This window comes from Schistocerca gregaria, chromosome X (assembly GCF_023897955.1).
Source record: "Schistocerca gregaria isolate iqSchGreg1 chromosome X, iqSchGreg1.2, whole genome shotgun sequence".
Classification (NCBI taxonomy): Eukaryota; Metazoa; Arthropoda; class Insecta; order Orthoptera; family Acrididae; genus Schistocerca; species Schistocerca gregaria.
In genome coordinates, this window is record NC_064931.1 from 785,272,935 (window position 1) to 785,345,023 (window position 72,089).

Consider the following 72,089-nt stretch of genomic DNA (forward strand, 5'->3'; position numbering starts at 1 on the left):
TACACATAAGACATTAACTGCACATAAAGGAGTAATTTCTTGAATGGAAAATGCTTTAAGTTTCTCAAATAAAGTGATTCGTTTTCTTAAGACTTGTGCATAACATTATCTGAGGCAAATTACTCCTGTTTGGAAATATCTAAGTATTTGTATCTGACGGTATTGCGGCCATGAGTTGTGAGTAATATGTTCCTCCTGCTTTAATATGACATGTCTGTATAATACTTACAGTATATTGTCTTTATTGTAGCTAGTGTTAAGAATGTCCACGTAGTTTCCAAGTCATGGTACAAATACAGAACATAATACATTAGCTTTCATAAGTCTTGAGAGTCTGGAAGCATTATTTGGACACCAGTCAGTTTTCAGATACTCTTATTACCCCAGTAGACAAACTGCAGAACGTTATTAAACACCACATAACAGCTGTTCTCTAATTATTTGTTAGCTTACACTACATGGCTGTGACTGGCACAGCAGAGCACGTTGAAAATACTGTTTTTTAGAGTTTTGAAACACTTAAACAGTCTTGCGGAGGGTCAGACACACAGTCCATTCTGTAGCTGTGTATTGTAGCTTCCAGCCCGCTAATACCATGTTCTTTAGCCAAAGAGGACGTAAAAGTTTCTCATAGTCGCACGTCTGGGCATGTTATAAAATCCATAAGGTGGTTACCGATTACTTTGTTCACGCCTAGGTTTTTGATATAACATATAAATTTATTATATATCTATACTCTACAATTGGAGGTCATCCATGTTAAACAGTTTATTCCATCTGTCATATGTTTCTCCAAATCACATTGCTGTTTCCCTGGCGATCTCCTTCCACGCAGAAGTCTTGGTTTGATTTTAGGTAGTCACACATCTCCATTTTACTAAAAATTTCGGCACAATTTTGCGTTATGTTCAAATACAAAAGGTAATAGTCGTCGACACAAAGCAGCTGCAATATTCCAGGCAGCTCTTCCGCTAAAACATATATTTTAACGTCAGATAATTCCACTTTATATAATAAAGTTGTAGAATTTTTTATTTCCTCAAAAATGGCTTCCAGCTCTTCCTTGCTGATTTTTTCAGGTATTCCTCTTGCTGTCACATTCTGATTCCCAAATAGGAGAAAAGGCAGCTTCGCCTTGACACCATTTCTTGCCGTGACTAACTTAGATAATTTACACTACTGGCCATTAAAATTGCTACACCACGAATATGACGTGCTACAGACGCGAAATTTAACCGACAGGAAGAAGATGCTGTGATATGCACATCATTAGTTTTTCAGAGGATTCACACAAGGTTGGCGCCGGTGGCGACACTTACAACGTGCTGACTTGAGAAAAGTTGCCAACCGATTTCTCATACACAAACAGCTGTTGACCGGCGTTGCCTGGTGAAACATTGCTGTGATGCCTCGTGTAAGGAGGATAAATGCGTACCATCCGACTTTGATAAAGGTCGGATTGTAGCCTATCGCGATTGCGGTTTATCGTATCGCGACATTTCTGCTCGCGTTGGTCGAGATCCAATGTATGTTAGCAGAAAATGGAATCGGTGGGTTCAGGAGGGTAATACGGAGCAGTCGACATGACAGGCATCTTATCCGCATGGCTGTAACGGATCGTGCAACCACGTCTCGATCCCTGAGTCAACAGATGGGGACGTTTGCAAGACAACAACCATCTGCACGAACAGTTCTACGAAGTTTGCAGCAGCATGAACTATTAGCTCAGAGACTATGCCTGCGGTTACCCTTGACGCTGCATCACAGACAGGAGCGCCTGCGATGATGTACTCTACGACGAACCTGGGTGCACGAATGGCAAAACGTCATTTTTTCGGATGAATCCAGGTTCTGTTTACAGCATCATGATGGTCGCATCCGTGTTTGGCGACAACGTGGTGAACGCACATTGGAAATGTGTATTCGTCATCGCCATATTGGCTCTACCTTTTATTCGATCCCTGCGAAACCATACATTTCAGTAGGATAATGCACGACCGCATGTTGCAGGTCCTGTACGGGCCTTTCTGGATACAGAAAATGTTCGACTACTGCCCTGGCCAGCATATTCTCCAGATCTCTCACCAATTGAAAACGTCTGGTCAATGGTGGCCGAGCAACTGGCTCGTCACAATATGCCAGTCACTACTCTTGATGAAGTGTGGTATTGTGTTGAAACCGCATGGGCAGCTGTACCTGTACACACCATCCAAGCTCTGTTTGGCCGGCCGCGGTGGCCGTGCGGTTCTATGCGCTCCAGTCTGGAGCCACGCTGCTGCTACGGTCGCAGGTTCGAATCCTGCCTCGGGCATGGGTGTGTATGATGTCCTTAGGTTAGTTAGGTTTAAGTAGTTCTAAGTTCTAGGGGACTGATGACCACAGCAGTTGAGTCCCATAGTGCTCAGAGCCATTTGAACCAAGCTCTGTTTGACTCAATGCCCAGATGTATCAAGGCCGTTATTACGGCCAGAGATGGTTGTTCTGGGTACTGATTTCTCAGGATCTATGCACTAAGATTGGGCGAAAATGTAATCACATGTCAGTTCTAGTATAATATATTTGTCCAATGAGTACCCGTTTATCATTTGCATTTCTTCTTGGTGTAGCAATTTTAATGCCCAGTAGTGTACTAGACAGATACAAGTTAAATGAGCCACAAATCTCCTCTAACATTACAGATCGTACTTTCTCTAATTGCGTCTGACAGTCCACTTGTTCACATACCATAATGTTATTGCAAAACTGTTCTGTACTGCGGGTAAACACATTTAAAGTCTTCTTTCTAAGGAGCGTTCCATTTTCGGTGTAATTTATGTCGCCAGTGTCAGTAAAAATGGTTCTAAGCGCTATGGGACTTGACGTCTGGTGTCATCAGTCTCCTAGACTTAGAACTACTTAAACCTAACTAACCTAAGGACATCACGCACATCCATGCCCGACACAGGATTCGAACCTTCGACCGTAGCAGCAGCGTGATTCTGGACTGAAGCGCCTAGAACCGCTCTGCCACTGCGGCCGGTAATGCTAGTAACAAAACTGTCCAGATTCCCCTGTAATAATCACAAACTGAAGTAATCGCTGGTTGGTCTCGTCTTCCTCTCCAACAACTGAGGAATATTTATCACTTTGCAGGAGTAAATTTTAACACTTTCAGCTATCACAGAAATCTGATTGGTTCCAGCTATCAAATGTCCTTTTATACTCTAAGGATCCAAGATGGCGGCTTTTCTGGCCATGTGATCTTCTGGTCAAGATTTCTATATTTAGTTGTACTTGCACTCTAGTTGCAAATTCTTGGCCCAATAGCGCTGTTTTGTGAGTAACTATCAAACCTCATTTTATATGGGTGGCAAGTACTGTTGCGCAGAGACTTGCTGCACAATCATAACCCCAAAGCAGGGCAGCAGTGGTGGCACGAACCAGTCATTCAGCTGTGAGCTCCCAGTTGAAGTGGGACAGCCAACCCTGCGTGTTGCAGCCTGGCGTCCAGCAGCAACTGCGGCCCAGCCAGCGTTTGCAGTGGCAGCACGCAGTCCCAGAGTGGGGATGATGGCTGACACTATGGTGCGGTATCACCAGTTACTGTGGTTGGCGAAATGCATGCCCACGGAGGAGACTGAGGGCTTTTCTGCCTCCCTCACTGGTGATTGTTTAAATAAAGACAACCTACAGTGCTGTATGACATGTGTACTGACCAAACATAAATATTTGTGTAAGCAGGGGAATCGCTAAGTTGAGACAGGCAGGATGGAATTACACTATGATCTGGCTGCTCTAAATAGTGCTACAGGTCTCTACAGGCAAGTTACTTCCCTTTGTCTGACCATCTTGCAATCTAACATCATAGAGCTGCGCCAGTATTCCAGCCCTGGCGCAGTATGCCAGAATTCCACACGGTTTATACAGCCCGACAGGTCTAAGCTGGACTGTGATGTCATATTCAGTCTGGAACTGCGCGACCGCTATGGTCAGAGGTTCGAATCCTGCCGCGGGCATGGATGTGTGTGATGTCCTTAGGTTAGTTAGGTTTAAGTAGTTCTAAGTTCTAGGGGACTGATGACCTCAGATGTTTAGTCCCATAGTACTCAGAGCCATTTGAACCATTTTTTTGTGATGTCATAGAGCTCCACTAGTATGCACTGGCCGCCATCTTGAATGCCAAGTCGGCCATCGTCGATTCTGATGTCATGGTCCGGTGCCCATATTCCAGCATGACAACACATCATTTTGAACTTCGCGCAACAACAGCCTTCCTTCCATAGGAAATACTCAAGCGCAATTGTGCTATTTTTTAATTTCCCGCCAAATTATAAAATTCCTGCCATTTCATATGTAGGGCAATTGGCCTTTGTCACATGAAGTGAGGATCGGAAAATCCCACGACTCATCAATGATGTCATCAGTGACGTCAGTATACCAGAAAATCACGCCAGAACACCCCTTACATAACTGTTCTCTGCTACATTAAAATCACCGGGTTTTTAAGTTTTGGACATTAAGATTTACCAGGCATTCTCCTCTCCTGTTTCTCAGCTCCGACAAAATCCCATCTATGACAGCATCATTGAAGATGAAGGACACATTAGCAAATATCAAAATCAAGTTAAGTACCTGATGCTACCGAAAGTAGAAGTCTGTAGACAGATATTACCCATATATCTCAGTTAAAATTTTCTTTGTTTCGTTCTCCTGTAAGGTGGCAAATAGAGCACTTCATTCAGAAGGTGTCCATGATCCTTGAATGTGATGACTTTCTCTTATAGTTCGCAGTCTGCTAGATAACTTATAGGTAACACACGTTTAAGATAAGTTGTGCGATGATTACACACCACACCATTGTAACTATTAATCCAACCTCGTAAGAGTTTCATGTTGATGAGCATATTCCATAATCTGATATACTTTTATGTAATACACAACGAATAATGGGTAACCTTAGGTACTTTATGGTAGCATATTGACAATACAGGTATAAAAGTTTAGTAAGTGCTCTGAAGATACAAGATAGAATTAATGATTGGAATACAGATCGACTCGAGCTATCAAAGCTTAGACCCACAATGTGCTTTATGTATGTAACAGATGGATGTCCTCGTGAGAAAACTGACACAATAGAAAACAGTGTAACTAAGTTAAGAGTGTGTTTATAGCAGGATAGAATCATTCCCTTGAACATTGTTAGACCCATCTGTTACATACATAAATCCTGAATCTAGGCTTTGATAGCTGGAGTTGATCTGTATTCCGAATAATATTTGCACCTTGTATCTTTAGAGCATATACACTGCTTGATAGCTGCAAAGGAAAAACTGACACCTACTGAGGAACGACTGCCAACAACTGACAACTGCTACCAACGACCTGGCCAATTATAGTAAAAGGAAGTGTAGAATGTGGGACATGTTAAGTTCAGTGAATCGAGTGCGTGGAAGCTCTATATGCATTCGACAGTTCATGCAGTACTGTGCTCGAAGAAAGCTGTTGTGAAACCAATTAGTATGATATACTGTGTGGAACGGCAACATTTCTGCACGAAATCATTTGAGTACGAACATGGACGAGCAATTGGATATCACTACTGTGATCACAGTAATTGGTGTACCCAACTGTGTTACCTCACGATTAGAAAAGGCTGCTGAAGGTCGAAATGCTATGTGAAAGCATGCCAGTGGTCACAGATGAACCACCACACTGGAAGAGGGATGTAGCCGTAATGTCAGTTAGGAACAGACATCTCGTTCCTAGGTAGATTGCTGCAGACATTGCAACTGCTACTGGTAAATGTGTCTCTGTCAGAACCATTTCACAGCATTTAAATCAGGTTGGTTTTTATGCTTGGAAGAATGATAAATGTATCCTATACTAATCCCGCCATTGTCAAGACAGAGTTCGAAGGTGTAGGGAGCATATTGGGTTGTGGTCAGAAACAATGGCCCAGAGTGCTGTTCTTCATTGAATCCCACTTCACTGCAGCAAGTGATTCTGGCCACCAGCTAGTGTGGAGAGAGATGCGTAGACGTTACACGCCACAGAACGCCCAGAATGTCGTCGGTATGGCACAGGCATTATTGTGTGGGCAATCATTATGCATAATGGCCGAACACAACTGCATACTCTGGGGTGATGTACCGTTACAACCAGCAGCATTTCATGAAAATTATTCTGGATCACATCGGTCTGTTTCAGGGTGCAGCAGGCCCTGACTCTCTTTATGAGAGACAATGTTTGCCCACAAAGGACTACTGCAGTGTCAGACACAATAGAAAGTCAAGATATTGAACATATGGAACGACCTGTGTCATTCCTGGACCTAAATCCTACAGAGCATGCTTTTGATGCTTGGCAGACATGTTTCTCACCAAAACCCCTTCCCCTAACTCTTCAAGCACCGGAAACAACCTTATGAGAGGAATGGAACAATATCCACCAAGGAATCTTCAACAGTTAGGTGGACAGAATGAATAACAAATATAAATTGTTCATTAGTGCCCGAGAAAGGCATTTCCTCACTGAAAGTCCTATATCAACTTCTGTATTGACAGTCTGACCTGTGTCAAACATGAAAATTATTTGTATCGGTTGTCCTGCGTTCCCACATGGCAAAACTTGTAGCATTTTTATTTATAAGTACACCACTCCACCTCTATTATGTATGTACTGTGTTCCATGTTGTCCGTCATTGCCTGTGATTATTCCTGTCCAACAGAATCTCTGTTCCTTAGTAATTAACAATCAATATATTAAGCATTGACGGCACTAGGTGGATTGTTTGTGTTTTAATAACATTTAAGAAAGTACGGTGAAGAGCCAAAAAAAACTGGTACACAGAAGTGCCGCAGCATGACATGGTATGGACTCGAATAATGTCTGAAGTAGTGCTGGAGGGAACTGACACCAAGAATCCTGCAGGGCTGTCCATAAATCCGTAAGAGTATGATGGGTGCAGATTTCTTCTGAACAGCACGTAACAAGGTATCCAAGATATGCTGAATAATATTCATGTCCAGGGAGGCAGGTGGCTAGTGGAAGTGTTTAAGCTCATAAGAGTGTTTGCCGAGCCACTCTGTAGCAATTCTGGACGTATAGGGTGTCACATTGTCCTGCTGGAATTGCTCAAGTCCTTTGGAATGCACAGTGGACATGATTGGATGCAGGTAATCAGATAGGATGCTTACGTACGTGTCACCTGTCAGAGTCATGTCTAGTCCAGCTGCAAATACCCCACGCCATTACAGAGCCTCCACCAGCTTGAACGGTCTGCTGCTGGCATGCAGGGTCCATGGGTTCATGAGGTTGTCTCCATACCCATACACATCTATCCACTCGATACAATTTGAAATGGGACTCGTCTGAACAGGCAGAATGTTTCGTCATCAACAGTCCAATGTCAGTGTTGACAGGCCCAGGCGAATCAGAAAGCTTTGTGTCGTGCGTTCACCAAGGTTACATGAGTGGGCTTTCAGCTAGGAAAGCCCATATCGATGATGTTTCAATGAATGGTTAGCACGCTGACACTTTTTGATGGCTCAGCACTGAAATCTGCTGAAATTTGCGGAAGGGTTGCACTTCTGTCACGTTGAACTTTTCTCTTCAGTCGTCACTGGTCCCATTATTTTAGGATCTGTTTCTGGCTGCAGCGATTTTGGAGATGTGATGTTTTACCAGCTTCCTGATATTCACAGTACACTCGTAAAATGGTCGTATAGGAAAATCCCCACTTTATCGCTACATCAAAGACGCTGTTTCACACTGCCTGTGCACTGACAATAACACTATGTTCAAACTCACTTAAAGCTTGATAACCTGCCATTATAGCAGCAGTAACTGATCTAAAAACTGCGCCACACACTTCTTGTCTTCTACAGGCATTGCTGCCCGCGGCACTGTATTCTACCTGTTTACATATGTCTGTAATTGAATATACATGCTTATACCAGTTTATTTGGCGCTTCAGTGTGCAACAAAATGCTGTTGTCATTTGGTCATAGAGCGACATTTGGTAACAATTAGTAGATAAACATCTGTGCGTAAGATATGACATACTCCACCTCGATAGCAATCCATGTGTATGTGTTTAGGGTGTATGTAAGAGTTGCCTTAAGTAGTTGGTATTAAGACTTACACCTTGTAAACACTTTATCTGGGTGAGGAATTTGTATCACAAAAAAATGGCTCTGAGCACTATGGGACTCAACTTCTCAGGTCATCAGTCCCCTAGAACTTAGAACTACTTAAACCTAACTAACCTAAGGACATCACACACATCCATGCCCGAGGCAGTATTCGAACCTGTGACTGTAGCAGTCGTGCAGTTCCAGACTGTGGCGCCTAGAATCGCTCGGCCACTCCTGCCGGCAATCTGTATCACAGTTCAGTACTAAAGAAACTTGGTATAGTACACAATAAGAGCATATATATATACCCTTGTACATTTACATACAGATAATAAAAATGAGCAAAACATGGAAAAATGGGACACATGAAAAAACATTGGAAAAATGAAGAAATGTGGAAACTATGGAAGAAAGGAGGAAATGAAAAAATATGGAAAAAGACATATTGAAAAACCCAGATACATCTGGATATGCCCCAGTAGTAAAGGATATCTGTGTTTATGCTGAGGGAGGAGTCGAAATTGGTGGCATAAGCACTGGATGTATAACGGCAAAGTGCATTCACTTTGCCTGGAGGAAATGTCACTGTACATTGTGATTATTGCAGTAAATACATGAAAGTGTTGGCCATTGGCTTGACAGCATAACACAAGCTGTCAAACTAATGAATGGCAGATATTGGGTAATGTTTCATTGGCTTCATCTTGGACATCTTCTGCAGCAACAGCAACTCAAGCTATGAGTTCTTCCACAGTGTTTACAGGAGTTTGATACACACAAGCCTTCACATGGCTCCACAGATTAAAACCAAGTGGTGTGAGATTGCAGTATCTTAGTGGCTAGTGATTAGGTCAGTTATGTCCAATCCAGCGTCTGATGTATTGTCTGTCCAAGAACAAATGCCCAGCTAGGTCAATCAATTATATGACCAAAAGAACAGACGCCACACATTCATATAATTTGTTGGCCTAGCTGTGGATTGGTCCACCATCATTTGTGCAGATGCACACGTATATCTGATGTCCTGTGGGAATCTACCAGAGTGAACATTGAGGAAATTGACAGGGACTTCGGATAGGTGGCAGTCAATGGGAGTATGGATGGTCATGAGGCAAACCAAGATGGTCTGTACAGTTGAGATAACACTGTGTCCCGGATGGCACGATGGTTAATACACTTGCCTAGTATGCATGAGATCCTGGGTTCGAACCCCAGTTCGGTAAACATTTTCACCTGTCACTGCTGATTCTTTATAATGTCCTCACGCAGCTGAAAACAGTGATTCTTTCCCTTTCCTTTCCTTTCTCCCCTTCTCAACCTTCATTTTACATATAACTGCTAGAAACACAACTTAGAGAATGAGCAACAGGGCGTATGCTATCTGAAGAATTGTTATTAAATATCTGTAGTACTCTTTCCTCAAAAACAGGACTGCTTACATTCTATGGCCGACCTCCAGCCTGGAAAGCACCCTCTGAGGTGCACCTCTGATGGAGATGACAATCCACAGTAGCAAATGTTCTCTGATTTGGTATTCATCTGTTTGGATAATGTTCTGCATACAAACACCGTCCACCTCCTATAGTTGCTGCAGCACCAAAGGCATGTGCATGGCTGCACGTTCATTCTGCATGAAACGTTCCAGTCCTATACTTGACAACACAGAGCAAAAAATCCATTTACATTTGCAAGTGCATGCCATTGTCCCATAACACACTATCCCACCTTTGGTACAATGCTTGATTATGTATTAAGTTGAGGTGGAAGTGAAGTACACAAATGACAGCTCACTTCACATATGGAGCACCAAATGAGGACAGAGGGAAATAGTGAAGTGTTTCCCCATTAGGGCACAGGTATCAATGAAGACAAATGGCACTAGAAATCCAAACTTATGGATACATAGCGCTAGTTACTGCACCACCAGGAAGACGGATGACTTTTTGAGGTCACCTACCTCAGTGACCTTATGTTTGTATTCTTAAAATAGTTGTCTATATCCAGCCTATGTTCAAATGGTTCAGATGGCTCTAGGCACTATGGGACTTAACATCTGAGGTCATCAGTCCCCTAGACTTAGAACTACTTAAATCTAACTAACCAAAGGACATCACACACATCCATGCCTGAGGCAAGATTCGAACTTGCAACCATGGCAGCAGCGCAGTTTCCGACTAAAGCGCCTAGAACTGCTTGGCCAGAACAGCCGACAGATGCTAACTATCCTATACTACCAGCTCATGTGAGTTTGCTAATGTTAAAAACTTCACAGCTGGCCACTCACTTCTGAAAGTCATTATCTATTCTAGGTCACGCAGACAGCTGTCTAATTTTCTCCCATGTCTTATACACCCCAAGTGGCCACCTGCTGGGGACCCAGGGTAATACTTGAATAATAATGGGATCTGTTCATTAAGAGGAGCTATTTTTGGCTGGCCTTGACCACAAAATTTGCAACACACCACCCTAAGTCATAATATCGATGGTTGTATCACTTCACCATTGTGTATCCTTTGCTAAATAATCTTGGAACTCCTTAATATCCTGAAAGAAACTAGGACTCTGTAAGGATTGAAGTGGCAGAAATCATGTGATCCTGTTCCCCTTTTAATGGTTCCTTCATTTGACAATCATCATTCTGTTCAAATATGTAGCTTAACTCTTCTGCCAAAACATTTTGAGAATATGACAGACATCAAATTTGAAAATCAGGATTCCGGTCACTCATCTAGCAATGCACCCAGTCTTGTGTGACCTAGCCAACACCCAGTTGAGAACTTGGTTATTTGTTTCTAATACAAATGTATGGTGTTCCAAGTACAAGGGTAATCCCAAAAGTAAGGCCTCCTATTTTTTTATAAGTACATAAACCTGTTTATTTCTACAGTGGTTTACAGCTTGAACATTTAGCTATTTTTTGACATAATCACCACTTCTGTTGATACAATTTTGTAGACGCTGTGGCAGTTTTTGTATGCCCATGTCATACCAGCTCACCGCCATGCTGTTCAGAAAGTTATGAACCTCTCCTTTCACCTCATCATCAGAGCTGAATCGGTTTCCGGCCAAAGGTTCTTTTAACCTAGGGAACAGGTGATAGTCACTGGGCACCAAGTCAGGACTATAGGGTGAAACTGTTGCAGGAGAGAAATGGTTTGCCAAGTGATGTGTGGGCGAGCGTTGTCATGCAAAATGTGTATGCCCTTGCTCAACATTCCTCTTCTCTGGTTCTGAATTGCCTGTTTGAATTTTTTCAGAGTCTCACAGCACCTGTCAGCATTAATTCTGCTCCAACCTACCTTATCAATAAAATCAGCACCAACAGTACAATCAGTGGCTAAATTTTCTATTACAGTCATCTTTTGGTAAGTCCCCCACCATCACTTCAACTAACACACTTCTCTTCACCATTAACGTACATTTGTCTACAATCATGAGGTGCCCCTTCCCCCTCATCAGTCTTCCCTGTTTACAAATTCCCCGGTACTTCAGAAACCATTCATAATTAATGGCTGAAATAATACTACCCAAATCCAACAACATACAAGCAAGTTCACTATTCAATGCAGCACAAACAAACAGTAAATGCCTGCCAGATCTATGCTTAATGGCACTATTTGTTTACCCTGCCCTTGGTGAAATAGTTGTCATAACTTTCATTTTTATTCTTTTTCCATTGAACCCCTCTCAATGCAACCCCCTTTGTTTCTGTTCCAACGCTTCCAGATTTAAAATTCCTTTATCCAATTGGTCTCATTTCCCTTCATTTCCATGATGTGACCCTCTCTGAAGCATTACTTTTGTCTGCTTACTTTTGCTGACTAAATTACCCACAGCGCAGTTTCCCCTACAATGATCAGGATACTATCTTGACTGAATTTGCCACATTAATTTATCCAGATATGTGAGTGTTGTAGGCACTTGACAAAAATAGCTCTTTGCCTACTGTCTACATTCACGCCATCCAAGAGGTGGGTGACTACTTATCCTTGCATTTAATTTAAATCTAACACCATTACACTCTTTTTAAGCTAGGTTACATAATCCACTAATGGTTCCATGAGACATTGCTCCCTCCCACACTGATAATGAATTACTTCCCATAGCTCTTGATGTGGAACAAGCATAGTTATTCTATTTCTAAATAATTCCCAAGTTCCCTTTTGTTGAACAGCCTCCAACATTTCCTAGTGGAGTTTGTCTTTTACCATTGTCACCATTAGCTTCAAGGCATCTAAGTCAGATAAATCCAGGGCACAAGCTCTTCATTGAAACTCTAACATGAAATATAGGAAATAGACTACATGATCCACTGAATGTACTAGCATATTGGCACACTGATTCAACGTGTCCTTCAAGGCCTTCTGTAACTCGGCAAAGATAGTATCCAGAACCATTTGTCCCCTCTCATTACTATGTACCCTCAAATTGGGTAATCTACATATATGTCTAGATGTCTAACTACTCAAATTCTGGGTAAGGTAACTGATCTCTACCAATGTGCCATCAATTGCTGCTGCCAAGCTTACCTCATTAGGCTTTGTCATTTTGTGTCACTGGTAAATTATAAGCTGGTTCACTCACTCAGTCAGTTCCTGCATCATGTCCTTGGGTTCTAACCTAAATCTATGCAACTTATAAACAAGCCCATTGCGTCTTAGACAAGCTGAACCCTTCACATGTCTGGGCATTCTGAAAAATACAAGCAGTCTTATCAATAAAAACTTATATCACTCCCATGCCCCCCCCCCCCCCCACCCCAAGCCCCTTGCCCCTTTCCTCATTCAATTAATTCTAACCATGCTCCACTATCAGAATGTAGCAGTATAACTGGACCATTAGGATAATGGGTGGAGTATTGACTGAGCTTAGGGTTACATCTTTAACAAAGCATTTATTAAAATAATTCCAAAATTTAATATTGACATAAATTTCTGTTTCACAACAAGTTTCACGGACTCAGTCCCACTAACCAAAATGTGACTTCCTGGTTAGAAGTAATTTTTAGCTCTGGGTTATATTGAGAGAGAATAACTTTAACTTGATTATAAAGATTTAAAATAAATCACTACTAAGAAAGAGCATCTGGCTAACCAGAAATAAATAAATCTAGTTAAATACAACATCTGACACAGATATCTTAACTAGGAATACTTTAGTGAGACAGTTAGTTTCACAGACTCGATGTCAGTATACAGCCACCAGTGATAAGTACTTTTTTCTATGATTCAGTACAAAATATGGCATCACACAGCTGTAACTAATTTTCTGAAACAGATAAGGCTATGCAAGAATTTAAGCCCAAGATTATAATCACTAGTCACAATGGTATCAACCTGAAAATACTGAGTAACTTTCAAACAGTGAATCATATGCCAGATATAGCTTCCCTGGTTAACTTTGAATTGTGTCACATTACATTTCTTTCCACTTGGGGTAAATCTTTAGTACATGGCAACTTCAAACTCAAAGGCAAAATTAAAAGTAATCTGGAACAGACTATTATTAATAAGCAAATATGATAAGTGTAATTATCAAAGGAGTTCAGTTATTCTTCTAGTTATGATAAAAATAGGGTACAGCTTCACACACATTACAAAACAATCAAGTAACATGAGTTCACTTGACTTCCAAAACTACTTAGCAAATCAATACCGCCCGCAGCAATGAATGACAGCACTACACACAGCCCAAATGCTCTCCATTGAAGTCACTGTAGCTCACTACTATTCCTCACAGAATGCACATATATAGTACTTTTAACACAAAGCAACAGCAATAGCATGGCTATTTCCACATTGTTTACATTCACGCTCTTCTTTCTTATGACCTGCTGGACTAATAGCAGCCACAACACACACAGGAAACCCACAGCTCTAATATCACCCACCTGACCAGCTGTGGACCATGTCTGCAACTCTGGAGCACTAAAAACCTGCACTTCCTGGTCACCAGTCTGTAACTGACCACTCCTTCCTCCTTGCCACTCTCAGATAAACAACCTGCCTCACCAGCAATATCATGAGTCCAGGAGGTAGAAGTACTGCAAAATTCTGTATATAATGCTAACCCTGGCTCCATACAGAAACATGATCTATGGCAACATTATTAGCAAATGCAGTCAAACTGTACCAATAAATAGAAATAATTTTTGATTGCTTTTTAATGATGACTGTTTTCTGTGATGTACTGGCTGTTGAACACTTAGGCAGGCATTGTCTTATTGCATTCTGTTCACCTTCCAACTGGTGATATTTGTAAGGACTTTGTATATTACGCTATGACACCATAATTCTTCTGTGTTCAATTATATTTTTTATTACAATAGTGATATTTTGGTGCAATTGCCATCATCAGGTTATCTGTGGAAATACACAGTTGGATACAATATTTCAGATCTCAGTGTAATTAATTTAACATATTATAGAATAATGCTTTGTTATATGCACCAAGTGGTGTTAATGTCCAAATGACATTGCTGACTTAGTTGTTGTCACTGCTATATAAGTATGCACCTTTGATATTTATGGAGCTATAGTGTGTGTTAAACTGTAGCTGTAGAAGTCATTTCCGAGGTTTTTCAATTATAAAAGTTTATTTCATAATGACATCTGTACTTGTGGTGGTTCCACCTGCTTTTATCTCTTCGTTTGTTGCTGTTTGCTGCACTCAGTGTTGACTTACTGCATTGCTACACTGGCTGAAAAAATTCTGACACTGACTACTGTAAATCATGTAGCTGAAAGGTGGACAGTTTTTTTCACAGTACTTTAATTTTCACTTTGCACACCCCCCAACATTACAGAGTTACATCGCCAGTGCACTATTGTTTAAACTTTCCATGAGCCTCATTAATAGTTTGCAGGCAAAACTCCCCATACTGATAGGATAGTTTACTGTTGAACAGCTAAGAGCAGTAAAACCTAACCACAAAATTCACAGTTCTTGTAGAATAATCAGGTACATATGGAGCAGAAACTGTCACTGGTTTGGAAGAGAGCACAAGTAACAGCAGCCTACAAGGGTAGTAGAAGTGATCCACAAAACTATCATCCAACATGTTTGACATCAAATTGTTGCCAAATCTTTGAACATCTGTGTTCAAAGAGAATGAGGTATCTTGAACAAAATGACCTCCTACATGCCAAACAGCATGGATTCCGAACACATCAATTGTGTGAATCCCAACTTACATTCTCCTCACATGTGATACTGAGAGCTTTGGATGAAGGCAGTCAAATATGTACAGTATTTCATGGTTTCCCATAAGCATATGGCACAGTACCACATCTACACATATTGTCAAAAGTTTAATCATTCGGGGTATCAAGTGAAATTTTTGATTGGACAGAGGACTTATTGGTAGAGGGGACATAGCATGGAGAGTAATTATCAGAAGTTACAGTAACATCGAGCGTGCCCCAGTGATATGTATTGGGACCTTTCCTGTTCATGCTATATATTAATGACCTTGTGGATAATATTAATAATAGTGTCAGGCTTTTGTAGACTGTGGAGTAATCTATAACAAAGCACAGTCTGAAAGAAGGTGAATAAATATTCATTTCAAAGTGGTGCAAAGATTGACAACTTGCTTTAAATGTTCAGAAATGTAAAATTATTTGCTTCACAAAATGAAAAAAACTGTATTATCCTATAATATCAACAAGTCCCAGTTTGAATTAGCAAACTCATAAAAATACCTGTGTGTAACACTGTTTGGAGATATGAAATGGAATGATCTTCTTCTTCTTCCTTGGCGCTCCAGCTCATGATGAGTCTTGGCCTTTTCTACAACTTCCTTCCATTTCTCTCGGTCCTTTACCGATACTCTCCAGTTTCTATAGCCCATCTTCCTAAGATCTTTGATCACTCCATCTTCCCATCTAGCTCTTGGTCAACCACGTCCTCTCTGCCCCCTGGCTTTCCTTGTAATATTCTTTTTGATACTTCTGTATCATTCATGTGAGCCACATGTCCTACCCACCTCAGTCTGGATGATTTCACTATGCTTCTGATGGGTTGGTCTTTGTATATGATATGCAACTCATGGTTGTATCTCCCCCTCCATCTTCCTCTTTCACAGATTGGACTGATAATTTGTCTAAGTACCTTTCTTTCAAATGCATCCAGTGTTTCAATACCTTTAGTTGTTAATGTCCAGGCTTCAGGGGCATATGTAAGCACTGGTCATATAAGTGATTTATAGATCGTTACTTTAGTGGTATGAGTCAGGAGCCTTGAGGATAGAAGTCTTGTTAGGGCAAAATAGGCTCTATTGGCTGGTATTAATCTCTGCTTAATTTCATAGGAGGTATCATTTAGAAGCGTAACTGTAGAGCCCAGGTACTTGAAATGTGCAACTCTCTCAAACCTGTAACTGCCCATTGTTATTGCATTTGGCATATTTTCTCTATGTGCTTCTTCCAGCTGCCATATATTTTGTTTTTTGTTCAATAATAATTAACCTCATGTTCCTACTAGCCTGTTCGAGAGCTGTAAATGTCTCTCCCATTGCTTTTTGGGTTCTTGCTATTATAACTAAGCCAGTATCTGCACTGATTTTTTGAAGATCGTTCCCCTATGCAGCAGGTTTGTGTTTCTCATCACCTTCTCCAGTGCCGCTTTAAAGATAAAACATGCCAATGCATCCCCTTGTCGCACTCCGCTTTTAATACTCAATGTGTTGGACATCATACCTCCTACTCTTACACTACCTTGTGTTTCGCTCATTGTCATTCTCACCAGCCTTACCAACATTCTCAGATTCCCAGTTCATCTAGAGCGTGATGTAACTGCTCTCTATTTATGCTATCATAAGCTGCTTTGAAATCTATAAAAAGGTGATGCGTGCCAACCTTGTATTCATTTGTTTTTTCCAGGATTTGTCTTATGGTGAATATTTGATCTATGGTCAGAATGATCACACACACTCATTTGTTGTAAGAGTAGGTAGTAGTCTTCGGTTTATTGCTCAAATACTGGGGAAGATTAATCAGTTTACAGAGGAGAGTGCTTACTAACCACTCGTGTGACTGATTCTAGAATATTGCTCAAGTGTGTGGGACCTGTACCAAAGTAGGACTAACAGGGGATATTGACCATACACACAGGAGGGCAAGCATAAATGTTTACAGGTTTGTTTGACTAATGGGAAAGTGTTACAGTGATGCCGAAGAAAGTGAACTGGCAAGCTCTTAAAGATAGATGTTAACTATTCTGAGAAAGCCTACTAACAACGTTGCAAGAACTGACTTTAAGCGATGACTAGAGAAATATACCACAACACCCTACAAATTGCTCAAATACATATTGTGAGGACCATATTAGAATAATTACTGCACATGCAAAGGCATGCAAAACAATCATTGTTCCCTTACTCCATACGTGAATGGAAGAGGAAGAAACCTGAATAACTGGTACCACGGGACACGATCTCTGCAATGCACTTTGCAGTGGTTTACAGAATATGGTTGTAGATGTAGGTGCATAAAGTAAATAATAAAGTAGCTGATTTACCAGTAGTAAGAAAATTTAATGAAGGGAACTAAGAGTAGAGTAAGTTTTGCAAGAGATCAATGGCTACAGTAAAACACTTTCGTTACTGAAATACATTAGTTAATAACCTCCAAACCAAGACATTGATAAAAGACCATTACTAGTTAAACTAAAATTTTGTAAAGATCTAGCCTCCAGCTCGAATGATTCAATGTGTGTAATAAACTTTGTTGAAAAGAAAAAGATATTTCCCAGTAAGAAGAGTGTATGGTGTAAAATTTCATTATGTAACTATGTCCTGGTTAAAATACAAAATTATTTCAAAAATTATCTGAGACAGTTCTTGATCATTCATTATTCTAATTGTGTTCATGTGTATGTTGTGTGATTATTTTCCTACATAATAGTAAATGAACATGCAATTGTATTAAGATGACATCATAGATAGAAAAACTTATAATACTGTAAAATAAACCTTTGTTTTCATTGTTTACATGATACTACCCCTGACCATAAACAGTTGCAGTGAATATGAGGGAAGAAAGTATGGCATCGATCGTTTGTATTGACCACAAAGCTTAATTTCTGTGAACTCTAAGTGCTCTGTCAAGCCTCCATCTTAACTTTACTTTAGTCAGTTGTTTGTTATACTTCATTCTGTATGGATGCAGTGTCAAGTGTAAATATATACAAGCTACGGCATATATGGGAATTAAGTTTTCTACATCCCGATTACTGATCCCGTTCCCAAAGTGGTGACCCCACAGTTCATTCGTGTTTTGCATCTTTTTATGCAACGGATTATATGCACTACACAATGACTGCACCAAACAATGCTTTGTTCAAAGATGTGGTAGCACAACTCTGCTCACCGAGTTTCATTGTTTCTTCGCCAACGGTGCATTCGTCATTTACGCACAGTGATTCACGTTCTCAACCAACTCCATGTGCTAACCTCATTAATTTTCAATATTCGACAACTATGCCATTAGAGCGAACAATGGACTCAGGCTTCACGTCACCGGGATGTGACCATCAGACAGTGAAATGTGAACTGAACAATATTTTGAATTGTGTCTCTTCAAAATGAGTGTTTCAAGAACAAACTGATCTCCATTCAAACACGTGTTTAGGCACCCACATCAGTTATTGTTGGGCTGTGTGCAACACTGCAATTGCTACAAACTGCACTGGATCCGTTACCCACACGTGGTGTTCCAGTTAGGTCTAATTTACATGCACAATTCAGTGTTTCACGTAACATGGATCCCTTACCTCGTCTCAGTGGCCCACCACATGCACTACAGGCATGTTATACATCAGACAGTTTCCACGCAGCTGGCATTCTCAACCACCCCCGCCACCCTCCCCACTTGCAGGGGGGCACGGCTTTTGGTTGCTCAACCGCCTGCTACTCCCACAGCACCGCCTGTGTCTGCTGCGCATCATTTCCATCCAGTGCTCGTCACTCATGGTCCAGTTTCTAGGACCCCCACATGTGCCGTCCATCTGCCCATTTCCACAGTACCGTCCGTGCCCGCTGTGCCGTGTTATCGTGGCACACAGTCAACTATGTCAGCTGCCGCTACTACAGATTCACTCACCTGGCTTAAATCCGGGCCTCTGACTTAACCTCAGTTCAGCCGCTACCCCAGGAGACACTGAAGCCGCCGTTGTCCCTCCTGGCAGCCTGCTGAATCTAGTGCCCTTATAGGAGGGCTACCTGGCATCGTGGTTCACGCTTGTTGAACATCTGTTGGAGTTACATAATGTGTCTGACGACAACTCAAAGTTTCTCTGCCTCGTCACACACATCCATGACCACTCGGACTTCATTTGTGACCTGTCCTTTCACCGCCACCTGCACCAAAATATGAGTTTGCAAAGAAGACTATAATGGAATGACTTGCGTCTTGGCACAAGAGTTAATAATCAAGATTCTCTACAAGAAGCACCTGTGGGAATTCACCCCGTCACAACTCTGGCGCCACCTTTGATTGCCAGGCTATAGGCTGTGTGGTCTGCCAAACTACATTACCGATCTACAGATCCAACTGTTACCACACTCATTCGAGTCCATTGGCTCCTGCCTACGCATTGCTGACCAGTTGTATTCACTGCTGTGGCAACATCAGCCAGTTCATTTTACACTGTTCGTCGGCACATCCACCTCCACATACATACTGACCTTCGGCTGGCAGAGGTATGGCTCGTTCCGCTGTCACCTTGTCTACTTCTCCTGACAGCATCGGCTCACTCTCTCTGCTGTCTGTCTGAGCACTCCAGGATTGCCCACACACCTTACATACAGGTCTATTTACCAGAACAAATCAACGAGGACAAGCCGCCCCCTTCTGTCGCTGTCTCCACCTCCTCCTCACCCTGCTCACCCTTTCTGCTGGTACCACAAAGAGTTCAGCAACGACATCAAGAAGTGCAGGTTGCCATGCCAACACCCAAACACTGACTAAGATATGCCGAGTCCTGCGGGGATCCTAACAGGCATCCTCTTACATTACACTCCATTCACTTATCCACCCAGCCAAGTGGTTGTCTCTATGTGACTGACATTGCGTCAGGTTTGGCTTTTCTGGTCAACACTGGTGCTGACGTGTCGATCATACCTACTTTGATGGCTCCACCCACTTCTTCACAGATGAAGTCATTTCTACGAGCTCTCAACATGTCAATGTCACATACCTCAGGCCCAGTAACGATTACGGTGACCCCATCTCCTTCTCTATGTTTTCTGTGGACATTCTACATTGCCAACATCAATTAACCGATCCTCGGTATGGATTTTTGTCTCATTACAAACTATCTCCGAACATCGTATAGGGTTCATTGCTCCACCAACCTATGAACACTCACATACCGTGCACCCGCACCTATGTCCAATGCTGTGTTTCCACTGCAACATAGAATATCGTACACGAGTGATCTGTCCTCATGGGCAACAGTGTGACCTGCGCTACTGACCTACTGTCAGAATACGACTCAGCGACGCAACTCCACCAGCTCAACGAGAAGCTGAAACAATGCATCGCATCCACTTACAGCAAGCTCATCATGGCTCGTACCTCATTTCTGCAACTGCTGTCCATGGTGCCGCCACCTTAACAAGATTTCTCTGCCATGTAAACTACCTAGCAGCAGAACCTTCTTCTTTCTGTTTTTGCAACAGGCTTAGGCTCCATAACTGCTAAGGACTGCTGCATGTTTCCTACAGCTATGGCTAGAAGAGGCTCCTCTTCATTAAACACTAACAGTTGGTGAAAATCTATTGGTTATAAGCAAAGAACAACTGTTGGAATATCTCCTCCTCCTAGCTGTCTTCTTACCAACTGACAGTTCCCATTCCCCAGTGTCCTTCACCCTCCTTGCCCCATCCAGTTCCTCCTTTGTGTTTTGTAACTGCACCTTAAGGTTACATATCATATGCTCCTGCTCCTCTGTCAATTCATTTTTGCTAAAAATTCTGTATTTCCAGGAGAGGATCTTGCTAGAATTCCCACTGGCTTCCTTGCTGCATCCCCGCAATGAAAATACTTTGAATAAATCTGACCTCATAATGCACTACTCAGAAAACTATGACATCTGACATAATCAGGATTATAAAAGTTATGGGAATAAACTGCCCCTGAGTTCTAGTGTCATGTACTCATGTTTCTTTTAATTAAGATGCCTACAACATGAAATCCAACTGCACTTCCATGACTGAGAATTCAGATTCACAGACTGCAAAGGCCAATGCATAGAGCAGCTTCACACGATAAGAAATGCATGCTATAAAGGAAGAAGTTTCAAGCTGTTGTCCTGTTACATATAAGTGATCTTCCATCTTCAGTCATGTTACTATGAAACCGTAATATAACTGTTGAACTGACTTATCATCCATCACTGTGAGAAATTTTGATTATGTCCCGTTGAACATTTAAATAACTAACTATCTATCTAATGCCTTTCAAGTTTACATTATTTACCATTTTGAATTGCACTGTCCTAAAATTTAATATTTCTTTTTAACTTATCATCATCATCACTTAAGGCTGATTGTGGCTTTCAGCGATCAGTCTGGAGCATAGTCCCCCTCATAAAATTCATCCATGATCCCCTATTCAGTGTTAAAATTGGTGCCTCTTCTGATGTTAAGCCTATTACTTCAAAATCATTCTTAACCAAATCCAGGTACCTTCTCCTTGACTACCTCGACTCCTCCTACCCTCTACTGCTGAACCCATGAGTCTCTTGGGTAACCTTGCTTCTCCCATATGTGTAACATAACCCCACCATCTAAGCCTGTTCATCCTGACTATTACATCTATACAGTTCATTCCCAGTTTTTCTTTGATTTCCTCATTGTGGACACCCTCCCGCCATTGTTCTCATCTACTAGTACCTGCAATCATCCTAGCTACTTTCATATCCATAACCACACCCTTATTGATAAGGTAACCTGAATCAACCCAGCTTTCACTCCCATACAACAAAGTTGGTCGAAAGATTGAACGGTGCACAAATAACTTAGTCTTGGTGCTTTTTTTATAACATTTTTAGAAAAAATATTAGCATTATATTTGTTAATTTTTCTACTTGGACTGAACAGTAAAAACCAATGGCAATTATTTACATTTGTACAACTTACATACACTGATTCGTTTCCTTCATATTGCCGAGTGAAAAATTTCATAAAGATTTCTACTATAAATACAAAAGTTAATGAAGCAGTTAAAGTGGAAGTTTCTTTACAAAATTGTACATTCAGAAATATAATGTTAATAACAGAGTGCAGCCTAGCGAATCTTGATAAGTCAAAGCCACTTCATGAAATTACATTCCATGAATAGTCACAGTATAAGTATAATCCATAGAATCTGTTCACTTTTATATTTCTACACACATAGGACATTATATTGGTTACATCTGGAATATTTAATATCTTAAAATGCATCTTGTAATATTTACTTTGGTTTTAATTAAAGGAGTTTTAAGGTTATTCACAGATTACTGATACAGAAGCAAATGTAGAGAGATGAATGCACTGAAAATGTAGTTATGGGATGAAAGGTCAAACTGAACTCACCAACAATACTTAGATGTGAATTAACTTTTATTGGTAAATATAATATTTTCCACAACATTTATTATTGATTAACATTTCAGCACATATGCTAAGTGTATGAAACAACATATATCCATACATATTTTTATTGCTTCCTTGTCTGTGGTAGTTTGTTGATTACAGATTTCCTCAACTGCTGCATTTCATGTGCAATACAATATTCAGCACACAGAACCTGGAAAACATATTTAACTAATTTTATAACAATAACCACAATCTTTCTTTCAAATGCAGCATGAAGTGATTTAGTGGAATACTTACATATAAGGAAAATTTTATAAAGACTACTTTATAACAAAATATATTTTAGATACTTCGTTCACTGAATATTCACAATACAGGATATTAAGTCCAACTATGTTTCCAAAAGTGTGGAGACAATTGTGTAATGAAAGTCATTTGTTAGTCCTAAATCTAGTAGGTCATACATCCAGAGAGGAATGAAAGGCAATAACAGTTCTGAAAAATGAAAAACACTGTCTGGGTTACTCACTAAATTTTTTTTTTCTTTTGCAAACAGATAACCATAGAATAAGGTCATAAACAGTAATACTGAAATTTTGAGTAAAGAGGGAACATGTACCAGTACTGGAGGAATTACACACATGTACCACCAAAATAAATGAGGTAAACAAGATTTAGAATGACCAAAATGAATGTTCCTGTGATAGTTACTTACATGCTTATGATGATGGTCTCTTCTATTAAAGATATCTGATGTACCACTCATTCTACATCCTTGAGAGCAACTTGTTTGTCATATATGTTGTCTTAAGAATGCATAGAGAGTACTGGGCAGCAATGCTCAGCTTATTGTATGCAGCACAGTTTTGTGACCATTTTCTGTTTCTACATACATTATACATTTTTATCCCAATTGTGTAATAATTCCAATGTGTCTATATCATGTAATTAATTCATGTACCATCAGTCTTTATTTTAATTAGTTTATCAATAATTTAATTTTTTCACAGATTATGAATGCTTTTCTGACATCTGTGGGGCATTGACATGTGCACATATCGCCATGCAGTTGAGCATGTAACTTTCCTTATAGTATCTCTCCTCATACTGGACTAACTGCACGTTGCACCACTAGACGTGACTAGCTTCATGTGTGTATGTGTTTTTTTTTCTTTCTGTTTTTCCCACCACTGATTGGATATTCTTTGGCTGTATATTCTTGCATATTTAATAACATCACTGCTTGTATACTTCTAGAATTTTAACTGTAGTGCACTCTTTCATTCTTTTTGCCAGTTGCAGATCTAAAGATGATATCTACATCAAACAAAATTTGTGGTAAACACAAAAAGAATGAGGTAAGTGAGCTAGATCTTCCTTTCCCATTATATGGATAGTGGTTACAGTTTTCTTATGTTTTTCCTTAGGAAACAATTTGGAATATTTCACAACAAATATACCAAGATGAAAATGTGAAACCAGGAGTAAGTGAATGTTCAAAAATATGTAAGGGTGATTATTTCAGGGAAGAAAATAATTGATTTCTATCTGATACAACATGTCCCCCAAAATATGATGTCCGTTCAAAAACATCTGCAACTTTAGTAAATTGGTGCCAGTGGTGTGTTGGAGGGAAACGTAGTTGGCATTCGTACTCGTATCTGTGTTTCATGTATAACTGCTGGAAGTTTCATTCTTATATGTACGTCAGTTATTGTTCAGTGCTGTACTGAACAGAACATTATGTCACACAGTTTGCAAATTTGGAGATGACAGAGTTAGAGGATCAATGTGTCTGCATTAAATTGTGTGTGAAACTCAAGAAAACCTTACAGAGACACACCAAATGATGCAGGAAGCTTACAGTTATGAGTGCTTAAACCATAGTCAGTGACACACATAGTTGAGATGGTTCAAACGTGGCTAGATGGAAGTTAAAGATGACCCTTGTTCACGACACTCTTTGGGGACACTCATGTCAGGAACATCAGCAAAACTGTATTTGCCAATCAAGGAATGAATGCCCACAACTTTGCAGAAGAATGTAACATTTCAATTGAATTATGTGATGAAATCCTGACAAAGCATCTTGGAATGCATCATGTTGCCACCAAGTTCGTCCCACACCCCATGAGTCAAGACCACAAAGATCTTCAACTTAAATTTCCTAAAAAAGGTAAAGAATGTAATCATAGTGTGTCAAGAGCAGCCTAAAAGATCTTTTGTAACTAATGTGTCTACCTTTAAGTATCAACAATAAATACAAAAGTATGTAATTAAATATGTATTTTGTTTATCTGGATGCTGGACCTTTTATAAATTACCAACATCCAGCAATCAAAATTACTCCACAACATCACCTCTTGTAGCGTATATCCCATCACATGATATGTCATGTCTGTAGAATCTGTGCAAGACATTATACAATATATAAAAGTGTGTGTCACTGTTGTTGCAGATTGGTTTGGTAGAAGTCTTAACACCTCAGAGATGTACGGAATGGATAGCAGCAAGAAAAGATGGGCACAGCAGACGTAAGGCCAGAGCTATAAAAATAACCAAGGAAATAAAAGTATATTTACAATTACAGAACGAGGAGGATTTTCAAAAGAATTCAACAAAGGGAAGAAGAACGAGGAAAATAAATGGTAATAAAATGAGAATGATGAAATCTGATCCAATATCCAGTTCATTCAGTCATTTTTCCAACAATACTACTTTCTTGATGTTACTTAAATCTCAATGATGGCTTCACACAAATCTGTATGCCCATCATACACCTCAACCTATTACAGAGGGTCACTTTTCCAAATCGCCATCAGACTGCTATGCTCCAGGAAATTATCCCCAGCAGATACTAAAAATTTGTCCAATTCCTACCTTGACAACTACTGGAAGCCACACCACCCGTGTCAATGACCAGTACACTGCCAGCTACAGGGAAATGATGACCAAGTTGTGGCAACATGGGATCTGCTACAGCACAGAAAATGCCCAAGTGCCCAAGTGTGCAAGCAAGGCATAATGACATCTTGGAAGCTGCAAGATACAATCTTATCTAGTGACAAAGCAGACTGTCATGAGGAAGGCTAGGTACAATACAACAATAAATATCCAGGTGCCAAAGCAGCAGGAAAGAGCCTCTGAAAGGTGAAGCTGCAGATGTAAAAGTGTGAAGTCACTAGGAGAGCTGACAGTGAGAGAAAATCAGGACAAATGATGTCATAGCCATCCCCACCATTTCAGAGCATACAAGAAGTGCCATCATAAATACCCAATTCTTCTTAACAAATGTCTGATTCCTAAGTGCTGATTGCCAATTGCCTAGTAGTCTCACTCATTGTGTCAGCTGTATGTATCCAATGTAAAGGGATGCTACGGAATTAGACTCTCAACACATCTAGCTGCATTTGATCATTTATGGAGCCATGAGTCCAGCAGATGGAAGGACACTGCAGCTGCCAGATGTACTGCCAACTTCTGAGGCAATGCTGAACTTCTGAGGCAATGCTGATGGAGCGCAGAAGCGGCCCTCACTGTGCAGGTCTGCTGGACACTTGACCTGTGTGACCAGGACGATCTCCATCACTTTCATCATCTGCCTTCAGGAGCAGGGAGGGGGGGGGGGCACTGCTGCTGCTCATCCTGTTCCTGTGGCAGACACTGATGCTTGTGGCTCCTGTTTTCTAAAGAATGGCTGAGAGCTGATCTGTGTAATCCACTTAGTACTTCAGGTGGACCTGAGGCCTGACTATGAGTGCAAATCTTCAACATCAGTGAGTGCATTTTGGAGACTGACATAGAACTGAAGGCCACTGGAGTCCACAGGTTGACAGCTACCCTGTGACATAATAGCCACCACCTGATGCTTCACTGCACTTGTGGTATTGCTAGTCAAGCACCCACTGGCCTTCTGCTGCTGAAAAAGTACTGCCCCTCCACCCTGGCTGTGGTGTAGTGCTTTCAAAAACAATCCTGTATTACCACCTAATAAATGTGTTATTGTCAGTGATGTTTCTTGGTGCTCTTGAGTGTAACTAGGTCCTCACCACAGCATCCCACCCAGCACTCTGCTTTTGACTGTTTGACACCACACTCATATGATTAACATATAAGATCCATACCCAGTACCCTCACTATCTGTGGATATCTGATTAGAAATGATAAACTATTGCATCTCAACTGGCCTGACTGATTCATCACAGCCTTCAAAGGAAATATGAGAATGTTAACCTGGCCCACATGTCTCTACCCTGTCTGCATTCACTATCAGTCCTGATATTCAACCACTAATTATCCACAGAAGTGTACTCCCACACTATGCAATATGACCCCAGATAAAATAACTCATAAACACTCTCCAGATTGTTTGCATCTTTCCATCCTAAAACTTAGATGTTATTAACGTAACTCCTAAGCTATAGTCTGCAAACCACCAAACTTGTTTACTTAAATCAGACATTGTCCATGGGTCCCTACAACATGTAGGTTACTGAAAATTTAGGGCAAACACATATCTTACATACCCTCACACTATGAATTCTTCAGTCCTATTATGAACATACGTAACTACTATAGTGCTACATTGACAATAAAAACAGAAGAGCATTTAATGTGAGTGTGATGAGCATTCAGGGCTCAGTTTACATGAATGAGTAAAAACAAACCATGTCCTGGAGTAAACTATTTTTATTTACATTTGAATATAGACATTAAATTGATGACTTTTAGAGGCATCACACTTCAGTTAAATTTTTATTTATTTCATCATCCATCTGTTGAATATGAAAATTGTATGGATGTTGTCCAAAATCATTATCTTTGTAAGAAATACAAAATAATACAGAAATACAAATGCCACAATGGAAGTCTCTAACTCAGAATCAATATTGTGAATGCAAAAACTTTTAGTTTCCTGTGGAACAGCTTTGCCTCAAGTTTTCAAAGTATGTGGCCTCTTGCTGAATCATATCCACTCATTTACATATTAATTTTGTCCGCTGCTTGGAGTAGTTACACATACTTTTAGTGCTATAGTTATGTGTAACACTGTGCTTGATTAGTTTGTTTTGACTATGTACAAGAAGATAATATTTTTTAAATAAATTCAATGCCTGAAAAAAATTGGAGCACCCAGAATGAAAGCAGGAAATGAAATTAAACTTCACATTTTAAAGGGTGTATGATATTTCAGTTATTACAAAATCAAATCAAATTTACAAACAACTTGGCAGTATGACTTGTCATTGGGATATTGCACCTTCCTGGTCCTGGATACATGCACTGCTATGTAGTAATCATGGGAAAGGTGTAGGCTAGATCGTACAGGACAAATTAGGAACAGGGTACCAGGTCACAAGCATTGTGAAGATAAGTGCTAGGCTTAGCCAGATGACAGAGGACATAGAGAATTTGTGCAAAGGTTTTGGCAAAAGGTTCTGGTTATTATAGTTAGTCAAGCAGGGAGTAACCTGGTTAAGAACACTAATTACAGCATGAGGGGTGACCTTAGTGAAGCAGGAGTAGCAACTACAAACACAAGTGAGAGTTTCATAGAGGTCCCTGGGTAAATAATGCTGTGAGCTGTGTGAACACTGAGTTGAGCAGATGGCCGTACCGTAGGTGCAACCACAATGGAGGGGTATCTGTTGAGAGGCCAGACAAACGTGTGGTTCCTGAAGAGGGGCAGCAGCCTTTTCAGTAGGTGCAGGGGCAACAGTCTGGATGATTGACTGATCTGGCCTTGCAACATTAAACAAAACGGCCTTGCTGTGCTGGTACTGCGAACGGCTGAAAGCAAGGGGAAACTACAGCCGTAATTTTTCCCCAGGACATGCAGCTTTACTGTATGATTAAATGATGATGACGTCCTCTTGGGTAAAATATTCCAGAGGTAAAATAGTCCCCCATTCGGATCTCCGGGCGGGGACTACTCAAGAGGATGTCGTTATCAGGAGAAAGAAAACTGGTGTTCTACGGATCGGGGCGTGGAATGTCAGATCCCTTAATCGGGCAGGTAGGTTAGAAAATTTAAAAAGGGAAATGGATAGGTTAAAGTTAGATATAGTGGGAATTAGTGACGTTCGGTGGCAGGAGGAACAAGACTTCTGGTCAGGTGACTACAGGGTTATAAACACAAAATCAAATAGGGGTAATGCAGGAGTCGGTTTAATGATGAATAGGAAAATAGGAATGCTGGTAAGCTACTACAAACAGCATAGTGAACGCATTATTGTGGCCAAGATAGATACGAACCCCACACCTACTACAGTAGTACAAGTTTATATGCCAACTAGCTCTGCAGATGACGAAGAAATTGAAAGAAATGTACGATGAAATAAAAGAAATTATTCAGATAGTGAAGGGAGACGAAAATTTAATAGTAATGGGTGACTGGAATTCGAGTGTGGGAAAAGGGAGAGAAGGAAACATAGTAGGTGAATATGGATTGGGGCTAAGAAATGATAGAGGAAGCCGCCTAGTAGAATTTTGCACAGAGCACAACTTAATCATAGCCAACACTTGGTTTAACAATCAGGAAGGAAGGTTTTATACATGGAAGAACCCTGGAGATACTAAAAGGTATTAGATAGATTATATAATGGTAAGACAGAGATTTAGGAACCAGGTTTTAAGTTGTAAGACATTTCCAGGGGCAGATGTGGACTCTGACCACAATCTATTGCTTATGACCTGTAGATTAAAACTGAAGAAACTGCAAAAATGTGGGAATTTAAGAACATGGGACCTGGATAAACTGAAATAACCAAAGGTTGTACAGAGTTTCAGGGAGAGCATAAGGGAACAATTGACAGGAATAGGGGAAAGAAATACAGTAGAAGAAGAATGGGTAGCCCTGAGGGATGAAGTAGTGAAGGCAGCAGAGAATAAAGTAGGTAAAAAGACGAGGGCTGCTAGAAATCCTTGGGTAACAGAAGAAATATTGAATTTCACTGATGAAAGGAGATAATACAAAAAAAGCAGTAAATGAAGCAGGCAAAAAGGAATACAAACGTCTCAAAAATGAGATCGACAGGAAGTGCAAAATGGCTAAGCAGGGATGGCTAGAGGACAAATGTAAGGATGTAGAAGCTTATCTCACTAGGGGTAAGATAGATACTGCCTACAGGAAAATTAAAGAGACCTTTGGAGAGAAGAGAATATGAAGAGCTCAGATGGCAACCCAGTTCTAAGCAAAGAAGGAAAGGCAGAAAGGTGGAAGGAGTATATAGGAGGTTTATACAAGGGCAATGTACTTGAGGACAATATTATGGAAATGGAAGAGGATGTAGATGAAGACAAAATGGGAGTTACGATACTGCGTGAAGAGTTTGACAGAGCACTGAAAGACCTGAGTCGAAACAAGGCCCCCGGAGTAGACAACATTCCATTAGAACTACTGACGGCCTTGTGAGAGCCAGTCATTACAAAACTCTACCAGCTGGTGAGCAAGATGTATGAGACAGGCGAAATACCCTCAGACTTCAAGAAGAATATAATAATTCCAATCCCAAAGAAAGCAGGTGCTGACAGATGTGAAAATTACTGAACTATCAGTTTAATAAGTCACAGCTGCAAAATACTAACTCGAATTCTTTACAGACGAATGGAAAAACTGGTAGATGCGGACCTCGGGGAGGATCAGTTTGGATTCCGTAGAAATGTTGGAACACGTGAGGCAATACTGACCTTACGACTTATCTTAGAAGAAAGTTTAAGAAAAGGCAAACCTACGTTTCTAGCATTTGTAGACTTAGAGAAAGCTTTTGACAATGTTGACTGGGATACTCTCTTTCAAATTCTAAAGGTGGCAGGGGTAAAATACAGGGAGCGAAAGGCTATTTACAATTTGTACAGAAACCAGATGGCAGTCATAAGAGTCGAGGGGCATGAAAGGGAAGCAGTGGTTGGGAAAGGAGTGTGACAGGGTTGTAGCCTCTCTCTGATGTTATTCAATCTGTATATTGAGCAAGCAGTAAAGGAAACAAAAGAAAAATTTGGAGTAGGTATTAAAATTCATGGAGAAGAAGTAAAAACTTTGAGGTTCACCGATGACATTGTAATTCTGTCAGAGACGGCAAAGGACTTGGAAGAGCAGTTGAACGGAATGGACAGTGTCTTGAAAGGAGGATATAAGATGAACATCAACAAAAGCAAAACGAGGATAACGGAATGTAGTCAAATTAAATCGGGTGATGCTGAGGGAATTAGATTAGGAAATGAGACACTTAAAGTAGTAAAGGAGTTTTGCTATTTAGGAAGTAAAATAACTGATGATGGTCGAAGTAGAGAGGATATAAAATGTAGACTGGCAATGGCAAGGAAAGCGTTTCTGAAGAAGAGAAATTTGTGAACATCGAATATAGATTTATGTATCAGGAAGTCGTTTCTGAAAGTATTTGTTTGGAGTGTAGCCATGTATGGAAGTGAAACATGGACGATAACTAGTTTGGACAAGAAGAGAATAGAAGCTTTCGAAATGTGGTGCTACAGAAGAATACTGAAGATAAGGTGGATAGATCACGTAACTAATGAGGAGGTATTGAATAGGATTGGGGGGAAGAGAAGTTTGTGGCACAACTAGACTAGAAGAAGGGATCGGTTGGTAGGACATGTTTTGAGGCTTCAAGGGATCACAAATTTAGCATTGGAGGGCAGTGTGGAGGGTAAAAATCGTAGAGGGAGACCGAGAGATGAGTACACTAAGCAGATTCAGAAGGATGTAGGTTGCAGTAGGTACAGGGAGATGAAGCAGATTGCACAGGATAGAGTAGCATGGAGAGCTGCATCAAACCAGTCTCAGGACTGAAAACAAGAACAACAACAACATGAATTCCTTGCTGTGCTATCTGACAGGCATCAGCAAGCAGTTGATAGTCTGTGGTGACTTCAGTGTAGATTTTTTTAGGGATTCTGATAGGAAAAATAATCTGGAAACCTTATTTGGATAGTAAAATTTGATCTCATTAATTAACTTTCCAACGAAGGTAGATAAAGGCATCAGGATCCAAATTTTTGATGTTTTCTTTGATGCTCAAAGCACAAAAATAACTGTTTATCCAGAAACAAATGCTCTCTCTGATCATGATGCACAGCTAGTTAGGATAAATAACATAGTGCCTTATGGTATGAGAAATGTTTTTAAGAACAGTTTACGGGAGATGACCTGGGGCGAAATTAATAATGAACTAAATTCTAACATAAAACTTAATCTATTCCATGGTAAATTCGTATAATTATATAAAACAGCTTTCGGCACATGGTAATCAGAAAGAACACTAAACAGTGACATAAAAAACCATGGCCCACTAGAGGGATTAAAGTATCTTTTAGAAGGAAAAGGGAAACATACCTTTTGGCAAAAGTTAGTACGGACCCTGCAGTAGTTGCACACTACAACAATTATTCTCAAAATGTCTTTAAAAATAAAGGAACATGCACACAATGCCACAAATCAATACTTCCAACAACAGACTCAAGAATATATTGAATGCAGTGAAATGAGAGACAAGACAACCAGCCACAGAAGAAGACGAAGTTACTATTGAACTGAATGGAAGTGCTATAAATGATGAGTCACAGATAGCAAATGCATTTAATAACCATTCCTTAAGTATAGTAGAAAGCATAGGGACAAATAGTTCAAGAGCAAAACCACAGCAGTGAGTTGAATATGTAACTTTCACAAAAATCTATCATATGAATGTTTCACCAACTTCTCCTTCTGAAATTAAGAAAATTATACATTCTTTCAAAAATAAAAGGTTGTCTGATTTGATGACGTTCCCAATAAAGTAATAAAAGTTTGTTCCTACGTAATAAGCCCAATCTTATCCAAAATATGTGATATATCACTAACTCAAGGCAGTTTTCCAGAGAGGCTGAACTATTCCACACTTAAACCCCTCTTTGAGAAAGGTAATAAGAGATATGTCAATAACTAATGACCTATTTCACTGCTGAAATCATTTTCCAAAATTCTTGAGAAGGTGGTGCATTCTAGAACAGTATCTCACCTTAACATCGATAGTACTCCTAACAAATCACAATTTGTGTTTCAGAGGGATTGTTCTAAGATGAATGCCATTTACATGTTCACTCACCAGATTTTACAAGCATTAAATAACAAAATAGTACTGGGTGGTATTTTACGCAACCTCTCTAAGGTATTTGACTGTGTGGATCACAGTATTCTCCTAGATAAATTGATATTTTATGGGGACTGATGGTATAGCCATCTAATGGATAATATCATATGAAACCAAAAGCGACCAGAAAGTTGTACTTAATAATTCAAGCAATATAGTCCACAGACATAATTCTGATGGGAGAAATCATGTATGGGGCCCCCCAAGTTCTAATCTTATGTCAACCACTGTTCCTCATATATGTAAATGATCTTCTGCGTTTCTTTTGCAGATGACACTAGTACTGTAATCAGTCTAACATATGTAGAGAAACAGAAGAAATGGTAAAACAGAAGGAATGGTATACAAAGTTCTTAAAAGTAGCATTGACTGGTTTTCTGTGAAGGGTCACACACTCAGTTTTAGAAGGCACAATATATTCAGTTCTGCACATCTAGAGGCACTACACCAATGATAAGAGTAACACAGGGCAAGAAAATAATAAATAGGGTTGAAACTTCAAAATTCTTAGCGGTCCGTCATGATGAGAATTTAAATTGGAAAATTACATTTTGGAGATCTTAAAAAAATTAGTTCTGCCACATTTGTGCTTAGGATAATTGAAAATCTTGGGGAGAGACAAATCAGTAAGTTGACTTATTTTGCATATTTTCATTCAATAATGTCATATGCAATAATGTTCTGGGGTAACACATCTTTAAGAAAGAATGTCTTTATTGTGCTAAAAGATGCTATTAAAATATGTGGTGCTCACCCACAATCATTTTGTTGACATCTGTTTAAGGAGTTGGACATTGTGACTACTGTTTCATAGCATATTTATGCCCTCATGAGATTTGTTATAAATCAACAACTACAGTTCAACAAGAACAATGAGGTACATAATTACAACACCAGAAGGAAAAATCACATTCATTACTCCACATTAAGGTTATCTTCAGCAGAAAAAATGGTGCACAATGCCGCAACAAAATTTTTTGACTACTTATCCAGTGACATAAAATATCTGACAGATAGCAAAATAAAATTTTATAACAAACTGAGGAAGTTTCTAAGTCTTTTCTTAACAACTCCTTCTATTCTGTAGAAGAATTCCTATTACCTTAATGTGCAAAAGATGGTGGGTAGGAAACACTAACTCACATCTGTATATCTTACTTCTTTTTGTGAAAAAAATCCTCTTAGAAATGTTCAGAATGTAACACTATGTACAAATTAATTTGTGATGTGAATGTAAAATGACTCCTTCAACATCATTATGATCTATGATGTAAAATGATCTATGAAAAAACTCCATTGGACGTCATAAAGCTGTTGTATGCTTTCCTGGAGAAAGCTGGTGCACAACCTTTATAAATGGTTCTTTATATCATGGATACTTGGACAGGGACAGAGTTGACTTCCAAGCTGGTGCCACATGTTCTGTTTGGGACAGACTCAGGATACTGCTGGCCACTGGAGTTGCTCAACATCATGCACACACTTTGCAGTGGCATAGTCCATGTGTGGGTGAACATTGTCCTGATGAAAAATGGCAGCACGATTGTGCTGTCAGATTTCTGTCAATCACTACCAGCCATGAACTGAAGTCATACCTGATTACTTCAGACACAATGACACCAAGAGTAATACCACTGTGCCTCCCCAACACACTGGAAGAATGTAACCTCTACCTGGGTTGTCACCACACTCACCAACAACACTGATTTGTCACAGAGCAGAACTGTGTTTCATCATGAAATACACTGCAACACTACTCGTCAGCAGTCCATTTTTCCTGGGCAAGCACCACTCCAAATGCAGTGGTTTTGTTGTGGTGTTTACAGCAGCCTATGCAAGGGATGATAATTCCCTATTCCTGCTGCTGCTAGCCTCTGACCAATGGTGCAGGATGACACAGAATATTGCAGGGAGTTCATTATTTCTTCTCGGATGGCAGGCTTAAATGTGAAAGTGTTGTGAAGTACTTGGTACACAATACAGCAATCCTCCCAAGGTGATCAGACGTGATCTACCAGGACCTTAGCAATGAGTATGCCTGCCACACATTCCAATGTAATCCAGCTTCAGGCCATACCACATCTGAATGCCCCACAAATTTGGACATTTCATCATTCAACTAGCCAGCAAAATGGAGACCTTCAATGAGGCCTCTTTCAAAGTCTGTCTGCTGCTGATGACACTGTCACATGCAAGCACACAGCATTCACATGTCATTCACAGTGACCACTAAACATCTGACCTTTTTCATGTCTCTTGAATACCCTGACAAGGATGGTAACAACAATAAGTATTGACAACACTAGTGGCCAATCTGCCCGTTACAGGGAATTCCAACTCCAGTCATTTATATACCCATTGATAGTGTGTACATGTACGAAGTTACACTGATGTCTGTCCATGCTTTCTGGGTACTTCACTTGTTTTGTCATGCATTGTGTAAGTTAGATACTGTCAAGTATTTACATTTGGCAAAGGATTCACAGCAGAACTCTCTGGACCTTTGTCAACGCTTTAACCTAACGTCTACATTCTATTCAGGTATATTTCTGCTGCACAGTCCCATAATTCTAAACCATAATTAATTAATGGATAATTTGTTTCATATTACACAAGTTTTAAGGTTTGTCTGGGAACTATTTTTGGCCACTGGCTTATCAGAAACAGTCCACTGTTGGTTTTCTCACATACAGAATTTATTTGGTTTATCCAACATAGAGTTTTGAGTAGATGAACAAAGAAATTTAAAGTTATCTGTGTCTTTTGATGAAAGATCAAACATATTGTTCATTTCATCCTAATGAAAGCTGGTTGTTTTAAATGTTAGCAGCTGAGATTTACTTAAGCTACTATGTAGGTCTTTATGTAGAAAATATGTGGTTACTTCCATAAGATCATTAGCTACAACCGATGGGAATGCATCAAAGGTTTTTTCATAAAATAAGAGGGAAGAGTCACGACCACAGCTTACCAGATGTGCGTTGAAGGACTGTGTCATGCCACTGATATAGACCTGTATTCTTGGGCAGTCAGCCCAAAAATTATTATTTCAGTTGTTGCTTCTGACACCAAGCATTTAGTATTCCAAGTGCCACTCAATCCTTAGGACTGTGCTGGTTGCAATTATTTCTCTAGAACAACTTGCAGTCCCATACGTTTCATGGCAGTGATCTATGTTACTCTTACTTCCACTGCCAAGGAGATCCCTCTTCCCTTTCCTGCCCAATCATGCATTCCTTTATTACAATTTCCACTTTCTGTCATCTTGTGATCCTTCATTTATCACTATTTGCTTTCACTGTATATTTTCTATTTTCCAATTATTATTTTGATCCGGTTTTTTCTCTCTCTCTCTTTCGCTCTCTCTCTTATGATGTTATCTTCGTTACTGGACTCACAATTTTTAATTCTTCTCAAGTATTCACTTCGTATTTCTCATTTCTTTTTCCTCACACCTTACAACTCACATGTTCTTATACTTTCTCTTTGACACAGCCTCCTCCATGAATTTTAACAGCTTCAGAAATTCCATTCTTTCCTGTACACCACTAATAAAAAAACTAGTTAAATGTTTTTCTTAGCTGAATGCTAGTGTTGGCATCTGGTATTGTTTCTGTCAGATAAATGATGTAAATTGGTTCCCTCTAAAGTATTGATCAATTGAGATGAAATAAAGTGAAAAATTGTAATGGAACATGATAAACAGATTCAAAATAATTCAAATAGCATGGAATACTAGAGAGGTTCAAACACATTAAGGGTGAACAACAAATATGAAAAGAAACAAATATAAAATAAGGATTAGTTTTCCTCCTGCTGAAATACGAATTATAACTGAGGAAAATTATAGAGAATGTAAAATGTATTAATAGTATGATGTATAATCCTGATACTGGATATATTTACTTATTACTGTTATTACTACCATTATTTTCACTATCATTATGCTCAAGACAGAAAAGAGAAATATTCTGATTATTCTGAGATACACACAAATTGTTGTGCCTTGAATTAAGTAGCACAATATTGCTCATCACCTGTGCTTTAAAATTAACATACATAATTTACTAAACTGTACAATCTACTCCAAATTTACTCTTTATCATATGAGTGCTGGTGAAGACCTGTGGCACTCTTTAATTTTACATGTGCCACTCTTAACTTCACATTTCACATTCTCCAAACTAGCAGTGTTTGCTGTGTACATCTTGTAATTTGGTGATAAATATAATATGATTTTGTTAACAGATGGTCTTATAAAAATTATATTCACCTAATATGACCCATTTCTAGCGAAAGTACTCAGAGAATGTTCCTCTCAGCTGTGAGGTCACACATAAGGTAACTTACCACATAAAGAGAAATAGTAAACACCAGTCCCACAATCAAAATTTGATAAGTCATTATGGGGAAGTAGGTTTATATTTAACAACAACTGGAACCATTTTACTGAAGCAAGTAACTCTGCCACAGATGGCAGGAGGAGGGTTCCAATTTCCCTCTGGTTTCTGTGATTAATATCTCAACTGACTGCTTCAACAACAGCAGGGGAATGCTTAGATGTTTTGCTTTTGTTCTTTATCCTTGTCCACCAGAACCAATATTCGCACTCGAGATACTTAACACTGATGAAATATTACACTTTAACATTCCCCTATAGCCACAGTGTTTACTTCATTTTTCCGTCTGGCTCCAATATTCAATTAATCTGAATTAATATTTTCTTTTTTGTTCTAAATTTCAGGAAAGACCTGTCTTAAATTAGAAAAAAGATTATATTTATTAAAGTCCATTTGATGCTATGTGTCACAGGCCAGAAGAGCCGAGTGGTTCTAGGCGCGACAGTCTGGAGCCGCGCGACCACTACGATCACAGGTTCGAATCCTGCCTCGGACATGGATGTGTGTGTTGTTCTTAGGTTAGTTAGGTTTAAGTAGTTCTAAGATCTAGGTGACTGATGACCTCAGCAGTTAAGCCCATAGTGCTCAGAGCCATTTGAACCATTTTACTATGTGTCAAATGCAGGTTTGTGTGTATAAGTACTTCAAGGAGAAAGATTTATTTTTGTATATCTGCATCAGAATGCAATAATAAACCAAACTAAGCACAGAAAGGTGCTTCAGTGTGTGACGTGCATAAGAATTTTCTGAATGAGAAACCTCCGGCAATGGAAATTTATGTGGCAATAAAATATATTGATGTTATGTCCTCTTGAATGAGTGATACTGAATGTATTATACTATTTTAATATTGACTTTCTCTACTGATTAAAAAATTTGAATGCAAGGTTTACACACACAAACAGGAAAAAATCAATAAAATATCTGCTAATAAATTTAGTGAATTTGACAGTTCATACTGTATACAGATATGCCTCAGAAGTCACCAAAACTGTACGTACTGTTTTACTCAGAGGGGATAGTGTGATCGCAACACTAATGATTTCTATTTCTGGTAGCAGATACTTATTGCAGCAAATGATTTTTAATACACAGCTGGTATTTTAACGCATCTAGTAAGGAATATGTAAGAAACCCCTGCTGCTTGCATATTCAGAGAGTTGAAAGATGGCATTGCTTTAGTGCATTTCATTGTATTTAGCGTAGACAAATTCAGATCTGTAATCTGCAAAGTTAAATTTAATCTCAGTGTTATATGTGACAGAACATTACTTTGCTGTCATAGAAAATGAAGAGACCAATATTCCTGAGTGATGTAAAAATGTATGAAATTTATGAATATGTGGATGTAGAGTGTAAGTAGCAGTATCAGGCTTTTGTGCTGTGCATTATCCGAACATTTTTTTTTCTTTCATAGTTCTTGCAATTTGTATTACATACAAATAAAAATTATTTTTCTTTATAAACTCTAGGTTTAAGTCAAATTCAGTATCGTCCAATGATGCAGTAAAGAAATACGTAAACCGTCTTTGCTGATCCAAACAGCATCACCTTGCACAAAATTATGTACCAAACCTGTGAGAGAAACCGTTGAAAAATCAGCTCCCTGAATGTGCAACTCCTACTCTTCATAAACAGAACAGTATAAAATCATAATTATATTCTGTCAATGTGGCTCGGCGTACCGTTTAGTAAATTTCTAAGATTAAGGAGTTACCTGATTAATCAATTTTACGTATAGTGTTTTATTTCCATGTTAGACTAATTTAGGAAATTTGTTTTGGCCGCTAAAGACAAATTTCTTTCTACAAACTTTGGCTTTAATGAATGAAAAAGTAGGATAGGCAATTAATTAACCGTAATACCTAGACATAAATATTAAAATAAAACACTGCCTATAATGGCAGCGCCAAAATTACGCACTTTGCTGTCCAACTATTTGAGCGTCATAAATTATCCAGAAGCACTTTCTTCCTCAGAAACTGCGCGATTTACGACATATAAAACAGTATCACCCTTCATTCACACTGAAAAATCCTTTAAACTGTGTAATTTCGTTCCTGAATTCTAAGTTATAAATCAATCAATTATCTTTAATAGTTACCTCTCCACGTCTCGGCTTCATTTCTGTTTGCGTTGGTACGCAAGACAGAAGGCATTTCATCGAAATATTGCGGTACGTTTTAAGTAGTAGCTCATACTGCAAAAAAATGAATTATTTTTAACAAATTACAGTAAGTTGCCGGTCCTCGTATTTATTATCGTTCAGTTTACTTACTGCCTCATCTATCTTTCCGGCCATGACGAGATGGAATCAAATTTATTTATGTTTCTGACAAATAATAGCACCCATATATTTAGACAAGTCTCCAACTTCCACAAAAATTTCAGCACAATGACACAGAATATTCCCTTCTTCGCGCTCAATCAACGAATGACAATACTTAACCTGTTGCGCCGAAGATTTTATTAGCTGACACAGGATTACTGTCCACCCTAACGAAATGTAAAAAGTAATGCTTTCGCGCAGTAATGAAGTTACTCATAAATTTTACGTGAGTGATACGAAGAGGAAATATATTAAAATGTCAATAGATACGCTTACCAGTTTCAATCGTAAAAAGGAATACTTTATCTCCGGCATGTGGAGTGATGTAGACGTCACAGATGAATTATAAACAAGACGTTGACGGGCTGTCCATTTCGCGCGTTATTTTAAAAGAATTCACCACTGATAGTCTGAAGTATATACAACTGGTAGTAATGTAAGGATTTACAAAATTTCGTACTAATCACTGAGTAGTAGCTCTCGATGTCTTAACGTTATTACATCTTGATTATCGATATTAAGTTCCAACGCGAGTCACTTGAATGTAACGAATACTTAAAGTGTTAAATAATGAATACGAAAGCACTCATCTACTCCAGGAATGCTACGCAGCTGAGGTAAATAAGCGGTATACTTTATGGGAAATCTGGGACATTTATATCTACTTAATTATGTAGTCTGTGGAGTGCACGGTAGAGAGTACTTCCAATGGTACCACCTATTAAGGTTTCTTCTCGTTCCAGTCTCGTATGGAGTGCGGAAACACTAATTGCCTGAATACGTACTTCTATGAGCGTTATTCGTTATCTTCGCAGTCCATACGGGAGTGCTGCATTGGTAGCTGTAGTATATTCGTAGATATCTCATTTGGTACTGATTATTGAATGTTTGTAAGTAGGATTTCTAGGGTAACAGAGTTTTCAGTACAGGTACAACCGCGAGCTTCCGCTAGTCAAACAAACCTGTGGCCATTTGTTGGTTTCAACACACTTGAGCAGTATTTTAGGATGGATCGCATGAGTATTTTGTAGGGAATCTCATTTTTAGACTGAATGCATTTTCACAGAATTCCTATGACAAACTCAAGTCTGCCAGTTGAGCCTATATCATGTACTGATCGATAATTTCTTACAACCTAGTATTTCTATTAGGTCACTGATTTCAGTTATGGATAATTTGTGTTGTTACGGGATTCAACGCTTTTGCGATTTACGAAGCGCACAGTTTTACATTTCTGAACATTTAAAGCAATTAGTCAGTCGTTAAACCAATTCGAATTTTATTCAAAATAGACTAAATATTTGTGTAGGGAAAGGTGAGGCAAGATGACGAAATAAGCTTCAGATTTTTTCCACAGTTTCGTACATGGTTTAACAACCTGAAATTTAAAGGGACAGTTATTTTAATTTTTCATGTTGAATAAAAAATATTTAAATGCTATATCACTTCTCAAAAAATGAAAAATAATTTTCAGAAAAAGTGTAATTTTCGTCAACTTACTCCACCTAAGGGGTAAGATGACTAATGGGGGTGCGTAAGTTGACAAATATATAAACGTTTACATTAAGAGTGAAAATTTATAAACATTCAGAGAAATAATGCATAAAAGCCAAAGATGAAACACCAAAAATACAATACCAGATTTCTCATACTGAAACTCAGTTGTGAAATATTATTCACAACAAAAATTTATAGTAACATTAATTACGTAGGTAATACAGTTCATACACAAGAATCACACTTCCAGGGCGTGTCTTTCGCTTCACCATCATCCCAGCCAGAACACACAGCATGTACCCTTGATTTGCCACGAAGTACTGATACCACAACTCTTCCTTTTCATGTTCTCCACAAATAATGCAGTGTTCCACAACTTCTACTATTGTTTCAAAATCAGAGTTGTCTTCCTCCACATAAAGAATTCGTTGATTTGTTTCATCAGATGATGAGTAGTCCAATTGATACTTGTTTGTTTTCTTTAATTTTCGATCCTTTGGAGACTTGGATTTCTTTCAAGCTAGTGTTTCACATTTTCTTTTCAATTTTTCTTGTCTTTTCAGTTCTAGCAAATCTTTTTCTTCCTTCTTGTTTTCAAGAACTCATTTCATAGGGCTTCCAGAAATGTGGTAAGAAGCCAGTTTCTTCCTTACTTTGCAGCTGTGTTTTTGCTGGCCATCGGAAGAAAGTGCTGACTGCAGAGGGAGTGTCGAGAAACTTTATGGCTGTCGAGGAACAGCTGAGGAAATGGTAGACTGTGTCTGTGGGGTTGCTAACATCGTGGGGTCTTAAGAAAGGTTCGAGGGAATGACTTGCTGACCAGTGGCAAGAGCAACCTGTTGATTGTTTTCACCCTTATTAGTGATGTATGGGAATTGAAAGTCTTCATCCGTAAAACTGTTGCTGTGTAGAGGCTCTGCCAGTAGCTCTGAACCTGTTCACAACAGTCTGTGTAGTACTCACTCTGAGGTATGCATTGCCAAATACTCAAGCTACCTCGTGGATTGGCTCCTGGGTCAGACAGTACAAAATCTTCACAGGCTTGACAGCAGGCAGTCTCCAGTGTGCAATAGAAAGACACATCGAAAGGATGCAAACTGTGACTTGTATGAACTGAAAGTCCTAGCAGGCATATCGTATTATTCATACAAAAGTCAAATGACTCCAGAGTGACATGTGATGCGTGATTGCCCTTTATGCAGGGTGTTACAAAAAGGTACGGCCAAACTTTCAGGAAACATTCCTCACACACAAATAAAGAAAAGATGTTATGTGGACATGTGCGGAAACGTTTAATTTCCACGTTTGAGCTCAGTTTAGTTTCGTCAGTATGTATTGTACTTCCTTGATTCACCGCCATGATTTCATACGGGATATTCTACCTGTGCTGCTACAACATGTGCCTTTACAAGTACGACACAACATGTGATTCATGCACGATGGAGCTTCTGCACATTTCAGTCGAAGTGTCCGTACGCTTCTCGACAACAGATTCCGTGACCGATGGATTGGTAGAGGCGGATCGATTCCGTGGCCTCCACGCTGTCCTGACCTCAACCCCCTTGACTTTCATTTATGGGGGCATTTGAAAGCTCTTGTCTACACAACCTCGGTACCAAATGTAGAGACTCATTCTTTGCCCGTATTGTGGACGGCTGTGATACAATACGCCATTCTCCAGGGCTGCATCAGTGCATCAGGGATTCCATGCGATGGAGGGTGGATGCATGTATCCTCGCTAACGGAGGACATTTTGAACATTTCCTGTAACAAAGTGTTTGAAGTCACGCTGGTACGTTCTGTTGCTGTGTGTTTCCATTCCATGATTAATGGGATGTGAAGAGAAGTAATAAAATGAGCTCTAACATGGAAAGTAAGCGTTTGCAGACACATGTCCACATAACATATTTTCTTTCTTTGTGTGTGAGGAATGTTTCCTGAAAGTTTGGCAGTACCTTTTTGTAACACCCTGTAATAGGGAGTGGATTTTGTTTGCTCGAGTAAGCATGACCGGTAAAGAACTTCAGAATATTTTTAACCGCTATCCACCGTGATTCATGAGCTACTCCAATGGTGCCTGGAGGTCTTCTGTTTAAAAAATCTGGATTTATTCTTACCATGGAAAAGACGAGAAAAGGTGGAATGTAAGTCCCAGTAACACTCATACTACATAAAGCTGTAACTGTTACTCTTCGTGCCGCAGCAGAAATTTTTAATCACAAGGTGCGATCTCCAAAAAATCTGGTGTTGCTATTAATACTGAGTGCCATGTTATTAATATAAACATGAACGCCAAGGGTACCACTGTATTCCCCGGGAGACCCCTGTGGATATAGATGTAGATGATGTGCCATTCGCGATACAGACTGTGTTTTTCCCGCGTAGAAGTCTTCAGTCCATTTACAAATTTCATTAGACAACCCATGTCCTTGCATTTTCGTTAAACAGTGTTAGTGAGGTCTTACATCCAATGATTTTGGAAAGTCATGAAATACTACCTCTGTCAGATTGGCTTCATGCGTGAATTTCTGTACGTTATGTGAGAAAATCGCAACTCTTTCTGTCTAAAATGACTATGACTTTTGAGCTCAGAATATGTTATGTTATTGAAAGGCACTGTTGCAGGTCACTTCTGCTACCTTTCATGTAAACAGAAGTGGCCTATGCCTACATCCAACTATAGGAGATAATTTTTTGTTAGAGGGACCAATCGTATATCATGGTTAAGAAAGGGAATAATTTATTTGTACAATCAATATAAAATCTCACAGAGATTCCATCAGGCACTGTGGACTCGTTAAATTTTAGTGATTTCCGCTATTTCACAATGCCCCTGTCACTAATATCTATACTACTTATTTTATAACAGTATTTGAATTAAAGTAGGTACACTTTTGCATTGTTGCCCCAAATTCTGATTCTTATTTCATCCATGATTGTCTCTGCATAAACTGTGGAGCCACCAACAAGTAGCCTTATTTATGAGCAGAATTTCTTTCTCCTCTTGGACAGTACCAAAGGACCCACAAAGCTTTTTTATCACACTCAATGGACAGATCAGTCAATTTCACTGTTAATCACTCCATCAAACACTGCAGAGAGATTTGTAATTTGAGGGAGGGTATTGGCACAAAGTTTGATGATCAGGAACACTTTGCCACCACCAGGATTCTAACTGGGTATCTCCAACTTGAGTGCTACCGTATAGGCATCTCTTAATGACCAAGGCTAGACACAGGTGTCCTTTCCTATGTATTACACATTTTGTGCAGTACTTTTTGCTCTGTTGCAGTTTCTTTACAAAGACTGTACATCAAGGGACCCTCTCAAAAAGAACCGCTCTGTCAGGTGCATATCTATACAGTTTTTTGATCAACTATTCTTCTAAACGTGACCAATAGATCCTCTACAAGCTACTACCCAAATTTAAATTTCCCACTTTCTCTTTGAAATTTAACACTACTGAATGTATGTAGTTCACAAAACATGTAAGCCTTTGTCCTTGTTTCAGTTGCTATACGCACTTGGTAGGCAATGTCACAGCTACAGCCTCATAGTCATTGATACCAGTTTCAATGTGGAGATCCTCAAAGAGGTCAGATGTATTAGTAGTCATTCAATCTACCAGTAATGTACTTAAGTTATTAAAGGGATTTTGAACTGTCTGTTTCACATAGTTTTCAGAGGAAGTATACCAAGTATTATCTGAGCTCAACTGCTCTTTAAGGTTTCCAGTTGTTGTGTAAAAAAATCTTACTTTATGAAGATAGTAGATACAGCCTGATGTTGGAGATTTATACAAGAAAAGAAATAAATACAAAATGGGCAAACTTCGAACAATTCAAAAATAGTGTAAATACATACTAATATTTGTGTGTGTGTCTTTTATGTGTGTGTGTATGCGTGTGTGAACATGGTATTTTAACCAAAAGTTCACAGGTAATCAAAATTAAGTTTAAATGTCAGGCAGTACATACCAAAAGTGAAAATAAAATGGATTCTGGATAAGATGTCACATTTTCTTAACATCACTCCCAAACAATGAAGTTTATGGACACAAAAAAAACACTCTTCACAGCTAGAAAACAAATAGTAAAAAAGCAGACAAAGTCTATTAAATGCAGTTGTACTTGATTGAGAGGTAGACAATAAACTTTGTCTACATCTGCACTGAGTGAATTATCAAATGTTTATTAACATTTTTGTTTTTTCCTAATTTTACTTCTTGTTCCTTAATTAAAACTGTGTTATTCCAAAATATGAATTATTTTCACACCCTACTGTCCTCTAAGAGTGCCCTTACAATGTACAACCGCTGAGTTCCCATTCTGCTCTCTCACAATGTCTAATGACTACTGAGTTCGCTGATATGGGGTACTTGGCAGTAGGTGGCAGCACAGTGCACCTAATATGAAAAACATATGTTTTTTGGCGGCGGCCGGATACTTTTGATTACGTAGTGTAGGGTGTTGAGTATGTTTAGATCACTATGATGCACACTCAAAAGTGCCAGAAATGTATTTTATCAAAGTTATTCCCTCAAACATAGAAGAAAAAATTAATTTTCAGTACAGCGTATGCTATGAATCGGCGAAAAAATAACTTTCAAATCAGGGTATCTTTTGAACTTCTCTACATTCCTTATTGACCTTATCATAAAACGTACTTTATGGATTTTTTGATAGATAAATCAATGTACTTTTTCCAAGTAAGAGTATCAGTTCTGGATACCCCCTAAGAATTTAGTTTCATTTAAAATTCAACATTATTATTGTCCAGTGATATAGTTGGTACCACTAGATTTCCATTTTGGCAGTGAGAAAAGTTAGTCTGACTGTCTTTGTCACATTAAGAATCAGCGTGTTAACTTTAAGCCATGAGTTTAATTGACCTACGGTTCTCTCCACAGCAGACTGGAGAGTTTTATCTGTGGCAGATATGAGAACAGTGGTGTTATCAGCAAACACAATGGTTTTGTCATCTGATAGGATATGTGGAAAATAAAAACAACGTGATGCTTAATACTGAATTGTGGGAAATACCTTGCTTTATGGTTTGCGTGGAAGAATGTGGAGAGCTGGCTCTTCTTGATGGATTGATTTCATTTCATTCAACATATTGCACTTATCTTTCAAACCTGTCATGGGTGATTTTTCTTATTCCATAGGAATATGATTTGTCTTTTGCAGCAAGATGCTCTGGTTAAACATGTCGAAGACATATGTGAGATCTGGGAAATACATATAGAGGGAAGATTTTTGTTGTTGAGCTCAAGGGTAAGAGTTCATAATTCATGTATTGCATCAGCAGTATTTTTTTCTTTTCTTGGAATCTAAACTGAGGAGGTGAAAAGATTTATGCCTTGTTTGGAAATGAATTAAGTCTGATTGCCATCGTATTCGCTAGGATCTACTTTACTCTTCTTTTTATGAACATGTATAATTTTTGTAATTTTGAGGTTTTTAGGAAACGTACCATTCAGGAATGAAGGTTTTATTATGTGAGAAAATGGTTTATTGATAAAGTAACTGAAGGTCCGAAGGAGGGACTTGCTCCTCTCCAGTAGATGATTTTTTCTTAATTTTGCTTAGAATTATTTTGTCTATTTCTGTTTCTGATGCCAACATTAAGAACAATGTTTCAGGTCGTAAATTTGGTTCTAATTTTAGGAGATAGTTATTCCTGAGGTCCCTCCCATGGGACACTGCCATATTGAAGGCACCTTCAGTGCCGGGTGGGAGAATTTGCGTGCTTTGATGATGTCAAGAGCTGTGTCAGAGGTAGCATAGCTACTGGCAGGGTTACCAAAGCCAGAGGGGTCTTGAAAAAGGAGACAGACAAGGTGTATCGCACTATGTGGGGCAGGGTGGGCTCTATAGGCATAGTGAAGCCACCTTCCCTAAATGAGTAAATCTCGTATAAATCCTGATCCTCCAAGTTTCGGGTTGAGCAAGCGGCTAACAACCCCTCCTTGTAAAAAATTCTTGTTCAGAAACCTCAGAATAAAGAAGCCAGATAGATTTATGGAACTATGACATGGCACAGTTAAAGGCAAATGAAAATGAAAAAATTATGTGTTTATTGGAACCTGGAATGTACAATCACTATATAGTGTGGGGGCGCTGAGGTTACTGCTAGATCAACTGATTAAACAAAGGCAGGCATAATTGCCCTACAGGAAATACGATGGGCTGGACATGGAGTGCTTGATATGAAAAGCTGGATAATTTTCTACCATGGTTCAGAGAGCCACCAAGAATTGGTACAGAGTTCACAGTAAGACAAAAGTTTAAACTCCTACTGAGTGGAATCACTGGAATAACATATAAAATCTCAAATATGAGATTGAAGACGTGATTCTCAAACCACTCGTTGATCCATGTACATGCGCCCACAGAAGAATTAGATGACCAGTATAAAGACAACTTCTTTGAGAACCTCGAGAGAACTTATGACAGATACCCTGTCTATAACACTAAAAATGCACAGATTGGTAAAGAAGACGATTATCTCCAACAATAGGAAAGCACAGCTTCCACTAATACATAAATGACAATAGCCACAAAGTCATTCAGTTTGCACTGTCGCGTAACATGGCTGTAGGTAGCACTACGTTCTCACACAAAAAGATTCATAAAGCAACATGGTGGAGACCTGATCAGCTTACCTTCAACCAAATTGATCATGTAATTATTGATGGCAGGCATTATTCAAACTTAGTGGACGAGTTAATGTAGATTCAGACCACTACCCTGTAATTGCGAAACTATGAGCTCGAATATCCAATGCAAAAAAAAAATCAAAGGGACACCTAAAAGTAAGTATATGGTATCGAAGTTACAGCATGAAGACAACTCTAAAATGTACTCTGAGAAGGTTGCTGAGAATCTTGCATTATATACTCCTAGCGTAAATGATAATCTGAATCAGGATGGAACACTTTCAGGGATGCAGGCATTGAGGTAGCAGAAGAAGTGCTAGGGAAAGAAGGAAACCAACTGAGGAATTCCTGGAACAATGCTAGAGAATAAGCCAGGAGAAAAATCTGGCATACAGCAAAATGCTTGACAATTCGTATACTCGTCTAGCGGTAAGAAATTATGAAAGTAAAAGGAAAGAAGGGAAGAAAATACATCGGAAAAAGAAAAGTGAGTGAGAAAGAAAGCAAATCGAAGAACTGGAGACAGCTGGAAAAACAAATGGTGTTATAAAATTTTATCATAAAACTGATAGTGAAAGAAGAACATTTAAGCCACGCAACAACCTGTGTAAAAGGAAAAATGGGACACTGCTAATCTATGATCAAGAGGCATTGGAGCGTTGGGTAGAGTATTTCAGTGAACTGTTGGATTTCAGAGTCCCCTAGTTTTGATATCCCAGTCGCTCAGAAGATACTGCCATAGTATCTCCCCCTTCCCAAGGAGAAGTGAATAAAGCAATTGCCAAATTGAGGAACAGGAAATCACCAGGAACTGACACTATAAGATCTGAACTATTGAAAGCTGGAGTAGTTGAGCTAATTCTCAGGATTTACAAGATTGTGTGCTACATCTGGAGAAAGGAAGAGTTGACAGAAGAATGGAATGTAGGGATAGTGTGTCTGGAGCATAAGGAAGGAGATCCATTTGAATGCAGCAACTACAGAGGCATAACGCTTTTAAATATTATATGTAAAGTACTATAAAATACCATGTTTAGTAGACTTTCACCTATAGCAGAAGATATTATTGGAAACTATCAATGCAGGTTCAGACCAGAAAAGTCAACTATAAACCTGGTCTTTACTCTCCGCCAAATAGTAGAAAAGACCAATGAATTCAATGTTGGGTGTGCATCATCTTCTCACTGTATACGACACAATAATTTATAAGGCAATGTGGGAATTTCGATTGCCTGGAAAACTGGTGCGTTTAATAGAGGTCACCCTAAAGTGCCCCCAGTGTACCGTGCGAGTGCAGCCAAGGCTATCACCTCAGTTTCCCACTCGAACTGGGCTAAGGCTAGGAGATGGGCTTTCCTGCCTACTTTTCAACCTGGCACTTGAAAAAGTGGTACGCGATTCGGGTATTCAGAGGTACTATCTACTATAACTCTGTTCAGTTACTTGAATATGCAGATGATTTTCATTTAATGAGCAGAACACTTAGAGATCTACAAAGTGCATTTTCAGCTCTAAAACAGAGTGCAGAGAAGATGGGCCTAAGAATTAAAGATGTAAAGAAGAAGTATATATATAATGGCACTAACCAACCCTTACAGTCCACGATAAGCCTTGGAATGACATTTGAGCGAGTGGAATGTTTCACCTATCTGGGTTCAAAGATAGAAGCAAATGGCACCACCGTTACTGAAATTATGTCTCGCATAAGTGTGCTTCTAGCCGACGCTACTTTGGAAAGTTGCGACATTTTAAATACAAGCTTCTATCACGAGCGACTAAGTGCCGACTTTACAAAACGCTGATATGCCCAGTACTTACTTATGGCTCAGAAACATGGACATTTACAAAGCAGGGTGAAAAGAAACGAGATCATATGAAAGAAGTATATTGAGGAGAATTTTAGGAACTGTATATGAAAAATGGGACCTGGAGAAGGCGAAGAAGTGACGAACTTTATTACTGTTATAAGAGGATGATGTGGACAAGTTCATAAAGCTGTGTAGACTGAGATGGGCTGGACACGTAATGCAACTCGATGAGGCAGATCCCACAAGGAAAGCCTGCTGCAGTGAACCTGGAGGAAGAAGAGCAAGAGGATGACCAAGGTTGAGATGGTGCGATGAGGTTGCCGTAACCGGTAGCCCACGGCGAATTCCAGTTAGGAATGGCAGAAAATTATTGAGGAGTCCAAGTCCCAACCCAGGATGTAATTGCAATGGAGGAAGAGGATTATTCTTGATGTGGCCAACTGTTTTTGTGAAGTGGTGATTGAATACATCTGCTATTACTTTATTACTGAAAAATGATTTTCAATTTGCTTTTACATTAATATCACTTGGTTGTTGTTTTCTTCTACCAGTGTTCGAATTAATGATTTGTTACATGCATTTGCTTTTAGTTGACAGTTGTTCGAGGGGGTTACCATTTTGTAGCTTTATGCTATCACTAACTACATCCCTAAATATCTGTTTATCTGAAGTAAAGTATTTCTTAAATTCTCCACCACTGTCAAGTTTCATTTTTGCTAACAGAGACAAGTTCTCTTTCCCTTTCAGATGATTTGACGATTCCTAGGGTGATCCAGTTGGAGCGTTTTCCGCCCCTGTTCATATTTTTTGTTTGTAAGGAGAAGTGACAGTTAAGATACCAGCAGAAAATGTCTAGGAATGCTTCATATTTCTTGTATACAGTTTGAACCTCTTCTACAGTTTGCCAGTTTTGTGACTGCATATCAGAGAGCGAAGTGTGCATATTGTTTTTATTGAAGTTTCTTATCTGTACAATAATTTTTTTGGGTTGAGGTCTGCTTATGGCACAGTAGCCTGAATCATTAATGCAATATAGCCAGAGAATTCTAAGTTTATAGAGGATAGTGTGCAACTGATATTACTTACAACTTGCTCCTGTCTATTATTACTATGGTTTGTTATCTTAGTCGGAAATGTGAACATCTAGTCACAGTTTTAGCTATTCATGAAACTTTTAAGCTTAAGTGGCTAGTGTCTCGAGAGAGAAAATTTATGTGAAAGTCACCACATATTAAATTACCATAATATTTCCTTTTATTTAATTATTCCATAATCAACACTAGATATTTGTAGAAAAAGTTCATCTAGGTATAAAAAGATCTATTATCTTTTATTATATACAAATTCTGGTAAGTAAGCTCTACACATGAGAATTCTTTTTCAAAACCATGGGGAATCCAATTGTTTAGTGATGTGTCTGTAATGTTGTTTTTTACAACTTTGCATCTCCCTCCACTTCTAAAAGTTTTTGTTCAAAAGTGATTCAGAAGTCTGAAATGTGATAACACTGTTTCGAAAGACCTCATGATATGTTCATTAATATCACTCTCACAATACTGAAAAGGGGTTTACTTCTTTATGTGCAAGATATCTAGCGTTTTTTTCTGCAACTTTTGGGCAACGTGGTTTTCCAGGTACATTCCCTAAGAAAAATAAGTACCTGTACTTATGAATAGCTATTATTGATAACTGTGTACATCCTTTGACCTGATCCCTAACTACATTACGTTTCAAATTTTCAAAAAGCAACTTTAGTAGAGTCTAGCCTGCAAGTTCTTCTCTTTTTTTCAAAACTTTGGAATTCAGGAAATATTACTACTGTTTGATGTAGTGGTATTATCATTCAGATTTCAGAATATAGATAACTCACAATACAGTGTTACTGCGTCTGGTCCTAATTTTTCTGTGTTCAGAACTGTATACTGAATGAAAGTGTAATTCTTGGCGAAATATTTGAAATATAAAATTTTGAGTTCCACAAAATTTTTGACAGGGGTTAACAACAGATGGAGAGAAAAGAACACAGCCAGAAATCAACTCTTAAAAACAGAGCCTGGCATAAAAGCCGTTCAAGGAATGTACTGCTATTGTTTAATCAAAATAACTACTTTGCAGAATGTCCAAATTAACTTACTCCAATACCTGTCTTTTATGTTGTTATTGAATAGATAATAGTTCTGTATTTCAGCATTTTGTAAAGCCCTCCTACCAAAAAGTTGGAGCAGATACATTGAAAAATGGCACAGTGATTCTACATTCTCCAGCCAATGTTTACAGATCTGTAAAGGTACTCAACTGCATTTCAATAGTTGGACATATTGACTCATTTATTATCTATGCATTGTTCAAATTTCGAGTTATTCACATTTACTTTCTCCTGACTTCACTGAGCGGGGTGGCACAAAGGTTAGCACACTGGACCCGCATTCCGGAAGACGACAATGTTATAAAATACATGTAACAAGGTGTCAGATGTGATGGATGTTGTGTTGGTTATATCTGGCAAAGATACCCAGCATTACAGATAGTTTCTCCTAATTTTACAAACACTAAACACATATAATAAAACTGAATATTGTTTAATGTGTCACCAGAAATCTGTAAGTTATTATGACTGCAGCCAAAGAGACAGTCATATCCTGCTGGGTAACATTCACGATAACACTGATACGTATAATGTTCATAAAAATCATGGTAAACTTTGTGACTGCGTCTTTGACAGTTTTACCATGTGTTGAAGATGTTGTATTTAGAAGAATAAATAGCATTTTTATATAATATGTTGTATTTCAGTGAGACAATAAATCATACATATTAACTTTGTGAAAAGGTGTCACATGATGGGCCTCTGCATTAATGCAAAAGATTTAACAGTAACTGGTGTTAATTGTTTTCTGTATATTTTAACAAACATTCTTCTCACTGAATTATTCAGTCAGTGATGACAAACAAGGTTTATTTTATTTATGTACTTATTTTTTGGTTGTAGCCAGTTTTGACAGTGTCAGTTACCAGAATACATAAATAGTTAAGTATGCTGGGAACCAAGTCCTGTTTTCATGTCATGAGTATACAAGGTGTTACAAAAAGGTATAGTCAAACTTTCAGGCAACATTGCTCACACACAAAGAAAGAAAATATGTTATGTGGACTTGTGTCAAGAAACGCTTACTTTCCACGTTAGAGCTCATTTTATTACTTCTCTTCACATCCCATTAATCATGGAATGGAAACACACAGCAACAGAACAAACCAGCGTGACTTCAAACACTTTGTTACAGGAAACGTTCAAAATGTCCTCCGTTAGCGAGGATACATGCATCCACCCTCCTTCACATGGAATCCCTGATGCGCTGATGCAGCCCTGGAGATTGGCGTATTGTATCACAGCCGTCCACAATACGAGCATGAAGAGTCTCTACATTTGGTAACGGGGTTGTGTAGACCAGAACTTTCAAATGCCCCCATAAATGAAAGTCAAGAGGGTTGACGTCAGGAGAGCGTGGAGGCCATGAAATTGGTCCTCCTCTACTAATCCATTGGTCACCAGATCTGTTGTTGAGGAGCATACGAACACTTCGACTGAAATGTGCAGGAGCTACATCATACATGAACCACATGTTGTGTCGTTCTTGTAAAGGCACATGTTCTAGCAGCACAGGTAGAGTATCCCGTATGAAATCATGAACACATGCTCCATTGAGCGTAGGTGGAAGAACATGGGGCCCATTCAAGGCATCACCAACAATGCCTGCCCAAACGTTCACAGAAAATCTGTGTTGATGACGTGATTGCACCGTTGCGTGCGGATTTTCGTCAGCCCACACATGTTAATTGTGAAAATTTACAATTTGATCACGTTGGAATGAAGCCTTTCTGTAAAGAGAACATTTCCACTGAAATGAGGACTGACACATTGTTGGATGAACCATTTGCAGAAGTGTACCTTTGGAAGCCAATCAGCTGCTGATAGTGCCTGCACACGCTTACATGGTATGGAAACAACTGGTTCTCCCATAGCACTCTCCATACAGTGACGTGGTCAACATTACCTTGTACAGCAGCAACTTATCTGACGCTGACATTAAGGTTATCGTCAACTGCACGAAGAATTGCCTCGTCCATTGCAGGTGTCCTCGTCGTTGACGCTATGTTCTGATGTGCTTGATGCTAATACTGTAGAGCAATGAGTCGCATGTCAACTCAAACACCGAAGTCATACCTTCCTTCAATTGGGCCAACTGGCGGTGAATCGAGGAAGTACAGTACATATTGACGAAAATAAAATGAGCTCTAACATGGAAATTAAGCATTTCCGGACACATGTCCACATAACATCTTTTCTTTATATGTATGTGAGGAATGTTTCCTGAAAGTTTCGCCGTGTCTTTTTGTAACACCCTGTATAATCAAACAAACAGGGTACACACAATTGATCTCAGTGGCATATTGTATTGAAGTAGCATTGTTCCAGATAGGTATACAACATAAAATGAATGTTAGTATACTTTTCTTCAATTTTTTCAGCTTATTGATCTGTATTTAACAGGTTTCTATGTGTATGTGAACAATAATGCTAATACCAAAATAATCAAAACTTGGATGTCAATTTCCAATAGGCCCAATACCTCTGGGAGCAACAACATTACCGTCAACAGGTCCGCTGATGAACTGATTACCGAAGAGCTCACACAGGCCTTATATATAGAAGCACTAAACCAGCTTCTAGACCTTCAGTTCCTCAGTGGACTTTATGACAGCAATTTGGTTGCTTGTCAAAATATTTTGCCTGTTGGAAACTGGCTTCCAGGCATTCACCACTGGACTATTTAATCATGAACTAAGACAGGAGTAGTTGAAGAACCACAGTCATAAATGCATTTTGAACAGGGTGTCTACTCAAAACTTGAAAAACATTTTTTCTGAGAATTCCAGGTATGTGAAGCAACAGGGCATCATAAGAAGTCTGTGATAAATTATGGTTGAGTGGGAGTGGGGTCATTTCACAGTAAAATTGAGATACACTGGGCAAATTTTTTCAGCTTATTGATCTGTGTTTAAACGGTGTCTATGTATATGTGAACAATAATGCTAAGACCAAAATAGTCAAAAACTGGATATCAGTTTCCAATAGGCCCAATTCTTCCACAAGCAACAACATTACCATCAAGAGTTTGACTGCAGTTTTTGAACATAAATAATTTCCATGCAATAATACTCACATAATTAACTCACTTTGAAATGTGAAGTATTTTAAATTTATGGGTTATAAAACTCAATATAATTAAATTCTAATTCTAGGTAAAAAACTGTACGAAATTTCCTGAGATTTTCCTGATTTTTCCAGCTAAAATGTAATCCCCCAAGAATTCCAGTTATTCCAGAAGAATCACCACAATATTTGACAGACCAAAACCGAATCGATGCCAATTCTTATCATGCAAAACTTTAATGTTGTGCTGAGATTTCATATATCGCTGTGTTCTTGTATTTTACTTTTATGAATCATGCTGTTACTTTGATATTAAATAAAATTTATCAATAAAGCTTTTCAGTTCTAATAAAACAATTTCTTAGCTATTTCTGGATATGTGTTGAGTTAGCATATAGACCTGTAACTTTCTCATCCTTTAAGAGATATGAAAAAATCCCATTACGAAGAGATGAATTAACTATTTAAATGAATATTCCTCTGTATATTTCTCTCATTTCATTACAAGTAAATCAAGTAGATACTTATTTTGTCGTGTTGTTTTAGCTGTGAGGACATCAGTGCTTGAAATGTGGTGCAGGTGCATTGACACCTACCCTATGATAGTTCCCATTTGCTAGATCCTCAGTAATTTTACCGAAATACCACAAAATGATACACCTTTTAAGGATCTGTTGTCACAACCGTATAAATTTGCTTTTGAAACTTTTATTATACTGTGACACTTATTTTTAGTGTCATTTCTTACATTTAATTATTAGACCTCTCTATTACTTTACCATTACATACTTTTTGTTATTGTATAACTTCTTTGGAGATTGGACAATTAAGCCATCGTCTTTGGAGATGTGGTATACCAAAGTTCACATTACCAGTATCCTAATATAGTAACAATCTAAAACACACAGTGACGTTTAGGATATCAAGCACATGATAATGATTAGATCGTGGTGCTGAGCATAACGATTTTACTATTACATTTTCTGGTTTTCTCATGTTTTATAGTTCATGATAAATTGACTCTGTTCTTTAGTTCAGTGTGTACCTGTACCATTAACTCGTTTCAAACCCAAAATGCAGAATAGTAGTGAAGAAAGGAATACATTCATCCTTATTTTACTGGTCACATCATGAGGCAAGTGTAACCACAGATAGAAAATAAATTACCCAAGTGGACATTCGTTTGTTCCTTTATCTTGGTTACACAACAAAAGCAGATTGTGTTAAAAGCTAATACATGCAGACTTATAGGATCATTAAGCAAATGTCGTTTGCAAAAATTTACGTTGTTTGCTATGCTGGTGAGGTTCGGACTAGTCGAGCTTTTTTCTTATTTGAAAGGGGGGAGGAGGTAGAATTAGAGTCAGAAAACAATTTCTCAATTTGAGAGGTATAGTGGAAATAACTCTGGAAGCTTTACTAGAGATATTAATGGATCCCTTTATAAAATGAGAGAAGATGCACAATGACTAGTGTGAAAAAATGTTAACATATCTAATACAAGGTGATTCATATTAATTGTCACACTTAAAAATATTCTGTTTCGGAATTTTGTCTGCAGAGTACTACTTTGTTAATTAATTGGGTGTATCAGGCCATAGTAGTTACTTAAGAGGCTACTTTCGGAAAACAGTCCTAACTGTGTGCTTGGCTACAAAAATAATGTAGATTCTAAGCGACAGGAAGGTCCTAAGAACAATTTTTATCAAGCAGTGGATGTCGAATGACAGAATAATGTGTTTTTTATGATGAGTCAGTTTTGCAAAATGATCATGTAAGAGAGAAATAGGCATAATTTAATACCCTGGACGATAGGTATTATTATATGAATTTCACCTGTTTTACAAACATGGACACAGGCTATCCACCAATGAGCAAACACACTTGAGGCATCAGATTCTGTGGTGAGAGTAATTACCAGACAGGAGATTGTGTCAGAACAGAAGAAAGAAATAGGCCTATACCTAATTATTTGCACATTTTACAACTTAAATTCCACACTATATAGTAAAGATCAAAGGAATATTTTTAAGATATTTAAACGACAGCGCCAAATTTAGTTTTTACAAATATCAATCAAATTACTCAAATAAGCGTTCACGTTGCTATAAACACCTTGGAGATACAGGAGTGCTCTGCAGTTCACACTTTAGTGCGTAACAGAGACTTTCAGGCTACTTCTCTACTATTCCATTCTCGAACAGCAGATGGCAAAAATGGACACCTAAATCTCTCCGTGCGGGTTCTGATTTCTCTTAGTTTTTCAATAAGGTTATTTCTCCCTAAGTAGTTGTGACACAACAAAATACTCTTGTATTCGAAGAGAAAGATGGTAACTGAAATCTCGTAAGAACATCTCGACGTACGACGCCTTTGTTATAATGTCTGCCACTTCACCTCGCTTACCATATATGGGAGACTCTCGCCCCTATTCTCGCGATGAATAGGAAACAAGTTGCCCGTTTTTGAACTTTTTCAATGTCCTACCTAAATCTAGTTTGGTAAAGATAGCAAACTAGACATCAATACTCTATAACAGGACGGGCAAGCATAGTCTAGGCAGTCTCTTTATTAGATCTGTTGCATCTTCAATGTGTTCTGTCAATAAAATGCAGTCTTTGGAAAATTTGGAAGTTTGTGATAGGTTAATATGGGACCCAACTGCTGAGGTCGTAAGGCTCTAACCTTCCACACTACTTAATCTAATTATAACTAACTTACGATAAGGACAACATACACATCCATGCCCGAGGGAGGACCTGAATCTCCGACGTGGGGAGCCCCGTGAACCGTTGCAAGGCCCCCGAGACAGCGCGGCTAAGCGGCGCGGCCGCAGTCTTTGGTTCAGCTTCCCCACAAAATTTTCTGTAATGCTTCCAATTTTAGTTTCTCATAACTACACTCACTGAGGTATTTAGATGAAATTAAGAGCTTTAAATTTTATTATTAATTGTGTAGTAACCGAAATTTAAAGTAATTTTTTAGCACAAATGATGCGAACTAGCAGCTCACACTTTATGATGTTGAGCGTCAGATGCCACTTCTCGCAGCATTTTGATATCTTGCGTTAACTATTTTGAAATTCGAACTGATGTTTTGACGAGTTCACTATAAGGCAAATGACTGCAACATTTGCAAACAATTTAGAAGGCTTCTCATCTCGTCTCCAAACTGTTTACATAGACTAAGAACTGCTAGGACTATAACACTTCCTTGGGGAGCTCCATGTACCACTTCTGTTTCCCTTACTGACATCTTGTGAATTACTAGCGTGATGTTTCTGGTGGGAAATAGCAAATCAAGTTGCACAACTGAGATGATAGTCCATAGTGACACTGTTTAATACGTAGAAGATGCTTGTGAGGAACCATGTCAAGGGCTATCTGGAAATTTAGAAATATGCATTAACATGAGATTCTCTGTCGGTGGCACTCACTACTTCCTGTGAATAAAGAGCCAGTTGTGATTCACAAAAATGATATTTTCTGAATATGACAGCTGTGTGTCAACAGACAGTTTTGTTCAAGGTATTTCATAATGTTCGACCAAACTATATGTTTCTAAATCCTGAAGGCCGACGATTATCGTGTTCGAATTCTACTTGACCTTCTACCCCTTTCTTTTAAGCCTCACCTGCTCTAATTTACATAGTTTGGAAGGCGTGGAGATTGGTTCTTACGAATGTGCCTATCAAATTTTGTGTGCTAATTTAGATATATTTTTGTTGCATTTGGATATTACAGTATGCAGTTTTCCTACAGCAACCTTGTGGCCACTGACCCCTGTAAATATGATGGCACTCTGTATTTCCTCAGGAATGTTTGTGGCTAAGAGGTCTAGTATGTTAGCATATCCATTATTTTATACTTCATGAGGGCATCTCAACTATTAGTTCAAGATAATTTTCTGACAAAGCGTTTACAACAATTTCTCATGTTTTGTGACTACCACCGACTTCAGACATGTATTTTCACCGTAATATCAGGGGTGGAACGAAGTCATCCAAAACAATATTTGTATATTAAATGTGACACAAATTTTCCTTGAACTCTTCAGAAACTACACTGGTGCAGCACCCAGAACTGGAGGAGGAAACGAATTGGAACTTTATGGATTGAGAGGATACATGATGTTATTTCAGAGATTACAAAATCATGTCAAAGTTACAAAGAACTTTGCACTATGGACTCACTCAACAGTATGACGTTGCACCCCGTCTGGTCTAGATGCATGCACTGCTTCCTTTGGGAAGGGTGTCATAAAACTATAATCTACAATTGTGGTAAATGGTTGTTGATATTCTGGATACTGACGCCAAGACAGAGTTGATGTCCTAGCCAGTCCCACACGTGTTTCTCGAGGACATATCTCAGAATTTTACTGGCCATTGGAGTACCTCAACACCACATAGACAGTAAGAGGTGACATGTGTCATTAAGCACCTAATGCAGTTGCTGCTAGTCTCCAACCAATGGTGAGAGATGACACAGACTGTTGCAAGAGTCCATTACTTGTTCTCAGAAGACAGGTACAAATAGGAAAGGGTTATTATGTGCTTGGCGCACAGACTGGCGATCCTCCCTTGTGGTGGTCACATGTATTATTAGATGAGTTGACCCAATGTAGACCCACAACGAGGCCCTTTTAAACTCTGTCATGTTCTGATACTGGGTCTAGCACAAGTATGTGGTATCCCGTGCTCTCCAAAGATATCTCTTAACATCTTATGCAGCTCACATCCCTTATTTATGCTATCAGGCCTGGTCACAATGCTAAACACAAACAATGCTAATACATTTTTGTGGCCGATCTACCTATCACTGAGAATGACATACTGGTACAATGGTTTGTAAATGTATAGGATCTTATTTAGTCAGACAGATTACATCATCTCAGCTGTGCGATTGGTGAGAGGAACTAATTACTTGTTTATTTCGGTTTTCGTGTATAACCTCTATTCATACCAACTCACAGGAACTATCTACTTAAATTTAACTCAAGGTAAACTACTTCTAACAGAGACAATGACACCACCAGCAACTGAATTTAATCTATACTTTCCGAATATCGTTAGAGTGTTGGTAAAAATTCAGTTGAACTTCTCTCTAGCTGTAGTGAGCTTGCAGCACCTATAAAGATTTTTGTTTCGGTGCTTTCTATGACAGGTTGAAGTACCAGTTCTTTCCTGGCACAACTATAGCACTTTACAATTATAACACCAATGATTCCTGGGTTTACTGTCGTTCTGTCTTTGACCTGCACCCTCTCGAGACTGAAACCTGTTTGTATTTTTCCAAAAGCGTCTAAGCTGAACACTCTCCAATCCACTCCATACAGCCCCCTCTACCCATGAAGCCATATTCTCCATGTAATGGAAGCCTGATACATTAAACTGATCCCAATATCTCTCCACCCCATGGCACATGTTAAGGTATCTGAGCATATGTGCTCATGGAACAGTTCGAGCCTTCGCCCCTTGCAATGATGCAAAATTTGGTAACCTCTGCTTTTATCTTGCAGTCAACATAGCCAGCAGGAACTAGACAGAATCTCAACCAATCCAAAGCGATGAACAGCGTTTGCACCAGCATGAGCCATCATCTGCAGTTAGCTGTGACCTTTGCTCCTTATGACATCCGGAAGGACCCATTTGACATCTAGGATGACGGCTCCCCCTCCCCCCCCCCCCCGGTTTACAAACAGAATGCACATTTGATTTCGACCCCTCTGTGGCAGCAAGTGGAGCGGACATTATACAATCCCAGCTGAAGGAAATAATTTAAATAATGTAGAAAACAGGTGATCAGCAGCTTTTGTGCAAAGAAAAATGGTTTAACTGAAACAGCAGACTCCATTCAATGTCCACATGCCAGTGCAGTGAGAGCATTTCGAGTGTAGTATTATCATACAAATACGATTATTTCTAACGGGAACTTGTGAACTCTGCTTGTCTTTCACTTACAGTAGTGAATGAGGCCCATTAACAAAGTACTGTCAAAGAGTTCTGCATCCAAATCAATCAGAAGACGTCTATACTGCAATCCATTACAGAGGTCAGGAAGCTCTGAAACACACTGATATAACAAACACTGTTGCTGCTTGAATTTGAGCAGCTGTAGCTAAACGGAACTTGTGTTTGGTGTAGGATATTCACCAATTAGGAGCCACATTTACTGCTTTATAAGCTGGTTCTGACAGAAGAATAAAATGAGAATGGGTCACTTTATAGCTCTATAGAACATGCCAAAGATACTCTGAACTTAATTTATCGCAAATCTGTCCAAAACATTCACTTGTCGACAGTCGATCAGTTCTTTGGGAGAATATGAAGTTAAAACAATATAATGTGACTAACCACATGTCTAGACGTGTTTTCAGACCGAAGAAAACCACCAGGATGTCAAAATGACTTTTCGCAGGCTCAGATTCCGAGGTCTTAGCGCTTTTCGACATATGGGAACCACTTGTGCAAATGAGTTTACTGGGTAATTGAACACACCTCAGTCAATGTTGTTCCTGTACGAGTCCTGTGCTGCACACAAGTCAATGACTGTTGGGAGAGTTGCAGACAGATTGACTTGACATACCCGAAAAAAAAAATGAGTAGCTGATCTACGTTCAGTTCATGTATCTGTTGCAAACACTCAAAGTCATAGCTTCAAAATATCAGCGAAGGAATACCATGATAATATGGAGACTGTCGAACTGCTGGGATTCATGGTTGACAGTAAAATAACAGTAAATGAGCACACAGTGTATGTGTACTCCAAGTTCTCCACATAATATACCTTCTGAGGAGACTTAGAGGTGTATTAACTGACCTATACTTTAAAACAGTGTATTATGAATTACACTCCTGGAAATTGAAATAAGAACACCGTGAATTCATTGTCCCAGGAAGGGGAAACTTTATTGACACATTCCTGGGGTCAGATACATCACATAATCACACTGACAGAACCACAGGCACATAGACACAGGCAACAGAGCATGGACAATGTCGGCACTAGTACAGTGTATATCCACCTTTCGCAGCAATGCAGGCTGCTATTCTCCCATGGAGACGATCGTAGAGATGCTGGATGTAGTCCTGTGGAATGGCTTGCCACGCCATTTCCACCTGGCGCCTCAGTTGGACCAGCATTCGTGTTGGACGTGCAGACCGCGTGAGACGACCCTTCATCCAGTCCCAAACATACTCAATGGGGGACAGATCCGGAGATCTTGCTGGCCAGGGTAGTTGACTTACACCTTCTAGAGCACGTTGGGTGGCACGGGATACATTCGGACGTGCATTGTCCTGTTGGAACAGCAAGTTCCCTTGCCGGTCTAGGAATGGTAGAACGATGGGTTCGATGACGGTTTGGATGTACCGTGCACTATTCAGAGTCCCCTCGACGATCACCAGAGGTGTACGGCCAGTGTAGGAGATCGCTCCCCACACCATGATGCCGGGTGTTGGCCCTGTGTGCCTTGGTCGTATGCAGTCCTGATTGTGGCGCTCACCTGCACGGCGCCAAACACGCATACGACCATCATTGGCACCAAGGCAGAAGCGACTCTCATCGCTGAAGACGACACGTCTCCATTCGTCCCTCCATTCACGCCTGTCGCGACACCACTGGAGGTGGGCTGCACGATGTTGGGGCGTGACCGGAAGACGGCCTAACGGTGTGCGGGACCGTAGCCCAGCTTGATGGAGACGGTTGCGAATGGTCCTCGCCGATACCCCAGGAGCAACAGTGTCCCTAATTTGCTGGGAAGTGGCGGTGCAGTCCCCTACGGCACTGCGTAGGATCCTAGGGTCTTGGCGTGCATCCGTGTGTCGCTGCGGTCCGGTCCCAGGTCGACGGGCACGTGCACCTTCCGCCGACCACTGGCGACAACATCGATGTACTGTGGAGACCTCACGCCCCACGTGTTGAGCAATTCGGCGGTACGTCCATCCGGCATCCCGCATGCCCACTATACGCTCTCGCTCAAAGTCCGTCAACTGCACATACGGTTCACGTCCACGCTGTCGCGGCATGCTACCAGTGTTAAAGACTGCGATGGAGCTCCGTATGCCACGGCAAACTGGCTGACACTGACGGCGGCGGTGCACAAATGCTGTGCAGCTAGCGCCATTCGACGGCCAACACCGCGGTTCCTGGTGTGTCCGCTGTGCCGTGCGTGTGATCGTTGCTTGTACACCCCTCTCGCAGTGTCTGGAGCAAGTATGGTGGGTCTGACACACCGGTGTCAATGTGTTCTTTTTTCCATTTCCAGGAGTGTATTTCATTGCCAAATCAATTATGGCCTACTGTTAAGGGGACACTCTGCAGGTTGCAAGGCCGTATTAACGCTAAAAAATATAGCAATAACAATCACTGACCCGAGAAAAAGAGTCGTGCACTGGAAGCCTATATTCACCCAAATAGGTATAATAACAATCTTCTGACAGTAAGCGTTTTTAAGCTTCATCATTATAAAAGAAAATCAAGGAGTTTCAAGCAAGAGGACATACACAGTCATGACACTTACAACACGAGGAAAACTGATACACTAAACTGTTGGCCGTCTGATAGTATTCCAATGGTCGCTTGAAAAATATTCAATTAACTGCCCTGAGAAGTAAAATTCCTGACAGCAGGACTATTCAAATGGAAAATTGCACAGGAACTGAAAGAGTATCCATTATGCTCCATTGTAGCATTCCTCAATTGTGACAGGACGAAATAATTCTTCTTCATCTTTTACATATATGAATATTTTTTTGCCATGAAGCAGTCTTTCCATTCATGATAAATGACACAGATCTATTAATAATAAAGTAATAGAGAATATAATGTGACCTTACAGTTAGTTTGGGGTGATATATATCTGTCTGTGTGTGTGTGTGTGTGTGTGTGTGTGTGTGTGTGTGTGTGTGTGTGTGTGTGTATGTGTATCCAGTGAAGTTCAGTACAGTGCATAGCAGATGAGAGGTAAAGAGCTGAACTGTTTATGTAAGACATTCACTTAGCTGCACATTTAGTGCAAGGCTGACTGCTGAGAAGGGGATATATATAAGTGCATGTTAACATGTCATTACATGGTGAGCTAGTTGAACTGGATATGATTAGTTGACATTAATGTTCAGTTCAACAGTTTTTTTAATACTGCAGCACATACATTGGTATAGTGATCTTTGACATCACTAAAGTTGCATAAAAGCTTTGTATTAAGTTGGTTAGTTGGTTGTTTGGTTTGTGGGGGTTGAAGGGACCAGACTACAAAGGCTTATCGGTCCCTTCTATTAAGTGGTGGACATAAAAGGCTGCTGAGTACTGTAAGAGAAGGAATACTGGGATTTTTCCTCCTAATATACTCACTCACACGTAAAATAATTTTGGAAGTAACTCCTGTAATTATCACTATGAGAAGAGCAATACTTGTCAAAATTTTTGTTGTGTTCTTAACAGAATTAGCTGCGTAGCTGTATCCTACCACAAGTTGAATTTAGCAATGCTTACTTAGTCTATACAGAACTCCAAAAATCCTGGTACATACATAATGATGGGTCAAGGCGTACATAACACACAGACTGTCATCACCCCTGACCCATTCCTCTCTTGAATATGTTGTACACTATTAAATGTAGTGTAATTGTCAATGCAGGCAACTAATGTATCACATTATGTATTACTCTTACTCCAATAAATCACAATCCAACTGTCTACTCGAATGCCTCTCAATACACAAATTGAGCTATGGGTTAGACAAAATCAGAAAGCTGCCAGTAAATACCGCACAGAACAAAAATTAGTTTGTTCATTGCCCCTTTAGACCACTTCTCCTTTCTAGGTTAGAAAATTTCCATGCAGGATCTAGCATTCAGAATTCAACTGGTGAAAAATATCTCTTTAAACAACTTAAAATTTCTATAATTACACTGGTGATTGTCCTTCGATTTTTCCCAGAATTACAGTCTACAAATATGTGGACAAATTTTCTTTCTGCCTGCAACCACTCTGGAGTCTCAATTACCACCTTCCTCTTCATAATTTTCCTTAAAACCTGTATCATTATGCAGTTAGCATTGTCCTGCAGACAATAATTAAAAGCTATAGACTAATTTCCATGGAAAGTGTGTGATGGCATTCAGCATGACCTTTTTCAGAGAAATAGAAACAGTTTAGAAGCTACGGTACACCTCTGCTCCTTTGTGAATTACTATTGATGATATTCAATGGAAATATTTTTCCCTTTTTCCTGACTCTCTGTAACATTATTAACTTAACAATCATGGCCAGCTATTGTAATTGGTGTACATAATTATTATTTCCTGTATGTATATAAGTTATGTCTTGAATATCTGATTGCACTAATAAGAAATACTATATTTAATAAATCCCTCAAAAACTCTGCTTAAAGCATGAATGTATGTTAGTTCAAAAGCATTCAGGTTCTATAGAGGAACAAAGTGACTTAATGATCAACCAGTAAGAACCTGGATCAGATGGACTGTAACATCCAGTAAAAACATATGTATTAAAGTGACATGCAAACAGTAAGCTCGTTAATAATAAACTGCAGTTTTCCCATATAAGAATAAATCATCACAATACTTAAAAGAGAGAGAGGAACAAGAGTGTATCATGAGCACAACACATAAAGGAACTACATTAGTAAGTAAATCGTAACTCATATGTTAAACAGATTTCGAAGTCATGGAGCGTTAGGCAGAACTGGAGGCATTGCAAGTGGCAATGTAAAATGAAACAATGGGTAAGAACAATTTAAAGGTTAAGTTATCCATTTTCTGCAAAGTGAATAACTGCCTTTTGAGATCTGTGGAAGTATTAAAGATAAAATTGCAGTCTAATGAGATTCCCATATTGGATGAATCAATTAATGATTGATATTTACATTATAGGCATCATCGTCCAATCTCAAGTCAGCAAAATTCACCACTTCCGTTATTTGAACGACAGCAGAATTTGCATTTCTTTGTGCCAATGTGCCAAGTGAGCATTACATAATAGCCCGTTTTTCATAGCGTTAATACGAATACTGATTCCACTGTACCCTGTGTCAAGGATTTGACCTACTCAACATTTCAGTAGACAATGATATCACCTTGTAGGGTCTTTCATCCTACATATAGTCTTCTCAAGTGAAATTGAAAAAAGTGTCAACCGCCAAAACTGACACCTCTTGTGATTTACTGAGAAAATTTATAGTAATAATTTCTCCCAATACATTAACTTCAACAAAATATGAGATTAACTTCTCCCTCCCCAAAATTCAGCCCCAGTTCCTCACCACCGATTACTGGGTGAGAGGTCCAACCTATGGCCACTTCACATAGAACACCTGCCAATAAGTAGAAACATTAAAAACTTCTGAAACATAGCCATAATAAATATATATGTATTAGGTACAGTAACCAGACGACTTTTTTTTAAGACTTCAGATGTTTAAAAATAGTTCCTTTACTAGAGGAATATGTCGTTCTTAAATCAAGAAAAGATAGGAAAACATGCAGAGGAAAGTTTTGGATTAAAAGTCAGTGAACTATTGGACAGAGAGGTATAAAGCTCGTATTTAACTACAATACTGTGTCTCAAAGTTCACTCAGTGTCACCCACCATATCATTCATTAAGTATTTTCTACTCTAAACTATTATTGCAGAGGAGTAATGGTTCTGTTCTAGTGCAAGGTATTCGAGAAAATACATCAACAGTTTCACCACTCATTTTAATTTTTGGTCACCAAACTTTGTATCCATCACAACCAAACAGGTACTTCTGGGAAGAAGAGAGGTGATGCAGTTATTTAAAAAATAACTTCACTTCAGAGAATGACAGATAAAATTTACCATCTGCCATCCTGTCACATGTCCCCATCACTTGCATAAATCATAAACTTACAGGCAAGTTTCACCCCTGTCCTCGTCTGTCTGAGTCTGTACTCCACTCCTAATATACTTGATGGGGATGACACATCAATGCTTAAATTTTTTTCCTTCGCTTATGTTCGCCTCACTGACTTCAGGCACCCATATATACTAACATCTCTCATACCGTATATTCGTCTTTTCTATAAGTACAAGTGAGGACATGACCAGCGGCAGCCATTGGCCCCCTTATTAGCTTCTCTGAGATGCCCAAGTTATATACAGTACATCTTTACATGAAGGACACAACTCTATCCCCTATGATTTGCAAAACAATTGTTATTTACGCTCCCTGTTTTCGCCAAAAGAAAAATTTCCTATTTGCTGCAATAGCTATCCATACTGTCATGAAGAACATTAACTATACGTAAGTTACATAAATGGGATTACAGGAATTATTCATTGTGAGAATGAAAAAAATACGGTGTTCCAAGAAATCAACCGGTAAGTGAAGGTAAGTAAATATGTCTTTGTAAGATTTCGAAATGTGTTTTGTCATGAAGGAAACTATTTATCTTCATATTCTCTTACAGCCAATGATACAGTATGCTGAATTCCTGGGTAGACAGTGTAATAACAACAATTTCTCCCAACCCCATGAGATTTTGAGGTTCCTGACAGAAGTTTGTTTTGCAAATGTTTCCGAAAAACAGAACTGCAAGCTCGCTGTTCGTACATGAAAACAACTAAGTAGTACATAATGCCTGTGCTAAGAGAAGTGCAATATCGCTGTTCATACATGAAAACAACGTTACTGGTACTGGATGTTTATCCTCTGTCGTTAACAGAGGAAATACCGATAATGATCAGAAGCAAATATAATTATTTACAGTACCTCAATGTTTTATCTGGTGGTATACAAGAACAATTTCAAATTTGGGAAGTTTGGGTTTCATTTCCTACTAGACGGATATTACTGTGTTGCAGTACATACGTTACGCTGTTTGATTTTGTGTTTTCCTATTGCTGAATTATGCCTATTTCAAAGGTTATGAATTACCTATATTTTTCGATTGATTAACCATTTTACCGAAATAGATTACTTTCAGTAATACATTTATACAACTGACGCTCATTTCTCGACCTCTTCTGTTTATTGCTAGAAATTGTCTTGTCGTAATTATCTTGATGTTAATGAGTCTAACAGTTCCGAATATGCTATATATAATTAACCATTACGACTCGCAGTGGACATTACTGAAGTGACGAAGTAACGTACTCAGATGACAAAACCTCGTAAATATCAAAACAGTGCTGCAGTACGTCCATTTACGACAGCAGAAGGAATTTTGTGGCTTTCAATCATATCAGTCATTATGTCCATAGAAAAGAAGTTGAAACTAAAAACTTTTGTTGCGCATAAACTAATTAATTACTTCAGTTGTACTCACCTGTAAGGGGCTTAGCTCCGAATACAATCTTGTGGAGTGTTTGCAATCACTGAAGCATCTATCTCGTATTTTCGAGTACTCTTGCATGAAGCGATCAGGCTGCAAAAAACGAGACAATTATCAACTGTAAAAACTGAAACAGTTATAATTACAAATTATAGTCTACATGTTTCTTACCAAATCATCCTTGTTTGTCGCCATAGTGAGATGCAATAAGCTCCGTGTACTGGCTTTATAGGTCAATGCTTTAATTTCTTCGCCAGTCCCGCCTACATTCTCCAACGTTACAAAAATAAGAGGTAGTACTTCAACTGTTGCGCCAAAAATCGTTCTAGCAGTCATCTGCGATTACATTGCATAAATTGTATAGTCCCTGGGATCTGGCAAGAAATCAATGTTGTTTATTCTGTGTTAATAAGAATGTAACTTACGCAAACGAAATATAGCTATGCATTTTGCACCTCATTTGAGTTAGAGTTCCCAGGCGAGACCCACGGTAATTTCCGATGATGACTGCCTATCGAACGCACCGGCCGTTAATGAGATATGTTGACCACACAACTTTGGTGGCGTGAGCTATAGATACACTTTACAGCTATTACTAGAGCAGCGACAAAAGATGAACGTTTTCTAAGTCACAATTAATAACAAATGAAAGCAGTAATTTTACTTGTCAGCCACATCTTCTTCACGCACTATTCCTCATGATCTATAAGCCAGGGTCAGCAAGCCTTTATTCCACTAACATCAGTACACTCTTGCCATGTCAGTCAGAAATATCAGGAGAGTAACAGGAGGATAAATTATTCCACGTAACCTCAAGTTGTGGAAACACAGGTATTGGACGAAATAGAGTTCTTCTCTATCTTCAGGACGATGTCACTTTTTGTCGACGATTTCACAGATTTCCATAACAGCTCGATGCTGTGTGTGGACAGGCGGATCGTTTGATGACACAAACTCAATAGACTGATTCGGAAATTAATGTTGACATCCTTCTTTCTTTATGGTGTTTTATGACTTCAAGCCGTCTGTTATTACTTTAGTGCCTGGAAATATAAAGTTCTCTATCAGAGATACTGAAGTTTTCATCCCCCTTCAGTTAACTCGAACTATAAAGCACTTGAGGTGTTCTCTTTCCAATGCTGGTAAATGTTCAGATATGTCCAGCATCGCTTTTCAGCAGTCTTCCTCTCTGGCATTTTCTGTTAGCTATACGCGATTTGTCTGTTTCGACATGGTTTATCCACCAATTGGAACACTTGTTCGTGGCTATGACGTAACAGACTTCCCGACAGACACCGTAGTTGTTGTACATGGTGTTCGTAGATGACTGTTTTTCGGAAGCTGTCGCTTGTAGCATATGTTCTCTTATCCAACAAGAAACCAAAATGACGCTCTTCTCAATACATAACCTAGGAATTAGATTCACCATGTGAGACGATCTACAGTCCGGACTGCAACGCTTTTACTCATTTCTATCCACAGCCGAAAATGAAAAACTATGCTCCCTTGCCATAATTCGCGCCACCAGACTCGTGTGGTCGACATCGAATCGCACGTTCGATGCACAGGGTAAATCATGTAGCACTTGCATCACAAATATTGCGAGAATGAAAAGTGGTACTGATGTGCGGTTATGACAATGAATTGGCAGTCAGGGGCATGTATTGTTATCCATTCAAGAGATTGTAATAGTGCTTAGAAAGCGTATTTTTTGAGAGTGTATTTTTTGAAAGTGTCTTTTTTAAAGTGTATTTTCTGTGCAGACATACACTGTTTTACATGGAACAATGCCTTCTGTTAATAAACTAAAAGTGGCGTCAATTAGAATGTCAGAGGTTTTAGTAATATGTTTTAAGTGCGGGTCCTTTACTAATCATCGTATTCTGTAAAGTTCCCACACTGACACTTGTACAATATTTATGGCAACACACAATAAAGAACAACACAAGTTTGTAGAGTGTGACCAGTAACAAGACTATTGATCATCACAAGTTTTGTTCAAAATAATCACCGCTAGCGGCAGTAAATGCTTCCAGGCTGGAATGGAATGAATGCAGCACACATGCTATCATTTCAGTGGAGATGTGCGAGCAGGCTCCAGTAATGCGTCATTGCATATCGTTGGGTGTAGCTAGGTATGACCTTGCAGGCAGCGTCTTTCAGCTTTCCCCTCAGAAAAACGTGTACAGGGGTCGTATCTAGAGAATGGGCTAGCCAAGAGACAGGTTCTCTGCATCTAGTGCAGAGTGTTGAAAACAGTTCATAAAGACATGTTACAGTACTTCATGCGGTATAGGCTGGACGACCATCATTGTTGATACCTTGGGTTCCTACTAGTCTGCAGACGAACATCTGTTAGCATCCATGGAAGAGCGTCTGTTAAGAGACTGCAATACCTGTGCGTATTCACTGCTTTGTCTATGAAAAACGGGTCTATAAGCTCATGGTTCACTAACTCACACCACTCACTCACACTGCATGGATGCTGAGGTTCCACCTGACGAAGCCAACGGGTATTGTCAACCGACATATAGTGCATGTTTCGACAGTTTACTTGTTAATGATTGGCAAATTGGCTTCATCACTAAACAAGATACATGTCATATCTGGAGCATCCTGTCTTAATCCTCGTGTATAGAAGTTAACAAAATCTCCATAATCGTTTTTATGCAGCTCCTGATGGAAAGTGATGTGATAGGGATGGAACCTATGTCAGTGGACAACACATAGGACACTTGCCTGACTTACACACTTCCTCATTCGGTTGAGCAGGACCTAATGTGTGGATCAGCTGCAACATTAATTTCCCCTCCTATGTCGTCACTTGTTTCCTTGTATCACGTTGTCTATGAATTACTCTATCACTTTAACATAACTGACTGAAGAGGCTGATAAATGTCGAGATGGTTGATGTCTATTGGGATATCTTGCCACATACAAAGCACAAGAACGAACTGCAGTCTTGGTACACTCTCCACACACCATGAGAATGTCTACTTCTTATGCATTTGTAAATCCCATCGTCCACTTACGACTTTCTACTTGGACTGTCACACATTAACTGACTAGCAGCAAGTTGCAACGCGCTCAAGCAACACATAAGCACACTTTAAGGAAAGATAACCATACCGTGCCTATCAACTACCCAAGTTGAATGGCACATAGAGGTGTCGGTGTTGAAGCTTTTCCAAATACAGTTTCTAGTAAATGACTCACACTGGAATCCTGCAACGTACACCACTGAAATTCTAATTTGTTAATCTCAGTAGGCATTATTCCATTTAAAAAAAGTGTGTTTGCGTGAAAACTGCACATCATTAGCAATTGTCTCTGAGCACTATGGGACTCAACTGCTGTGGTCATTAGTCCCCTAGAACTTAGAACTACTTAAACCTAACTAACCTAAGGACATCACACACATCCATGCCCAAGGCAGGATTCGAACCTGCGACCGTAGCAGTCGCACGGTTCCGGACTGCACGCCTAGAACCACGAGACCACCACGGCCGGCATTAGCAATTCCCATTTTTGCAATATCTGAGGTGCTAGTTTTAGGTGATTCTCCCTGTATGTTGGATAGGCAATCATCCTTGGACATTACCTGTCCCACAGCAGGAGGAAGCCGTTTTTCATTGTTCTATGCATACAAAGAAAGACGTAACGTTAGTGTTTACTTATTTCATTATAACAAATTGGTGTAACGAAAAAGAAAGTGTGGCAGAGTTGTCTATACATGAATGGAAGTTTTGTACGAGGGAACAGTGAAGGGATCAATTGGTAGGATCCAAGCTAAGACGAAAAAGTAGTTGATTATATTTTTAAGTAGTACATTGCAACAGCTTCTATTCCTAGTCTTTAAAGTTTCCGATATGCTACAAAATGTATTAACTGCTTATCTGAAATACAATAGTCTTAACTTTGTGCATAATATAATCCGAGTGAATAAATCTATATCACTAAGATTCAAACGCCACTGTATCAGAATTACATTTAATCTAGAGATATCCTCTAAACATAC

At 39.2% G+C, this 72,089-nt stretch overlaps 1 long non-coding RNA gene across 1 annotated transcript; it reads right to left on the reverse strand.

Annotated features, from left to right (window-relative positions):
* Positions 1-22,743: 22,743 nt before the first annotated feature.
* LOC126299279 (uncharacterized) lies at positions 22,744-39,894 on the reverse strand. Its single transcript, XR_007552773.1, has 4 exons — positions 39,852-39,894; positions 39,525-39,742; positions 39,351-39,446; positions 22,744-22,909 (listed from the first exon to the last, which is right to left on the reverse strand). It is a non-coding gene; the product is annotated as an uncharacterized LOC126299279 (long non-coding RNA).
* Positions 39,895-72,089: the final 32,195 nt, after the last annotated feature.